Source organism: Rattus norvegicus, chromosome 1 (assembly GCF_036323735.1).
Source record: "Rattus norvegicus strain BN/NHsdMcwi chromosome 1, GRCr8, whole genome shotgun sequence".
NCBI classification, from domain to species: domain Eukaryota; kingdom Metazoa; phylum Chordata; class Mammalia; order Rodentia; family Muridae; genus Rattus; species Rattus norvegicus.
Window position 1 is genome coordinate 252792726 of NC_086019.1, and position 71156 is coordinate 252863881.

Genomic DNA, 71156 nt, shown 5'->3' on the forward strand with positions numbered 1-71156 from the left:
GAAGGACGGGCAGGGGTTGCTTTCCCTTCCTTGATGTTTTATGAGACTCACCTTTAGTCTCCCCAAACTCTGGGCTAGGCAGATAATATGTGGTTTTTGTTGTTGTCTTGTTTGGAAGACAAGGTGGGGTTTTGTTTCCTTGTTTGTGGTTTTTTGTTTTTTGTTTTTTTTTTTAAACTTACAGCCACACAGAAAATAAAGAACAGAGCTACAATTAAGACTCAGGTCTGTCAGAGTTCAAAACCCATGCCTTTCACTGTGATGCCCTCCAGCACCGGGCAGCAGCAGCCACTCAGGCTGGCCTCCTATATAGATTTCCTCTCTAAAACTCTAGGTTATAGAACCAGTCAGGAAAATGCAAGGCCAAAGTCAGAAGGTCTTCTTTCTTACTACGTCAGCCCTGCCCACCACTCCCACCCTTAATGACTTCACAACAGCCTTCTCTGTCTCACGTTGTTATAACACAGTCCCTGGAGCTGGATAACCTACAAAGCAGAGAGGTTTGACTTGGGATTCCAGTGCCTGGAGAGTCCTAACATGGCCCCTGCATCCTGGCAGAAGCCTGAGGTCTGCTTCTATTGAGGAACTGAGCCCTGAGGGTCAGTAAAGCTAGAAACCACTGGCCACTGTGGAAATGGTCCTAGGTCATTCTGGATCACCTCAGCACCGCAGCATTCTTTCTTTCTTTTTTTTTTTTAGAATTATTTATTTAGTTTCTTTTAATGTATATGAGTACACTGTAGCTGTTTTCAGATCCATCAGAAAAGGGCATAAGATCCCATTACAGATGGTTGTGAGCCACCATGTGGTTGCTGGGAATTGAACTCAGGACCTCTGGAAGAGCAGTCAGTGCCCTTAACCACTGAGTCATCTCTCCAGCCCCACTGCAGTCATTTTGACAACTTCTTGCAGCACCATGTTGTCACCAGCTTCAGGCCAGACTCTCAGACAGACAGACAACCAGCCTGAACTGTCTCAGTATGCAGTGACCCGAACCAGACTCCCAGAAAGGTCTCCAGAACCCTGTTGCAGAGCAGACATGTATATATGCACCAGTTTCTGGAAGGTTCGGACTCCTTTAATGCTGGCCCAAGGAAGGCTTGATCCTGGGACAGACAGAAACACTCAGAACTGTTCGGTACGTGCCTGCGTCTACATATGTCCCAGATAAGAAAAGAGAAGTGTGGCCATGGGGGTTTGAGAGCAGGGATAGCCTCGCTGTGTGTGGCCCTGGGTGCTGGGCTTCATGCAGGGCCCCTGTGCCGCTTTGCTGCCTGGTCTTTCTTTCTGGATGTCCGGGGCTGCTTTGCCCTGCTTCCCTGTCCTCGGCCAGGAGCTTTCTGCACAGGGTGCACCTGAGTCGTGCTTCGCTTGAGCTGGAAGTCAACCTGCAAAGGCAAGGCAGAAGCTAAGCTCCTGTTCAGACCCCCCAAACACACACACCTGCTGCCCCAGGTTTTACCACACACACACACCTGTTGCCCCAGGTTCTACCACACACACACCTGCTGCCCCAGGTTCTACCACACACACACACACACACACACACACACACACACACACACACACACACACGCCTGTTGCCCCAGGTTCTACCACACACACATGCCTGTTGCCCCAGGTTCTACCACACACACACCTGCTACCCCAGGTTCTACCACACACACACCTGCTGCCCCAGGTTCTACCACACACACACCTGCTGCCCCAGGTTCTACCACACACACACCTGCTGCCCCAGGTTCTACCACACACACACCTGCTGCCCCAGGTTCTACCACACACATACCTGCTGCCCCAGGTTCTACCACACACACCTGCTGCCCCAGGTTCTACCACACACACACACACACACACCTGCTGCCCCAGGTTCTACCACACACACACACACACACACCTGCTGCCCCAGGTTCTACCACACACACCTGTTGCCCCAGGTTCTACCACACACACATGCCTGTTGCCCTAGGTTCTATCACACACACACCTGCTGCCCCAGGTTCTACCACACACACACCTGCTGCCCCAGGTTCTACCACACACACACCTGCTGCCCCAGGTTCTAACACACACACACACACACACACACACACACACACACACACACACGCCTGTTGCCCCAGGTTCTAATGGTGCCGCAGAGTTGGCAATGGTTTCCCAAAACAGTGGCATAGAATTAATCACTGGTGACATGAAGTGTGTGGCAGCTGGATGGACTAAATGTATGGGTTTTTTTTTAACTTTTTAAAAATGTATTTATTGTATGTCTATAAGTACATGGTCTTCATGCACGCCAGGAAAGACATCAGATCACATTATAGATGGTTGTGAGACACCATGTGGTTGTTGGGAACTGAACTCATGACCTCTGGAAGAGCAGCCATTGCTCTTAACCACTGAGTCCCAAGTGTGTTTTTCTAATACGTACAAATTACATTTCCACTTATACCCCGCTTGGGGCAAGAGTGCTGATGGAAAGGTAAAGGGGACTTAGTCATTTTTTCCCCTCCTGCTGGCTGTGTGAGCCACTACATGCTAATGAGTGTTTCAACCTTCTGCCACGAATGGCCACGCATGCGGCACGGCAACAGAGATGACAGAGAATGTCTGGTTCCATTGTTTCTTTTTCTTTTTGAGACAGGGTCTCACTATGTTGTAGCCCTGCTACTTCAAAGTTGCTCTGTAGACCAGGCTGGCCTTGAACTCACAGAGATCCACTTGCCTCGGTGTCCAGAGTGCTAGGATTAAAGGTGTGTGCCACCACATCCCCCTAAATTCTTAAAGCCCAAGATTTCAGGGGCGTCTGTCCTGCAATCTTCCAAGGGCTGTCTACAACTGTCCTCTGGCCATGGGACGAAAGTGGAAAAGAATTGTGGATTGGGCGTGGGACTCTGGGTGTGGAGCCCTCATAAACAGGGAAAGAGGAGGGAATGACACCAAGTCCTAAGTACATTCCCTGGGGCTTCTCTGGCAACCCCTCCCTGTAATAGCCTGAACCACAGAAGCCTGGGGAGTTAAAAAACATACCACTTGGTTTCCTGCCTCTTCCATAAAACTCCATAGCCAGATTTTCTGCTAGTTCTATAAAAGGGAGGGGAGTCAGAGCCAACTGTAGGAGGCCGGTTCCTACTTCCCAGTTAGTAAACACCTAAGCCTAAGAAAGGAACAAAAGACAGGGGTGGGCAAGAAGAGGAGCAGAGGGCAGAGGAGAAAGAAAGGCCCCAACATCGGGAGGGAGGCGGGAACCACAGAGAAAGCCAGGCTCTGGAAGACATTTTAATCCTCTTAATTGTAACAACATCAAAAACAAGAGAAAAATCCTTTAGTAAACATCTTTTTTTTCTTCCCTCGAGCAAGTAGTTAACAGCTCTAAAATTAATACGGAAGGGAAGTGGATAAACACACTGGTAGCTCTTACTGTCTGGGACTACTGCATCCAAATGACAGATTGTGCCTCTGGGTTATACTTGACACACTGAGTGGTTATGCTAGTTTATTTAAAGGATATGTAGGGGGGTAAAATAGGCATAACTCAATATGCTGTGGAGCTGTTTACATTTGGCAGCGAACAGCCTTGCCTACAGTACACTGCGGCTGCTGCTGAGCGTTTGATTTTAGGGTGGGATAGGGAAGAAAGAGGATTGCCTGGTTGGGAAATAGGGCTCTGCACAATGGAGTGGTGTCTTCCCTCCCCACAGTCGGTCATATAAAGCACTTGTCGTACAAGTGTGAAGACCTGAGTTTGAATCCCGGAAACCCCTTGAAGCAAGGCACCATAGGGAGTTTGTATAATCCCAGTGACCCTCCGTGGAGACTGGAGGTGGAGATGGAACCTCCCTGGCAGCTCCCAGGCCAGCTGACCTAGAGCACACACAGGGTGCAGCAGCAGACAGCAAAAGGACACTGCCGAAAATAAGGTGGCAGGCCTGACATTGTCCTTTGACCTCCGCCATGGCCCCATTCACACACACACACACACACACACACACACACACACACATTCACACCTCTCTCTCTCTTTCACACACACTCACACACACACTCACACACACACTCACACACATACACACACTCATACACACTCATACACACACTCACACTCATATACACATACACACACTCACATACACACTCACACATACACACACAAACATATACACACACATACATACACACATACTCACACACATTCACACACATACACACACTCACACACACACACACTCACACACACACATACACACACACACTCTCAAACATATTCAGAGAGAGACACAGAGACAGAGACAGAGAGAGGTAGGAGTAGGGGTGGGTTCGCGGGCGACGATGATCTCTAAGTTTCCCCAAGGAATTTTTAAAAGACCCGAAGCTCTCTTTGGCTGTACAGGGTTCTGGGAACAGGCTGAGAGCATGGGGTTGAGACCCTGCCACACATCAGGTGGTGAATCCCACTCCCATCTCATTGCATGATACCTACGGGTAGTTGTTAAGATTAAAATGGATAATTCTGGAAAGCGCTCCTTCAGGACCTGATGCCCGGCACTGAGTACCGCATGTAAAAAGCTCATTGCTGGAGCTCCGGGAGGACTGACGTCCATGCCCCTTTACACTCTGAGGTTCTAACTTTCTAAAGTGAAAATTTTCCGTGATGTAAATCAACTTGTTCTTTGCTCCTCATCCTTTCTATAAAGGAGAGTTGTGGAGAGTTGAGGACTGGAGGTGGCTGGTCCTTGGTGGCAGCCATGGGAAAGTGAGCCTGAGACCACAGGGCACAGTCGGTTTGCGGAGCGCCACCTAGTGGTGGTTCTTGTTTATGGCCTTGAATAACAGCAGTGCTATCTGGGGAAATCTCCAGCGCTTACTAACCAGCCTGTATAACATCTCTACGGACCCGTGCTTCATCTTTGCGATTCCTGAGGATTAAGTGTGTGCACTGGCTGGTTTTGTGAGTCAACATGACACATGCTAGAGTCATCAGAGAGGAAGGAGCCTCAGCTGAGAAAAATGCCTCCATGAGATCCAGCTGTAAGGTATTTTCTCTATCTGCGATCAAGGGGAAGGACCCAGCCTCTGGTGGGTGGTGCCATCCGTGGGCTGACGTCCTAGATCTATAAGAAAGCAGGCTGAGACGGTCAGTAAACAGCACCCCTCCACGGCTTCTGCATCAGCTCCTGCCTCCAGGAACCTGCCCTGTTTGAGTTCCTGTCTTGACTTCTCCCCAAATTGTTTTTTTGGTCACAGCAAAAGAAACCCTGACAATGACAAAGTATTAACACCAGTTTACAGAGGAGGAAGGAAGATGAGAGAGACAGGCAGTGCCAGCGATGCACCAGGAAACGTCAAGAGGGAACAATCCAGCAATGGGACGTTGAAGATGGCATTCACAGGTCAGGTTGAGGCTTACCAGTGTTGGTCCCGCAGGCCCCACGGTCACAGTCACTGTTTTGGGCTCATACCCTGATGCCTTGGCAGTGACTGAGTAAGTACCTGGAAGCAGCAGCCGGAAATAATCCCCGTGTTCACCTAAACATCAGAAGGATGTAATTCAGTCAGCTGACTTCAAACATGCTTCAGTCAGTCCGAACCTGTCCGGGACAGTTTGAGCTGACCACAAGCCTGGTTTGTTTTGTTTTGTTTTGTTTTCCTCCTCGATGTCTGACAGCTATGAAGAATGTTCCTCAGGAGCAGTCACTCCTGGAAAGGTTTCACTGGGCTGTGCTTCACACTACGGTCTGTTCTAAATCCTGGGTCTAAAGCAGACTCGCGCCCAGTAGAAAGTCGCTAAGAAAGAGAAAAGGGGAGAGGGGGAAATGTCTGCCCGATACTTTGCCTGATAAGAAAACGCTGAGCCCTCTGGCATTCAAAAGGCCGTTTAGAAGAAAAGAACGTGGGAAGAAATAAATATGAGTGCCCTAGTCTCAAGTTGTAGGGAGGCAGATTTTGCCAGAGAGAAGCAGAAACTTCTGTGATGAACAGCTTCCAATGGAAGGAAACGAACTATTGTGTAGATGAGCGTGTACTCAGGAGCTGAGTCAAGACCCTGGAAAGGCTACATAGCCGAGCCATGCACAATCTAACCAGCAAACCCCAGCATCCGGGTTGGACACCCACCACCCAGGGACGTTAAACATGAAGAGTCAGACCAAATGACCACTAAACGGTCTGGCTTGCGAATCCCACTTTTCTCACCCCACCCCCATTTCCTCTTTGAGACGACAGGGTCTCGTGTGACCCAAGCTAGCATCAAAGTCATTATGCAGGAGGGCCCCTCGAACTCATGATCTTCCTATCTCAGCCTTCCGAGTCTTGGGATGACAGGATGTGCTACCATGCCAGCTGGAGAATATTTTTAAGACAGGGTCTTATATAGCCCCAAACTAGTTATTCTGCCTGAAGATAGCCTCAAATGTACCATCTTTCTGCCTTAACCCCACCCCCCACCTCCCACCCACAGTTCTGGGATTATACGGATTACAAGCCTAATTTCTGTGATGCTGGGACTGAGCCCAGGGCTTCCTGCACACGAGGTAACCATACTAGCAACAGTCACATTTCCAGCCCTCACTGATTATAATTTCTTCCATCACCTTCAGAAGAAAGTTAAAGAGAAAATAAAAATTAAAAAGAAGCCTATTATTTTAGGGCAGGGTTGTAGAATTTGGGCTAATGACCGTTCATCCCTTGAGAATCAATCGTGAAGGTGTCTGGAGAGATGGCTCGGGAAATTAAGAGCCCTGGCTGCTCTTGGAGAGGACCTGGATTTGGTTTCCAGCTCCCACATGGTGGCTCACAACTGTCTCTAACTCCAGTAACTCCAGTTCTTGGGGTTCAGATGCCCCCTCCTGGCCTCTGTGGGTACTGCATGTATATGGTACAATTAAAGACATGCAGGTGAGATGCCCACACAGAGACCAAAGCATACATAAAATCTTTAAAAAGAGATAAGTAAAAGCTGAGCATGTTGGACCCCTCAGGGGAATCAGGAGTTCAAGGCCAGCCTCAGTCAGACCTTGCCTCAGGAAACAAATGAACAACAACAAAAAGAGGCACTTGCCACCAAGCTGAGGGTCTGAGTGAATTCCTAGAACTCACACTCACTGTGGCACAAGTGTGTCCTTACAGATCCATGCCAAAAATAAACAAATTATTGAAAAAGTAATGAATATGAAAGATAAATAAATTCAACGAGGAGTGACACTGGCCACCAGGTGTGACGGTGTGTACCTTCACTACCAACACTTCACCTCTGAGACGAAGGCTAGGATCTCTGTGAGTTCAAGGTCAGCCTGGTCTGAATTGTGAGTTCCAGGCCAGCTGGGACTACATTGTGAGAAATAAAACAAAGAACGATACAGGCAGTAGTAAGGACATTTTTTTTCCTGATATTATTAAATGTCTGAAATGTATCTCTCTCTCTCTCTCCTTCCTTCCTTCTTATTTTTGTTTTTCTTTTTTTCCTTTCTCACTTTTTTTTCTTTTGGACAGGATCTCAGGTCTTCCAGTCCGGTCTCAGCCTCACAATGTAGCCACTTGCCAGTCTTAGGAGTTCCAAGGATGAGCTTGAGTGCCCCCGAATGCTAGGATAGGTGTGAGCCAACATGCTGAGCTGATTCTGACCCCAGAGCTTCCTCCGTGTTAGGTAAGTGCTTTACTAAGCTACACCTCAGCCCTGTAATTTACTTCCAAACACTTGAGCAATGCAGGGCGTCATTATGTGCATGTTGGACAGTTTAGGTTGTATCCAGAAACGGTTATTGTCTTAATTGGGGGCTCTTGCTCAGGGGTGATTAGCAATTGTGTTACAAAAGCTCCATTTCTAGATGTTTCTTCAAAGAGGGCTTTGGCTCTCTCCACCTATAACCAACACCAGGTGCTTCGCTAAGTAGCACAGTCAGTGTCCCTAGAGCAGTGAGTTCTAATCCTCACGACGATCCATCCCGAAAGCGGGGCCTAACTGTGGTATTCATTCTTAGTGGCTCTGACAGTTCAGAGATTTCCCCCACCCTTTTTAATGAGAAAGAACCAAGGCCAGCAGCCAGCGCTCCCAGGGATGGTGCTGAAGTTTGACCCCTCCGCGCTCCTGCGTGCAGCTGCTGGGCTGGAAGATTCCCCATCCTGCCAGACTGAGGTGACAGAATTCTTCTAGAACTCTGCCTTTTCCTTAAACAAGCCTGTCTCTGAAGAGCTCTGGGCCCACCTCTAAGGACACGAAGCAGGGAGTTCTTCCAGGCTGGACAGACGGCATGATCTGTGAGCTGCTTGCTTGGTAGCAAACGAGGTTGTTTCGGGAGGTGAGTAGCTACTGCTGTCTATGAAAACTCAACACAGAGGAACTCCTAAGACTGGCAGGAGGTCAGTTCAGCTGGGACAGTCAGCAAGGAGACAAGCCGGGCATGCCTGAGAGGCTGACTAGCCTGGCATGTCTGTGAGGTGTCCTGTGTTAGCTGAGGTGAGAGCGCCTGCCCACTGTTGGGTGACCACTCCCAGTTGGGATCCTGGTCCTTGTAAGTAGAGAAAAGGAGCTGACTCCTAGCATGCAGAAGCTCATAGCTCCATCTCCTCATGGTGATCTGAGTTCCCTAGAAGCTTCAAGTTCCTGCCACCCTGAGCCCCATCTACAATGGATTACTCTGGAGCTGTGAACCACAAGCCCTTTCTCCCCTAAGTTGCTTTTTTCAGATTACTTTATCATAGCAACAGCAGAAGAAACCCAGCCAATGCCCTTCCAGAATGTTCTAGGTGGCTCCATAATTACCCTCTACTGTTTACCTTGCCTCAGACCCAGCCTATAGGAGGAATCTGTTAGCTTTGTCTGAACGGACACATGGGAAATACCTGAGCCAGAGGGGAGAACAAACATGAGAGTGGTTGTCCTTCTTGGCCTATTGCACTCCATCTTTTTTTTCGGAGCTGGGGATCGAACCCAGGGCCTTGCGCTTGCTAGGCAAGTGCTGTACCGCTGAGCTAAATCCCCAACCCCGCACTCCATCTTTATTAATGGTGCCTAGCCCAGAAATACGCCCACGGCTGTCTCCACAGCAGTTCCTGGGCTCTGACCAGGGGCTCCATTCTCTTCAAGGGTACTCGCTCCCTGCTCTATGAACCTGCTCACTCCAGAAGTAGAAGCATTTCCTTACCCACGCCTTAGCTGCTTGACGCAGTGTTTCCTTTTCACTCCTGTACACGGTACTCACCCTCCTCTCAGTGTCCTTGATGGCTTACAAGCTGGTCTTTCCGGCTAACGAACTGGTCCCCAGTTCTACCGAAGGACACGAGGGGCAGAAACTCCCTTCCTACCTGAAGTGACATCGTGGTTGATGCCGGTGACGGAAATGACAGCCCCTGTGAGGTTGTTATAGTTCTCGTCAAGCACCATTCCCTTGATGCCCTGGTGAACCTGCAGGAGAGAGTGGCCACTGAGAGTTAGGGTCACAGCAGGGGTAGGGGGAGGAGGTTCTGGCCTTTCTCCCTTCTCATGGGTCTTCACTGTTCCTCATAACCCCTCCTCAGTAGGGGGAGTGACCCTGCTACTCTGTCACAGCTGCCTTTCTTCTCAAAGTTCCCGTGCAAGTGAGGAGGCTCCTGTGCTTGTGAGAAGGCGACAGTCACCATTAGCAGCCCAGTCTCAAATGTTTGGGTGTTTTACCTGCATGTGTGTCTTTGCAACAAGTGCCTGCCTGTCGCTGGGAGAGGCCAGCAGAGGGCCTCAGACCCCTGGGACTACTGTCACAAATGTCTGTGAGTCACCATGAAGATACTGGAAATCAAACTCGGATCTTCTGAAAGAGGACCCAGTACTCTCAACTGCCAAGCCACCTCTCCACAGTCTCCTGCTAGTCTAATCTTGAATTTTGTTTTAATTAAGAAACTTTAGGGGTTGGAGAGATGGCTCAGAGGTTAAGAGCACCGGCTGCTCTTCCAGAGGTCCTGAGTTCAATTTCCAGCAACCACATGGTGGCTCACAACCATCTGAAATGGGATCCGATGCCCTCTGATGCCCTCTTCTGGTGTGTCTGAAGACAGCCACAGTGTACTCATAAACCCGCATACATGAAATAAATAAATAAATCTTTGAAGAAGAAAGGAAGAAACTTTAGATTGTGATGTATCGAGATGGCTCAGTGGTTAAAGGCATTTGCTGCTAAGGCTGGCAATCTGAGTTTGATCTTGGGACCCAAATGGTGGAAGGAGAGAACAGGCTCCCTTCCACAACTTGCTTTCTGATTTCCACACAAACAGGTATGAATGCGGGTGCAAGCATGCATGCACGCACACATACAAACATGCAAACACACATATACAAACATGCACACACGTGTGCATACACACACACTTAAAATAAATTGTGCTAATACTAACCCTGTGAATTGTACAGCCCGGTTTATCACGCACATTTGCAGTGTGTGCCTCTCTTCTAGAACTCTCCTCATCTGATGACACTGAAACCGCTTTCCATAAATTGAAAGTCTCCATTCCTCCCATCTCTACCCCACCTCCTGCTCTTCTAGCCCCAGCCACCATTCTACGTTCTGTCTGTGCGGTTGCATGAATTCTATCTAAACAGATGGAGTCATAGCTTGTTGCACTTAGCGTAATGTCCTCAGGGTCCAGCCTTGCTAAGGTGTGTGTCAGAGCTCACTTAATTTTGAAAGCTGAATAATCTTCCTTCCTTCCTTCCTTTCTTCTCCCTCCTTCCTCCCTTCCCTTCTTTCTGTTTGTATGTTTGCCTGGCTGCCTCTCTGTCTGTCTGTCTGACTGACTTCACTTCTTTGGGATTTATCAGTGCTGAATAACAATTTTATTCTAATTGTGGTTGCTTTTGTGGGTCTGAAGACACAACTTTGGGTTTCTCACAAGCTAAGCAAGAGCTTTATCACTGAGCTAAAACTTCAGCCTGATTTTTAATTTTCTGGAAGCTTTGTCACACTGCTTAACACAGAAGCGACATCACGTTTCACTGGGAGCACCTAAGGAGTCCAGTTTCTCCACCTCCTCTGAAGCCTTGTCTTTCCTGTTTCTGACAGGAGCCTCTGCCATGCACTTGAGGCAGCAGCTCCCTGTGGCTGCTGATTCTGAGCGGGTTTTGGGTGTGGAGCTTGGCTTGTTTCCACTGGACCCATTCTAGAGGGCCCTGCTTATAGTAAAGTTTTGGACAGACACTTGTGTTCCAGGACATTGAGGGGAAAACATCCAGGAGTAGAGTGCTAGTTGAATGGAGTCAGAGCTGGGGCTGGGGCCTGAGCCTGTGGCAACCCCAGCCGCCATTGGAAGCATATTGCAACCAGGAGAGTCAAAGAGCAAGGTTTTACCTGTTCCAAGAACTGGATTAAGGCTTCCCGGTTACCCAGCCACTCCCTTTGCAGCTCTTCTTGCCGGGGAAACTTGTTGCAACTCAGCTCTAGGGTGATCTCAAAGCAGTTGGTATGGAGATAATTGAAGTCTTGCATTCCTAGGGAAAGAGACAGCAGCTGGTCTTTGTGTCCAGGCACCCACCATTGCCACAGCCCATCTTTCTCGTTAGTCACAGTTTCTCCTCTACATCTTCATCAGCTTCTCTTCAAATTCATGACATCTGTTGACTTTACTCTACACAGATGTACTGGCTGGTTGTGTGTGTCAACTTGACACAAGCTGGAGTTATCACAGAGAAAGGAGCCTCCCTTGAGGAAATGCCTCCATGAGACCCAGCTGTAAGGCATTTTCTCAACTAGTGATCAAAGGGGGAGGACCCATTGTGGGTGGTGCCATCCCTGGGCTGGTGGTCATGGGTTCTGTAAGAAAGCAAGCCAGTAAGTAACATCCCTCCATGGCCTCTGCATCAGCTCCTGCTTCCTGACCTGCTTGAGTTCCAGTCCTGACTTCCTTTGGTGATGAACAGCAAACATAGAAGTATAATCTGAATAAACCCTTTCCTCACCAACTTGCTTCTTGGTCATGGTGTTTGTGCAGGAATAGGAACCCTGATTAAGAAAACAGAGTTGTTCCTGAGCCTCAGGCTGGGTGTCTTTCTCTCCCTTTGGTTATTGCTCATCAGAATCCTTCATGTTTCTTCCGTTTCGTGATTGAATTCCCCTTCCGAGTGTGTTTGCATGTGTAGATGCTCAAGGAAGTAGGGTGTCCTGCTCTATCAGTCTTTGCCTTACTCTCTTGACAGAAGGTTTCTCACCTGAACCTGGAGCTAAGCTCATCCCTAGCAAGTACAAAAACTCTCCTGTCTTCTCTCAAGTGCCAAGGTGATGGGAACTTGACCTCAGGTCCTCACACTTGTGCACCAAGGGCTGCGACCCACTGTACACCTCTACAACCCCTGATTTCTCTTGCACCTCTCATTGCTGTCTGCCTCTTAGTTGAGTGCCCACAGGCGCTGCTTTCGGGGGAATGGCATTTCTCTTTGAGCTGCGATGTTCTGTAGACCTGAGAGATGAGTGGAGAAGGATGCTCGCTTCATGTCTCACAGCTAGGCACACAAACACCGTCTGAAAATGGCCCAGCAAACTTGACTCACAGAAAAGCGGTAGACATCTGTGTTTTAGTTTTTCTTTACCAAATACTGGCTTCTTCTGTGTGTTCATATTATTCAATTGTCTGATTGAATCAATTGTTTTGGTATATCTCTGATTATTAGAATGATGTTTATATTGTCCCTTCACGTGGATTAAAATTCATCAATTCAAGGACATCTAGTCAGGCTAAAGTGACCAACCGAGTCACTGTCATTTCTGATTATTTTTATAGCATATATATTCTCTAAAATTTACATATGCAGTAGCTAAGGTAACACCATCTTATCCAGACCTAATCTGGTCTGCTCAAATGCTTCTCAGTCCTCTACTGCAGATAACTGTTACATTATATCTGAAATAACTACTATATTGTGCCAAAAGCAAAGGTTACAAGATTACTCTGACCCTCATCTAACGCTGATGCAACTGTGTAGCCCTGGCTACCCTGGAACTCACTATGTAGACAAGGCTGGCCTTGAACTCACAGAGATCTGCCTGCCTCTGCCTGTGGTTTTGTCTTTAAAAACACTAAACCCTGAGCTCTGGCGCCAAAGCTGTGAGATGTGAGTTGGCTCATGGTTGCCAGCCCAAATTAAAGGATTTTTATTCTCTAATTGGCTTAATCAGCACAGCCGCCTGCATTTCTCTCACATGGAATTATTAGACATAGAATCTTAAAATGATATGAAATCACAAAGGCACAATAGCCCTGCGGGCTGGGGGGAGGGGAGAACAAAGCTGGAGATCTCACTTCTGATATCAAAGGTTCACTAATCAAAATAATCCAGTACTGCTGTAAGGACAGAGTTAGGTAGACAGAAGGCAGAGCCCAGGAACTCTGGTATATATGCTCAAATAATTTTTGATAAGGGTGAAAAATTTTTTAGCAAATGGTGCTAATAAAACTTGTATCCCACACACAAAGACTAAATAAAAGTAAAGTTCGTTCCATGTATAATGTCACACAAAGATGTCCACGGTGGCTCACAGCTGTGATCCCAGCCCTCAGGAGGCAGAACGAGGCAGGAGTGTTAAGTTCCAGGTTATCTGAGCTACAGAGCAAGACGCTGTATAAGAAAATCAATAAAGGTGTCTAGCACCATGGTTCAGCCCTTTAAGGGATGGCAGAGGCCATCAGGAGGATCTCTATGGGCTCAAGGTTAGCCTGGGGTACATAGCAGGTTCCAGGCCTGCCTGGGCTACATAGTGAAGCTCTGTCTCAAATACAGAGACCGGCAACCATAACTGAACAACTGGTTTCTTCCCATGCACTAATGGCTCCTATAGGGCGGGGCCATCCAGCCAAACACAGATCACTGGGCCTTACTCTGAGAGTTTGACTCAGGACACACAGGGCAAGGGCTCCACGTTGTTATGTCTGACAACTTCTCAGGATACTGTTATCAGAGACCTCACTGCTGAGACAATCACTGTGATTGACCTGACTAATCATTGTTAACCTTGGGATAGTGCAGGTTTGGCTGAGGGTGGAAATTCTTTGAAGAAGCATGGGCCAAGCTGTTGCCTGAAGCTCATGTCTGTCCTTTAGAAAACAGCATTTAGAAGACAGGTGTTTCTAACTGTTTTACTTAAAGAACCAAAACTATGAGGCGAGTGTGGTATCAGGCTTAGTTAGAGACAGGGAAATGAGAGCACAGAGAGGCCATGCAATTAGCCTAAACCACACAGCTGGCACACCAACAAGATTAATTCCAAGCCAATTTAATTTCAGAAACCTCACCCTTCCCTGGGCCTCACCCTTTTTCTCCTATGCGCCAACAGACTAGGGCATGAAACACTAGTTTTATAAAACCACATACTACCCCCTCCCTGGTCTTTCAGGGTCCTGAATAGACTATTAAAATGACAGCTTGGAAGCTCTCTATTTCTCTAATCCCCATCCCAAGTATTCCCCATTGTGTCTGTCCCTGAGAAGCCGTCTCCTCCTCAGCGGGCCATTCCCAGGACTGCTCACCCTTGCTTAGAGAATACCAGGATGCCCCATTGGTGATGCCGTCTGGAAAGTAGTCCCCACAGTTCCAACCTTGGTGCATCCATCCATGTGCGTAGGAGTAGACCTTGGCCAGCTAAAGGAAAAGCAGAAAATGCCTGAGGGCAATCTTGACCCCCCCAGCAGTGGTTCAGGTGCCCAACCAGGGGACGCCAAGAGGCCACAAGGACGCACACAGTTCATTCTATGCTTCAATGCAAGGGGGTGTCAGAGACATAGAAGGAGGTGCTAAAGTGGTGATGGTGATAATGGTGATGGTGGTGATGGTGATGGTGGTGATGGTGGTGGTAGTGATGGTGGTGATGGTGGTGATGGTGGTGGTAATGGTGGTAATGGTGGTGGTGGTGGTGGTGGTGGTAATGGTGGTGGTAGTGGTGATGATGATGGTGGTGGTGGTGGTAATGGTGGTGGTGGTGGTGGTGGTGGTGGTGGTGATGATGATGGTGGTGGTGGTGGTAATGGTGGTGGTGGTGGTGGTGGTGATGGTGGTGGTGGTGGTGGTGATGGTGGTGGTGATGATGGTGGTGGTGGTGATGGTGGTGGTGGTGGTGGTAGTGATGGTGGTGGTGGTGATGGTGGTGGTGGTGATGATGATGGTAGTGGTGGTGGTAGTAATGGTGGTGGTGATGGTAATGGTGGTGGTGGTGATGGTGATGGTGGTGATGGTGGTGGTAGTGATGGTGGTGATGGTGGTGATGGTGGTGGTAATGGTGGTGGTGGTGGTGGTGATGGTGGTGGTGATGATGGTGGTGGTGGTGGTAATTGTGGTGGTGGTGATGGTGGTAATGGTGATGGTGGTGATGGTGGTGGTGGTGGTGGTGGTGATGGTGGTGGTGGTGGTGGTGGTGGTGGTAATGGTGGTGGTGGTGGTGGTGGTGATGGTGGTGGTGGTGATGATGATGGTAGTGGTGGTGGTGGTAATAGTGGTAGTGATGGTAATGGTGGTGGTGGTGGTGGTAGTGATGGTGGTTGTGATGGTGGTGTGCGTGAGCATCCATGTAAGTGAGCATGATTCAGATTACAGGTGGAAGTTCTGGATCATTCTTGAGCTCTGCCTCCCTCCCTCTCTCTGCTGGCTATTTTGAGACAGTGTCTCACTCTGTCGTCCAGGCTGGTTTTGAACTCAATCCTCCTGCCTCAGCTTTCCAGATGCTCAAGCTGCTCCCGGAAGCCCTGTATTCTGGTGTTTCCACTTTCTCGGGATAAATCTGTCATGTTGCAAAGGGAGGGATGACAGCAGATTGTCTAAAAGGAGGTCCTTGAACCATTTTCTAGCTGAATTTAATGAAGGAAATCAAAGATTGCCTAAGGTCAAGATGTGTGTGTTCTGACGAACAAGGGATGTGTGTTGGAAAGAGAGGCATGTGATTAGGCTCTCTATAACTATAACACCTATTACTTTTTAATAATTAAAAAAATTTTTTGAGACATCTTGCCCTAGGTGTCCTGATCTCACTCCGTAGATCAGGCTGGCCTCAAACTCACAGAGAATCACCTGCCTCTGCCTCCCAAGTGCTGGGACTAAAGGTGTGCGCCACAACCGCCTGGCTCTATACTCATGTTTTAAAATAAGATTTATTTGTGTGTTTCTGTGTGTCTGTTGCATGGGTGTGTACATGTGGGTGCAGCTGTCCCTGGAGACCAGAAGTGTCGGGTCCCCTGCGGCTCTCGTTGTTGTGTTTTGAGCTGACCAACACTAATGCTGGTAACAGAACTGGGGTCCTCAGTGACAGCAGCAAGAACTCTTAGCTGCTGAGCCACCTCTCCAGCCTCTGCCCCATTGTTTTGTATTATTACTTAGATTTTAATTTGCATAGCCTGTTTCATATTAAAATAGACATATCCTCATAAACTGTAAATTAGACTCAAAATTCATATTCTACTGCATTGACTTAAGGACAGTGTGGATCGCTTTCAGGGTTATTCTCACTCATCACCAGCTTTAAAATTCTTGTCATCGTAGCAATTATAAAATAAACATTTTAATCATCCCTGGATTCTGGTTCATTCCCAGAAATAAAACGGAACTTGCTAGACGGCCCCTCCCAAGCGGACCCTGTCTTCTGTAACTGTCTGTGAACCTGTTGCTATGGGGGTCATGTCTCTGACATGAATTTCATCTCTGAGCCTCATACTACCCCTCTGGGACAAGCTGCCATTCTACCTACCGTCTGGAAGAGCTCGTCATCCGGTGTGGGGGAATTGGAGGTGCGATGGGGACTTCGGAACCTGTGTTCCAGTGACTTGTCATATGGGTAATTGGCCACCACAGCCCCGCCGTGCATATTGGCTGAGAGAACGAAGTTTAAGGATCGAATCCACTGGATCACTGCCCGGGTCTCTGGTTCCACCTGTGAAGAGACCAGAGGTTGGCCGCCAAGCTGTGGCTGAGTGGCCACATGGCCCCTTGGAGGATGCTGTCAGGAAGGGGCCTGTGGAGCCAGGATGCTGAATCCCTGATGGTTCTGTTGCTATGAAGAGTGCTTGGCACGCTGCAAGCCATTCAGCTGAGATTTACCGGCTTCTGTTACCCTTTTCATCTCCTACCTGACTTTTCCAGTTGTCAGGGAGGGGCAGGTGGTGGTTGGGGCCGCCATACTTCGAATTGTAGTAGAAATAGGTGTTGAGATCCGGGAAGTTTCGGTTCAGGTCCACCCCATTTGCATTGTTCCTACCAACCAGATACCCAGACGTGTTTGGGCCCTAGGAGGAGAAATGGAGAGAGGAAAGATGAGTGGTTAAGACAGAGCCGTAGGGGTTGGGGATTTAGCTCAGCAGTAGAGCACTTGACTAGCAAGCGCAAGGCCCTGGGTTCAGTCCCCAGCTCCGGGAAAAAAAAAAAAAAGACAGAGTCGTATACTTCAAGAGTGTGGTGTGACTTTTAAAAATACTAGTTACTATTCTAGTTCCGTGATAAAATACCATGACCAAAATCAACCTAAGGAAAAAACGGTTTACTTTAGCTTATGGTTCCAAAGTGGGAGGGAGGGATGGACAGACAGACAGATGGACATATGGAAGGAGGAGTGAGATTACGATGGTTCCGAGGGCAGGGCATTGTAACAGATATAGGAGGCTGATCACATTTAATACACACAGGAAGCAGTGGGAGAGAACGGAAAATAGAGAAGGCTCTACATTCTTGAAGCACACCCACAGCAATGGACTTCCTCCAGCAAGCACTCAAAGGTTCCATAGCTTCCCCTCCCGCCCCCCACCAAAGTACCACCAATGGGGAACCAAGTGTTCAAACACATGAGATATGAGGGATATTTCTCGTTCAATCCAACACATTGGCTTTATTTAGGAAACAGTGAGGCAGTATTATCTATCGCCTTAAGGTTTCCAGTGTCCTAGTTGGGTCGGTCAGAGTTCTAAGGGATCCCAGGAGAAGCTTTAGCAGGAGTGACTCCTAGATTTTTCAAGAGAGCTGCAAGGAACTGCTTGCTTAAAGAATACAATTCAATGAGTTTTAGTAGGCCCACAGAGCGAGACCAAAACCATTGCCCCCACGATTATTCTAAAATCATAAACTGTAATTGTAGAGCATTTCTGTCCCCCTACAAATAAAGCTCGTTCCCGTTTGCCGTAGCTTATTTTTACCCCGGTGCTGGGTGACCGTATTCTGTCTTCTCTGTACGTGTTATATGTAAGTGGGATCATATGTCATATGTTCTGCACGTGAGATTCACCCATGTAGCATGTCCCGGTACTTCCCCCTTTTCCTTCCTCCACCCTTCGGATTCTTCACGCTTCGTTTATCCATCCAGCCTCGGACAGTATATGTCAGGTTCTTAGGGCTGCTGTAACAAATTACCACAAGCCGGGAGGTTGTGTGTGTTCTCTCTTGGACTTGAAGGGCATTGCCGTCATGCTCTCTGAAGGATTTGTGCTCTTTAGTTTCTGGTAGTCCTAAGCAACCCTTGACTTTAAATTTATTTATTATTGTGGGGGGCATCCATGGCACAGAGCGCACATGGAGGTCAGAGGACAGCTTTGTGGAGTCGGTTCTTACCTCCCACCTTATGCTGACTCCAAGGACTGAACTCGGGTCCCACTCTTTCGGGGTGAGTGGCTTTACCTGCTGGACCAATTTGCTGGCCCAGTCCTTAGCTTTCAGATGCACATTGTATACCGTGAAGGTTTGCTTCCAGCTGTCTTAGGGTTTCACTGACTCATGAAGAGACATCATGACCAAGGCAACTCTTAAGAAGGCAAACATTTAATTGCCTTACAGTTTCAGAGGCTCAGTCCACTATCATCATGGTGGGAAGCATGGCAGTGTCCAGGCAGACATGGTGCTCGAGGAGCCTCGAGTTCTTCATCTTGATCCAAAGGCAGCCAGAAGGAGACTGGATGTGTTTCACACTGGGTGCAGCTTGAGCATTTAAGACCTCAAAGCCCCGCCTCCACAAGACCACACCTCCTCCAGTAAGGCCACACCTCTTAATAGTGCCATTCCCTATGGTCAAGCATTCAAACACAAGAATGTATTCAAACCACCACACCAGCTTTTCTGGCCTCCCTAATGTGCCTGTGCCTCTGTACTTTTCGCTCTTCTCTGTGGCAGTTCCCCTAAGTCTCTGGTATTTGAATACTTAGTTTCTAGTTGGTGGCTGTTTGGAGAGTTTGGGGAGGTGTGGCCTCGCTGGAGAAAGTATGTCACTGGGGGTGGGGTCTGAGGTTCCAAAAGACCCAAGCCATTCCCAGGATGCTCTCTGCCTTCTGCCTGGAGACCAAGATGTGAGCTCTCGGCTACTCCTGCTACCATGCCTTTGCTCTAGCATCGTGGACTCTAAGGCTCTGAAACTGTAGGCTCAAATGAACGTTTTCTTTTATAAGTTGCCTTGGTCTTGGTGTTTGGTCACAGTAACAGAAAAGGTTGTTACTAACCACAACTAATATATCTATCCCGAACCCTGCCCTCCCTTCCTCCCTTATGAGATAAGGTCTCATGCATTCCAGTCTGGACTTAAACTGGCTATAGAGCTAAGGATGACTATGAGCTTTTGATCCTCCTGCCTCCGTTTTCTGATTGTTGGGGTCACAGGTGTGCACTGCTATGCCTGATTTTCTTCTTATAAGGACATCAATAACACTGGTTTTTCTATTATGATTGTCTACAGATTCATGCTTTGGTCAGGGAAGTGTCTTTACAAGGGAGATAGCTCATAACTTCAAAGTGCTAAGAATAAGTGACTTTAGACTGCTTAGCCTTTAGTAGGATAACTGTGTCACTCCTGAAGCTCCAGGGACACCAAGGAAGTGATGGAATGTAGGAGCGCCATGGAATGCTATCTCCAAGACTCGACGCGGATGCTGAATTACTGAACTCACGGCAGCTGTGGTTATCTGTATAAGACCTTCTCAAGGCTGGGCTTCTCGAAATTCCCCAGACCCCGCCCCTCTTGGAGGATTTGCAGGCAGGTAATAGTTGCTAGGGAGGAGGGACTTACAAGCCTCACCTCCCTAAAGAGCTATTGGCAGTTAATGGTTACTGGTGGAGAGGACCTTCTTCAGTGCTGTAGCCACAAGTAAAACGTCCATGTTCCAATAATTGACCCTTCACCCACACTAGACACACCCACTGGGTCACATACACACAAGCAAGAGGCATGAACGTATGAAAGTTGAGGGGTGATTACATGTGGGGGGGATGGAGAACAGCAGAAGTTAGAGAGGACAATACTTTAGACACATGTACAAAACTACATCAAGAAACCCTTATGTATAATTAACATATGTTAATAAAACCTAATTACGAAACATTAGGAGCTTTATCTTCTGAGTAACTCCTGGATGCCTTGATTTCTCTGTTTATGGTCCAGGTTTTATCTCCTTTTGTTTGTGTATCCACTCACCCACTCACTCACCCATCCAGTCCAAAACCATTCATTTACGCTTCGTCTATCCAAAGCCCTCAGACAATGGGAAAAGGGCTAAGTGAGATATTCTTCTAGCCCCATAGGAATTCATAGTCACACAGGAGCTAGACACATCCATGAATAAATACAAAATGGTATAATACAGATGTGTTAAGATTCCCATTAGGGCTGGGGCTTAGCTCAGTTATTAAAAGTGCTTGCCTAGCAAGCCCTCTCTCCATTCAGTCCCCAGCACTGCAGAAAACCAGCATGCTGGCATGCGGTTCAGAAGCTCAAGGTCATGCTTTGCCACATCACAAGTTCAAGGCCAGGCTGGGCAATATGTTTCAGAGTGCAGTGTATATTGTGGGGGGAGGTCATTAAAATTACTTTCTGTCTCCCCTCCCCCACCCCAACCCGGCCGTGGTTAGTCAAGCCAGTGTCTACGCTGTGAGCAGCCTGAGGACCCATGAGTACTGGGACTGTGGAGCCCACCTCCTCAGCTGGGGTAATCAAAACTTGGTTGGGTCAAGCATTTGAGGCCATTAACATTGCTAACAATGAGAGGACGGCTGTAAAAATTCTCAAGCCAGTGAAGAAAAAGAAGATAAAATGAGAGAGAGGTTAAGATTCTGGAGAACCTTCATGGTGGAACAAATATCATTAAGCTGATCGACACTGTAAAGGACCCAGTGTCAAGGACACCAGCTTTGGTATTTGAATATATCAATAACATAGATTTTAAGCAACTCTACCTTATCCTGACTGACTCTGACATCTGGTTTTATATGTATGAACTACTTAAAGCTCTGGATTACTTCCACAGCAAGTGAACCAGGCTCAGGGATGTGAAACCTCACAATGTCAGGATAGATCACCAACGAAAAAACCTCCGACTGATTGACCGGGGTCTGGTGGAGTTCTACCATTCTGCTCAGAAGTAGTGTTCCAGTAGCCTCGAGGTACTTCATGGGACCAGAGCTCCTTGTGGACTATCAGGTGTAGGACTACAACTTGGATATGTGGAGCTTGGGCTGTATGTTAGCAAGCATGCTATTCCGAAAGGAGCCGTCCTTCCATGGGCAGGACAGTTATGACCAGCTTGGAATTGCCAAGGCTCTGGGAACAGATGAGCTGTATGGATATCTGAAGAAGTACCACATAGACCTAGGTCCACACTTCAATGATATCCTGGGACAACATTCATAGAAGCGCAGGGAAAACTTTATCCATAGTGAGAACAGTCACCTTGTCAGCCCCGAGACCCTAGATCTTCTTGACAAGCTCCAGCAGTTATGACCATCAACAAAGATTGACCGCCAGAGAGGCCATGGAGCACCCATACTTCTACCGGGCGGTGAAGGAGCAGTCCCAGCCTTGTGCTGAGAACACTGTGTTTCCAGTGGTCTTACCACAGCAGGATGAAGCCTGGAGAATTGACGCTCCCCCCCCCCCACCCCCTTGGGCTTGTGAGGAAAACCTTACCACTTCTCAGCACATCTTTGTGAGGATGCTACTTTGATGCATCACTTTAAAACAAAGACTGTTTTAGTTCACAACCATAGCTACAGCTGGAAAGTTAGTCTTTAGGCACGTCCAAGAGGGAGGAAAACGTTCCATTAGGGTTTATTCAGGAAAGCCCTCACGGGTGCAGAAAGGCACACACCATCTTCCCTCTTTTTAACCCTGTGACCAACAGGTCTGGCTGCAGTCAGGATGGTGGGCATCTGCAGTTCTGATAGGTCATACACGAATGCGATGGCAAAGAAGTCTCTTGCATGCAGGCACTGGCTTGAGCGTAAGGCGTCCCGTGACTCCTGCAGCTGACTGGAGAGCGATGGCCATGGCTGGCGGGAGGGAGTGGGGCTCCTGGAGCAAGTGTCAAAGCTTTATAGATCCCTGTGCTAACCATCATATTTGCAAAAAGCTGAACTTTGTGTTCTGTTTGTGTGTGTGCATGTGTGTGTGTGTGTGTGTGTGTGTGTGTGTGTGTGTGTGTGTGTGTGTTTAAATAGGGCTGATTTCACTTGTGGAATTGGTCACTGACATGGTTTGCCAGCTAGTCCCGTCTCCTTGGCTACAGTCACGCCTCAGTCACTGGGGACCTAACATGCTTGAGATACCCACCACATCATACCTAGGGTCTCTTCAGTGACTATTTCATAATGCCATACATTTTTATAAGGTTGGATTGTTTGAAAACATCTGCTTACATTCCAAATTCCAATAAACTTGTACTGGTGTGGGTAGCAGGTCCACTTCTAAATGCAGATTCTATTTTGCCGTTTGGTCTGTGGGAACTTAAAAAGCAAATGCAACTCTCTTTTTGATGGTATGGAGTTGACTCTATAGATTAAAATAAGATCTCAGGCCAGTGACGTGGCAGGTAAAAGCACTTGCAGCCAACACCAATGACCTGATGTGGAAGGGGAACCTACTCCCACGAGTTGTCCTCTTCCACCCCTGGGCCGTGGCATGTAAACACACTCACAATGAATAAAGTTAAAAAATTACTTTGTGTGTCACTGGAGAAGGGGGCTGGTGTCCACTACAGCCCTGTGGACTGAGTGGGTACAGCTCAAATTGTTGGCTATTCCCGGAAGGGGTGCCAATAAACCTCATTGGGAACTCAGAGATGGACTGCCATTCACATTTTCTCTAAGAATCTTTGTCATTCTCAGAGTTTCCCTTTTTACATGGCATCCCACTCATATTTTATTCTTGGATTGCACAGGGAACATGACATTTTAAAAAGTGCTCTTGGGGTTGGGGATTTAGCTCAGTGGTAGAGCGCTTGCCTAGGAAGCGCAAGGCCCTGGGTTCGGTCCCCAGCTCCGGAAAAAAAAAAAAAAAAGAACCAAAAAAAAAAAAAAGTGCTCTTAAGGTACCTACATAATTTCTGCTCCAGTGCAAACGTTTAGCCGACTTTTGAGTTTGGTGTGCTCCTCAAGGGCAGGGGCTTTCTCACGGCTTCTTGTTCTTAGCAGTGTAGCTCTTAACTGTCAATTTAATGGCAACAGGCTTTACCCTTTGATTTTGTACACGGCTGGCCATTAGTCAGGCCGGTAAGGAAGGGTTCTCTGGGATGGGGGCTGCGGCTTGGTGTCAGAAGGCTTGCTTAGAATGTGTGAGGTTTCTGGATTTCATCTCTAGCAGAGCCAAAAGAGAGGAAGGGGAAGAAAAAGAAGGCAGAGTGGGGAGAGAACAGGAGGAGTGAGAAGAGGAGAAAGAGAGGAAGAGGAGGAAGAGGAGGGGAGGAGGGAAGGAAGGAGGGAGGGGAGGAGGAACAATAGCATCACCTAAAGGAAGGTTCCCAGGTTCCCACAAACAGAGCAAATGGTGTAACAGATCCGGACTGCTGCTGCAACAAATTACCACAAACGTGTCCATTTAAAACAATGGCAACTTTTTATCTGGAGTTCTGAGGACCGAAATGGGGGTCAGAGTGATGCACCAGCAAGATTTGAGGGAATCTTTCCCTGACCTCCATGACTTCTAGAAACCATCCCAACTCCTAGGTGTATGATTCTTTCTCCACAGAAACTGATGCTAGGCATAGCGGCACCGCTAAAACCAGTCACCTGGAACCCTGAGTCAGGAGGGTCCTAGGCCCGAGACCTGCTTCGTGCGTTCTAGCCTAGGCAAATTTTCAAGCTCCTGTCTCAGAATTTAAAAAAATATGAAAAGAAGGCTGGGGAATGTAGTTCGGTGGAGGAGCACTGACTAGCACGTTTAAAGTCTCAATAGGCCAAAAAAAAAAAAATCATCTAGAATTGAATTAGTCCCCCCCCCCCCCAAGATCTGGGGAAAGTTTGTGCTCTTCGGTTACAAGTACAGGAAGGTGGGTATATTTTCCCATTTACAAGGCGTTGCAGAGGAATTTCCACATCTGTTCCCATAACAAGATCTTGAGGTTAGCTGGGCTGGTGTTGGGATCAGGGGTTCAAACAGCGCCTGTCTATTTACTGCCTGAGCGCTTAAACCGCCTGCAGGGCTAGAGCACTAAAGGGTTCTCCAGTCTTAAGCCTTTGCCCCTTCCTGCACCCCAGCAGTTATACCTTTTCTTCTTCAACTGATATTTACAACAGAACATACGACGCACTGCCTACTGGCACTCGTTTCATAAGATGTCGTTAGTTTTTTCACAGATCTCCCTCGGATCGCGTACCTGGGCAGCAGCCACCTCGTAGCCGTCAGGGTTCATGGATGGAAGGATGTGAATGCGGGTGTCCTGGATGAGGCGCAGGATGCGCTGGTTCCGGTTCCGGAACTCCTCGCAGAGGAATTCCGACAGCTGCAGCAGCAGTTCGCGGCCCAGCACCTCGTTCCCGTGCATGTTCCCCACGTACTTGACTTCCGGTTCCACTGGCACAGAAACAAAACCCAGCTCTTGAAGGGGCAGGCAGGAGGACCATGGATTCAAGGTCAGCTTTGTCTACACAGTGAGTTCAACACTAACTTGGGACTCAAAAGATCCAGTCTAACCCCACTCCACCCCCGCATCCCGTCCCCCAACTCACCCCACCCCCAATCCCTAACCCAAAATGGAAAGGCAATCTCAGGCTTTGATTAGGTATTTCCTACCGATCCCCTTCCTAATAAATTGTAATTGGAAATTTTATAGAAATCCATGACCAGGATAATAATGGCCATCATTTATTGAACCCCAAGTATACTAGCCGTTGAGGTTCGGTATTGCTAATCTTTTTTTTTTTTTAAGATTTATTCATTTATTATACATAAGTACACTGTAGCTGTCTTCAGATACACCAGAAGAGGGCATCGGATCTCTTTACAGATGGTTGCGAGTCACCATGTGGTTGCTGGGAATTGAACTCAGGACCTCTGGAAGAGCAGTCAGGGCTCTTAACCGCTGAGCCGTCTCTCCAGCCCCGGTATTGCTAATCCTAACAGAAAACTTGTGGAGTAGGTCCCATAGCCTCAGAGTGAAGAGGTGAGGGCTGGATGCTAAGTAACTTGTCTGAGGCTGCCTGGCAAAGTAGACATCAATGCGCAGAGAGCACTCAGTCCCACCCAGAAGAGTGCATGTGCAAAGACACACCCATCACCCCAATCTTCCTGAACAATGGCTTTTCCCCCAAAACTGCTCTTGGTCCTGGTAAAATCTTTCCAGTTGAAGATGTAAGTTGTTTGGCATTTGGGGCTCTGATAGTCGGAAAGGCATGTCTTGAGGCATGAGAGAGAAAGGAATCTACTTCTGCCTGGGCTTTACTCTCCCTTTGGCCACACTAACTGTCAACAGATGTCAGATGGGGGGCTCTGTAAAAGCCTCTAGCTCAATGGTTCTCAGCTTCCTAATGCCTTGACCCTTTAATACATTTCCTCATGACCCACAGCCATAAACTTATTTTATCTTTCCTTTACATCTTACTACTGTTATGAACCATAATGCAAATATGGGATGTCCTATAGGCGATCCCAAAGGGGTTTTGGCCCACGTGTTAAGAACTGCTGTTCTAGGGTCACTAAATGTGAGAAGCTGTGCTCCCCTTTCAACAAAAGCTCTTCCGGCGCTGCCCTCTTTTCTACACAGCATATGTCTGCTTCTCTGGTTGTTGATTCTCTTCCTCTTCGTCTCCCTATTTCCTTGCTGTCCTTGCTGGTCCAGTTCAAACTAAGTCTGAGCTCTTCTGGTTAGGAGGGAGTCTCTGTGGCTTTCCTTTCATGGTACTTACTGTTCTGGACTCTACCTATGTATGCTCATGGCTTATTTCCTCAACGGGACCCAGCATTAGCTGAGTAGATGACCTTAGCATATCTTTAGAAAGGAAAAAAAAAGGGGGGGTTGGGGATTTAGCTCAGTGGTAGAGCGCTTGCCTAGGAAGCACAAGGCCCTGGATTCGGTCCCCAGCTCCGAAAAAAGAAAAGAAAGAAAGAAAGAAAGAAAGTAAGAAGGAAAGAAATAAAGAAAACCTCATCATTATTTATCTTCAGAGTAACTCATCACAAGAAGCCTCTCTAATGAATGCTTTCCCACAAGGATCATGCTTTAGGAAATACCATGCAGGTATATAAAAGGGTCTCTCTCAGCAGCCCCAGACTGTTCTGGAACTTGTTGTCTAGACCAGTGTGGTCTCACAGAATTCCTTCTGCTTGCTGAGGGCTGAGAATAAAGGCATGCAGCACACTTCCAGTCCATTCCTCAGCTTTCTTTTTAAGGAAATGTTGGTGCTAGTAATTAGGTTATCTAGGTGTTTGTCTTTGGTAAAATAAAATTTGGGAAATCTCTTTAGTTCCCTCTATTCTCGAGGCTGTCCAATGCAAGGTCCAATGCACCTGTGAGACTCAGGTGCAGGAGTCGCTGGCCTATTTCCCCCAGCGTTGGGCTGTGTTCAGTGAGTGTTCACTAGCGAACCCTCTGCTTTTAAACAATAGAGACAGGAGACGGCTGTCTTGTAATAAGCATTGCCAGCGGTTCTTTTGGCTGGAGCTCCCGCACCCTCAAACCTACGTCGTTATAAAACGTCTCCCATGCAGTCTCCCTGCATCTGAGTGGATCATTAACATCAGTGGGGAGTGGATAAAAACTTTTCTGTAAAGGGCGTGGAAGGGCCCCCGACATGGAATCTTTGGGCTTTGTGGACAGCGTTTATCTTTGTCCCAGCTCTTCAGCTCTTTCGGTAGAAGTCAGCACAGATCAGTCACGGAGTGTGATAGCGGTTCCTTAAAACTCCATTCACCTGCTAAAAGCAGCCGGGTGGAGCCCCTTTGTTGGCCTCCATCCCGAGCATCTTTAAAACTCTTCAGTCGGAGTCTCTCTTAGCTCAAAGTAAAGACCGAGGTGGCTCCACCTGATTCTCACTCCCAAGTGAGCTCAATGCTCTCAACCATTTGGCTCGGATCTCAGTGCCTCTGCTGGAACTACATATGCTAATCGCCCTCTGCCTCCTGGGGAACTGCATTCTCTTTTTCCTTAGCCTGTCAGATCTCAGAGACCCTTCAGATCTCTGCTCAACACCACTTGAGGCAGAGGAACCTTTGGGAGAGAGTGGCCTCTTCTGCTAACCTGTGGATTGTAGCACAGGACGCCCATCTCTCCTTCCAGTTTAAGCTCTTCCTATAGCACTCACTCCATCTGACATACCTACTGCCCCATTCATTGCTGGTCTGCAAAATATATATATATATATTCATTCTGCTATAATTCAGCCTTATTAGGGCAAAGTCTGAATTACTCTTTGTTGTCCTCCCAAAGCCTATTGAAGTGTCAGCACGCCTGCCTGAAAGGTCTGTCTGTCTGTCTGTCTTTCTTTCTTTCTTCCTTCCTTCTTTTCTTTCTTTAAGATTAATTTATTTATTTCATGTATGTGGGTACACTATTGCTGTCTTCAGACACACCAGAAGAGGGCATCAGATCTCATTACAGATGGTTGTGAGCCACCATGTAACCACATGGGAATTGAACTCAGGACCTCTGGAAGTCAGTGCTCTTAACCACTGTGCCATCTCTCCAGTCCCCAAGTTCTTTCTTTATAAGGATCTTTTTTTCTCTCTCTCTCCCCTTGTGGTTTACCATATAATTCTATGTACATGTGTCTGCATGGTCCGTAGAGCCCTTCAGAGGGTACCAGACCCACTTGAGCTGGAGTTTCAGGTGTTTGTGAGCTGCTGGGTGCTTGGAGCCCAACTTGGGGCCTCTGTAAGAACAGCAAATGCTCTCCTAACTGCTGAGCCATCTCTCCAGCCCCATCAAAAGTTCTAGTAGGCGATGGGTAAATATTTGTAGAATGAAGGAATGTAAGGAGCAAATGGAAGAAGTGCTAACTCAGGGGAAAAGCCCGCCCTGTCTGCCATAGCCTCAAGGAAGACCCTGAGTGCTGGAAGGCTGGAAGCACGGTGGGGGGGGGGGCACCAAGAAGGGGCGTGGACTAGAACCTCACAAAGTTCATCAACAGCCTTAAGCGGAAGGCAGGTACTGTTATGCAAGGCTCTAACCCCAGGGGAATCACGTGGCTCTTCTTGAGCAAGCTCTATAAAATTTAGAAGCTCTCGTGGTCAATACCACATTGAACCTTTAAAGCAAGAGAGCAAGAAGACTATTAGTATTGAGAGAAATGATTCTGGCCTCTTTTGGGCAAGTTGGTGGGTTTAGCTAGGAGACCATTGGGAGCTTTGTGCAATGATTCAAGGCAGAGTATAATGAAGGACGGAGTGCAGTTGGGATACCGGAGGGAAAGAGCTTTGCCGTTGACCCTCTGAGGGAGGGTCTGAAATAAGACGTGTCACTTAACTATGTCACCACTGCTACAAACAAAGCAACAAGAGCGTCGGCGTTCATCAATATTTGAGCAGCTGACGAGACAAGGTAACTGCTCGTTACGCAACCAAGAAAGATGCCAGAGAGCTGTGTTGACTACACAGACGAAGAACTAAGAAAAAGTGACAGCGGGATTCCCTTTTACATTTGAGATGTAGGATGGATAATGTGACCGAAGGGACAGACATCGACCGATGTAAATGCTAGGTCTCTGTGAGTGCTTCTGTCAGCTGATTGGTTGTTTTGAGATTTTTTTTTTTTTTTTTTTTTGGAGCCGGGGACCGAACCCAGGGCCTTGCGCTTGCTAGGCAAGCGCTCTACCACTGAGCTAAATCCTCAACCCCGAGATTTTTTTTTTTTTTTAATATTTCCAGGCTGGTCATGAACTAATTTTTGAAGTGAACACAGATTGCTTTGGTAACAGAAGCAAACTAACAAGAAAGCAAGCCAATATCCCAATTCCCCAAACTCTCTCTAGGACACCACGTTGTTTCTGGAAGGGATCTATCTGGTCCCTCAGGAGAACTAGGACATTCTGCTATGTTCCCAAGTCGTTGGATTTTGATAGCGGGAGTGAGAGAAAAAGACCCAGGGTGTGAGGGAAAAGAGGGGAGGGTGGAGGGAACAGGAAGAAGACACCCTTTACCCATGGAGTTTTGAGCAAACAGAACTAGAAAAGAGGAATATGCTGGAGTGGCAGCTCCCCAGGGGCTAGGGAAGCTTGAGAACCAAGTGGTGCCAGCTGCCTTCTCGGCGGAGGAAGAGGTAATGTATTTGTATATAGAGAACTCCACTGTTGCTGCGACCTCGATCTCTGGGTTTGTAGAGGAAAGGAGTTCTTGGCCCAACACCCCCCAGAACAACTCGAGACTTACAGGGTTCATGGGTCCCAGGATAGTCGCTAAACTCCAGCACGTAGAGGTACCTCCCCTTCACGCTGCGCCCGATGTTGTAGAGCCGCGTGATGTCCGGGCATTGGTTGTGCACCTTGTACAGCGTCCGCACGAGGTCGTCGTAGCGGTGGTGACGAAAGGTCACCGGGGTAACAAACTTGGAGAGGAGGAGGAGGGGCAGGAAGGCTGAGGGCAGGTCTGGCATCTCGAGGAGCTTCTAAGCGGCTCTAAAATGTGCCTTCCCGCTCTCTCCAAGCAATCCTTTGCCTGTTGGGATCCAGAGTAGCCGCCTCGCACCCGCCGCACCTGCAGGAGGCTGGGGACCCGCCTCTGCTACACTGGGAATTATTTCTGTGGCCCCGGGATAGCCACGTTGCCCTCCGGACTCATTTCCCTTCCCCTCCTAAACCTGGAAAACCTTTTGGAAGGGTTCTGCGCATCTCCACTTTGGGAAGCTCTCTGATTCTGGCTTACTGATTAACTGGACTGTAAACAGGCTTCAAGAAACAGCTGCTTCTAACCCTTTGATTCCCAGGGGTTTTAAAGAGACTTGGCATGTGCTTGTTACAACTTACAAAAGGATCTGTCCGCCCCCTTCAATCCCTGTCCCCGGCCCCGTTCTGAAGCACCACTCTGTCTTCCCCGCTCAAAGATCTTAAAGATAAACAAGACCAATTGAGAAAAAGAGGCGTCTGCTTGGAGCCAACAATTAGAAATCACACATTTGATAATGTGTCCGTCAGTAATAAATAATTTGTAGCAAATGATAGGAAGTTCGGCGCCGGCATAAGAAAATGGCTTTCGGAGTAGCACTCTGATAGCTCAGGAAATTAGAATGAGACTTGGCAGTTGTGATTCCAGAAACTAAAACGTTTCTGCACAGCAGCGTATAGCCTACTGAACAGGAGGAAACGTCTGCCTGATATTCATCCAATAGAGGATTAATATCCAGAATTTAAAGAAGCTGGAATGCACTGGCACTCACTTATAATTCTAGCACGAAGAGGCTGGAGGATTGCTGTAAGTGTGAAGTCAGCCTGGTCTTCCAGGCCGGCCAGGGCTATCCCATTAGACCTTGTCTCAAAAAAAAAAAAAAAAAAAGCCTAAAGAGGAGCGAGGGGGGGTTAGCAGTGGAGCAAAGCTGCTCTCCAGAGGACCCAGGCTTCGGTTCTACACTCACACGGCAGCTCACAACTGCCTGTGACTCCAGTTCTGGGGAACCTGACAGCCTCCTCTGGCCTCCACAAATACCAGTTACAGACATGGGCACAAAACACCCGTACACATGGGATTCAAACATCAGCAACAGCAAAACTAAGCACAAGAACAGACGGCCCAACCAACGAGTGAAGGAGTCGAGCTGCCTTTCAAATCCAGATGGACAACATCTCTAATCATGAGGAAAATACAGATGAAAACAAGGTTGAAAGCCGGTCTCACACCAGCCAGAATGACCAACATCAGGAGAGCAGCAAATGCTGGTGATGACCCAGAGAAATGTCAGTTAATGCCCGGCCTTTATGGAAGCGAGTATGGGTTGTTGGTGGTGTTGTTTTAAATTAAATTAATTTAATTAAATTTAAATTTAAATTAAAAATAGGACTGCCGCATGACTTAGCCCTCACACTCTTGGATGTATGCACAAAGGGTTTTGTAAGTTGTAAGGGTTTCAGCACAGCTCAGTGAAACCTTTACACCTGTGTCTACGGCTCTGTTCGCAATAGTCATGTTCTGGAGCTAGCTGAGGTGCTCAGCAATGGATGGATGGATAAAAATGTGGCCTGCATCCACACAGTGGAATATTATTCAGCCATAAAGAATGAAATGTTATGGCTTTCGAGAAAGGAATGGAACGATGTTTAAGCGAGAAAGTCAGTTATATGGTTTTTCTTTTAAGTCATGTAGGGAATCTTTTAAAAAGATGTTAAATAGAAGGAGGTTATTAGAGAACAGGAAGGGAACTAGCTGGAGGTAGATGAGTGTGGGCAGTTAAATACAATTAAAATACTGTATGTATGAAATTTTCATACTCTCCTCCCAGCCCCCATTGTTTCATACACTAAGTACACACTAGTAAAAAATAGTCAAGAGATCAGACATTTTACCAAGGTACAAATGGTCAGCTTTTCAAAAAGTTCAGTATTCGTTATGAAAATCCAAGTTAAGACCAAGTGAGATATCACTTCATTTCCCCTAAAAGAACCATAATATAGAGGGATGCTCAGGGAAACCGGTGTGACAGCAGGGCCCTCGCACAGTGCTCATGGGAAAAATCAGGTAGTGCGGCCATTGTAGAAAACAGTTCAGGCTGGAGAGATGGCTCGGTGGTTAAGAGCACTGACTGGGGGTTGGGGATTTAGCTCAGTGGTAGAGCGCTTGCCTAGGAAGCGCAAGGCCCTGGGTTCGGTCCCCAGCTCCGAAAAAAAGAACCAAAAAAAAAAAAAAAAACAAAAAAAAAAAAACAAAAAACCACTGACTGATCTTCCAGAGGTCCTGAGTTCAATTCCCAGCAGCCATATGGTGGCTCACAACCATCTGTCATGGGATCCGATGCCCTCTTCCAGTGTGTCTGAAGACAGCTACAGTGTGCTCATACACATGAAATAAAAAAAAAAAAAAAGATATGACTTCCATGTGAGCTCATATCCACACAGTTAAAAAAAAGAAAAGAAAACAGTTCAAACGTCTCTCGAAGGCTAAACATGCACTTTCTGTCGAGCCCAACAGTTCTACTCCTAGTTATTTACCCACGAGAAAGGAGACCTGCGTGAAAGCGAACAGTTGCCCTGCTCAGTGGAAACAGTTCAACGCGTCACACTATTGGATGTTGTTAGACAGTAGAAAGGAACAAAGTTCTGGCACCTTGTGTGCTGTGGATGTGCGTTAAGTGCTGTACCTCAGAGAGAGGCTGGATGAGAAAGGCTCCATCTTGTTTGAGTTCTTTCACATGAGCTGTTTCCAAAAGGCCAACATCAGTGTAGGGAAATGGGTGGTTGATTAGAGATTACCCATGGCTAGGCACGGGAGTGAGCAGTGACTGTAACCAGACACAAGATTTCCTTTTAGGGTCGTGAGAAGTTCTAAGACCAGGTATAGCAATGGTGGTGGTTGTACAACCAGAAATGTTCTAATACATATCCTTTAGAATTTAGATGCTTGCATGTCACATGAGGTCACAGGACAGCTTGTAGGAGTTGGTTCTCTCCCTGCACTGGATGTATTTTGGCATCAAAAGCAAATCATTAGTCTTGGCAGTAAGCATCTTCACCCACTGGGCCATCTCACTGACCTCGAACCCCATCCCACACACACATGCACCAAGGCACTCACACACATACACACATGCACACACGCACAAGCACACACAGAGGCACACTCGTACACACACACACACACACACACACACACACACACACACACACACACACACACACATGACAGGGCTTCACTGTGTAGTCCTGGCTCCCCTCAGGTGCACAGAGATTCACCTGCCTCTCTCCCTCCATCACAAAACCTTTTCCTTCCAAGCAGCCATCATTGCCTGAACGCTGCTTCCCCGCGGAGTACAACCCTTGCTCCAGATCCTGCTGCGTCAGCCTCCTATCCGTAGTGCGCATGCCTTAACCTCGTGTCCTCACTATGGAGCTGGAAGGTGATAGGACGGAGCACAGGTTTGACTGGCCCACTGTTTCTGCCAGTGGCACTGCCCCCAGCTCCCCCCAGGAACCCCGTTGTGTGTGCCGTTTGTTGAGTGGATGCACAAACAGGTTCGCTCCCTGACTTCCCCTGTATCCTGATGCTCTGCCCTTAGCTAATACTGTGCTCTACAACCCACCCATACAGGTAACACTTCCCTCTTGGATCTGTTGTGTGAACAGCATACAACCTGACCAGTGTAGCTCAGAGATGACCCCCAGGGCGGGCCCAAGGTGTACCCCTGAATGTTACCGTCTACCTGCTGATAAAATGTCACAATTTTCTGGTGTGGTCTTGTCATCCTACACGGTAAAGGCAAGGATCCAGAGCTAACCACTATCATACACTTGCACTTGGGCTATGACAGTATCTACTGTCACCAGTGGGGGTGTGGCCTAGTGGCGCCCAGATAACCCAAATTCTTCCTCTAGGAAGACTCTCACCTGTCTGGGAAACATGTTGGTAGCTTTTCACTCATGTTAAGTAGATGGCCCCTGTTCTGTGGGAGAGGGAACCCCCGACTTTCTGTAGGAAATATTCCTCGTTATCGGATTATTAGGGTTGAAGTTGGGACAGTTTCCACTGAATCCCACAGTATGAGAGTGTGTGCTTTGAAGCTCCTGGTCCCACAATGTACCTCAAATCCCCTAGAAGAGAAACATGAACATCAAGGGTCAAAGGTTGGATTTGAAATCTAACTTCACTTCCTCTCTTGGGTCGTTTGACCTTGGGGAAAACTACTTCTCTAGACTTCAGTTTCCTTCTGCATAGCATGGGAAAATACAGCCCCTCCCTCCTGGGTTGTCCTGTCAATCACAAGACGATGGGTGTAAGGCCCTTTGTGGAGCCTGGCATGTACCAGGTGCCCAGTAAATGGCAGACAGAGAAATGGCTACAGCAGCAACATCGTGAAGCGTCTGGTCTAGTCTGCGTCTCATACTCGGTGATGGAGTAGTCCACCATGCATTCCACAACTGTGGACACTGCACTGCGAGCCAAAGGCACGTGGTGCCATTTTCCACCGAGAACAGACCAACGGAGAGCCCTGCATGTGTGGTATTTATAAGCCATAGATACAGCCACAGTCAACTGTGGAAAAAGCAGTCTCTAGTCTCCCAATGAATGAATGGGTTCACATCATTTAGGGTTTTTTGCGGGGGGCGGGGTTGGGAGTGATGGTTCAGGAAGGGTTGTTGAAGGGTGTTCAGGGGTTATTTTTTTTTAGAGTTCTGTCCCTTTTTGTAGCAGGCACAGGGCATAATAAAGTTGTCTATGACCTAATTCCTGACCTGTAAGGATGTTCAATGTGCTCAGTGTGTGACATCCTGGTTTTTTGTTTTATTTTATTTTGTTTTGTTTTTCACCCAGCTTGGACTCCAAGCTTGGGTTTTCAAGGCTCTCTCTAAACAGCTTTCTCTTCCCCAGATAGCAGTCCCCAGCACTCCGCCCCCACACCGCCTGTGTCAGTCTACCTCTGTTTCCACAGTGGTTTTGTATAAACTGTGGAGTGCTGTGTGTGTGAACTCTGCAGCTTACTGTGTGGGCGAGATGTTTTCTCTTTTGCTTGTTCTTCCGGGACGTCAGTGGCGATCTGTTGAAATTTGAAGGTGCCACCTTTCCCTCTACAGCTGATCCTCTGGGAAAAGGGCACCCCCGGTTGCCAGTCAAAAACACTGACACCATTCCAGCCCCTAAACCCTCTGTGTAGTCTGCCTGGAGGTATTCACTGGTGTCCCTTACCCTCCCCATCAAGACTATTTACTTTGTTCTGATTCAGCCTTACCTGGATCATGGCAACCGCCTGCCACCTATCTTGTGTCCAGGGCTCCACTTCCACCTACTCGACCATGCTCCCTGAATATCTTTCCACTGTGCGAACGCTTAACTCTTCACTCTCCCAAGTCCAGAATCCTTTACCTAGCAGGGACCTTCCAGGACCCAGACTGTGCTGCCTTTCCACCATCAAACTTGACTCCCTTGCAATAGCCTACGTCTTGCAAGCCTTTAAAATCCTGTGTGAGTTTGTATTGCTTGTCTCTCTCTACTTGGAAGTTGGCAGACACCAACTTATTCATTTATTATATATAAGTACACTGTAGCTGTCTCCAGACACACCAGAAGAGGGCATCGGATCCCATTACAGATGGTTGTGAGCCATCATGTGGTTGCTGGGATTTGAACTCAGGACCTCTGGAAGAGCAGTCGGTGCTCTTAACCGCTGAGCCATCTCTCCAGCCCCAGACACCAACTTATATGTGTAAAACATAAACTCAAGTAGTGTTTTCTGAAAGCTTGCCCTGTCATTTTCCTGGTCACTGTCCTTGCCTGTTGCGTCCACGGCACTCTGGGCATACTTCAATGTCCTTTACTCATCTTCTGCCACTGAGGTTCTCTCTTCTATCTCTTGTATTCTGTTGGTGATGCTTGCATCTGTGACTCCTCTTCTCTCTCCAGGGCTGTCTCCCTTAGAGTTTTCTTTAATGATTCTATTTATATTTTTAAATCCTAGACGGTCTTGTTAAATTCCTTCACCTGTTTGATGGTGTTCACCTCTATTTCTTTAAGGGATTTATGTGTTTCCTCTTTAAGGGGGTTCTACTTGTTTACTTGTGCTCTTCTGTATTTCTTTAAGGGAGTTATCTGTGTCCTTCTTATATTTTTGGTTGTGAGCCTAGCCTTTAACGGCTGAGCCATCTCTCCAGCCCATCTGTGTCCTTCTTAAAGTCCTTTATCATCTTCATAAAATGAGAGTTTAGATCAGAATCTTGCTTCATAGGTGTGTTGTGGTATCCAGGACTTGCTGTGGTGGGAGAACTGGGTTCTGATGTTGCCAAGTCAAATTGGTATCTGTTGCTTATGCTCTTGTGCTTGCCTCTGGCCATCTGGTTATCTCTGGTGTTTTGTGGCCTCCCTGCTTCTGACTGGAGCCTGTCTTTCCTGTAAGCCTGTGATTCTGTGATCCTCTGATCCTGGGGAGTCGAGCTACAACTGGGGTGTCAGCTGTGTAGGATTAGGTCCAGTGTTGAGGCACTAAGTGACCCCAAAACTTCTAACAGAGAGCTCCTACAGCTGATAAACAACTTTAGCAAAGTGGCTGGATATAAAATGAACTCAAACAATTCAGTAGCCTTCCTTTACTCAAAGGATAAAAGGGCTGAGAAAGAAATTAGGGAAACAACACTTTTCACAATAGTCACAAGTAATATAAAATATCTTGGTGTGACTCTAACCAAGCAAGTGAAAGATCTGTATGACAAGAACTTCAAATCCCTGAAGAAAGAAATTGAAGCAGACCTCAGAAGATGGAAAGATCTCCAATGCTCATGGATTGCAGGATTAATATAGTAAAAATGGCCATCTTACCAAAAGCAATCTACAGATTCAATGTAGTCCCCATCCGAATTCCAACTCAATTCTTCATAGAGTTAGGAAAAAAAACCAATTCTCAAATTCATTTAGAATAACAAAAAATCTAGGATAGTGAAAACTATTTTCAACAATAAAAGAACTAGAACTTCTGGGGGAATCACCATCCCTGACCTCAAGCTATACTACAGAGCAATAGTGATAAAAAACAAAAACAAAAGCAAACAAAAAACAAACAACAAAAACCCGACAGGGTATTGGTACAGAGACAGGCAGATACATCAATGGAATAAAATTAATACACCAGAAATGAATCCACATAACTATGGTCACTTGATCTTTGACAAAGAAGCTAAAACCATCCAATGGAAAAAAGACAGAATTTTCAACAAATGGTGCTGGTTCAACTGGTCGTCTGCATATAGAAAAATGCAAATTGATCCATTCTTATCTCCTTGTACAAAGCTCAAGTCCAACTGGATCAAGGACCTCCACCTAAAACTAGATATTCTGGATCTAATAAAAGAGAAAGTAGGGAAGAGCCTCAAATACTTGGGTACAGGAGAAAACTTCCTGAACAGAACACCAATGGCTTACGCTTTAAGATCAACAGTCAGCAAATGGGACCTCATAAAATTGAAAAGCTTCTCTAAGGCAAAGAATACTGTCATTAGGACAAAATGGCAACCAACAGATTGGGAAAAGATCTTTACCAACCCTACATCCTATAGAGGGCTAATATCAAAAATATACAAAGAACTCAAGAGTAGACTCCAGAGAACCAAACAACCCATTTAAAAAGTGGAGTACAGAGCTAAAAAGAAATTTCTCAACCAAGGAATCTCGAATGGCTGAGAAGCACCTAGAGAAATGTTCAGCATCCTTAGTCATCAGGGAAATGCAAATCAAAACAACCCTGAGATTCTACCTCACACTAATCCGAATGGCTAAGATCAAAAACACAAGTGTCAGCAGATGTTGGAGAGGATGTGGAGAAAGAGGAACAATCCTTCATTACTGGTGGGACTGCAAGCTGATAAAACTACTTTGGAAATCAGTCTGGTGGTTCCTGAAAAAATTGGAAATAGTTCTTCCTGAGGACCCAGATACACCTCTCCTGGGCATATACCCAAAAGATGCTCCAACATATAACAGGGACATATGCTCCACTATGTTCATAGCAACCTTATTTATAAGAGACATAGCTGGAAAAAAAACCAGGATATCCTCAACAGAAGAATGGATATAGAAAACATGATACATATACACAATGGAGGACTATGTAGTGATTAAAAACAATGACTGTGAAATTCACAGGCAAATGGATGGAACTAGAAAATATCATCCTAAGTGAGGTAACCCAGACACAAAAGAACCCACATGGTGTGCACTCACTAGTAAGTGGGTATTAGCCCAAAGGCCGACAATGCCCATAATACAACCCACAGACCATATGGAGCATAGACGGAAGGAAGACCAGGGTGTGGATGCTTCAGTCCTGCATTGAGGGGGAACAGGAGGATTGTGGGAGGTGGAGGGAAAGGGGAATGAGGGAGGGAAAAAGGAGGGGGAGGAAATGAAGATCCAGTATCAGGATCTGGAGATGTGAGGGAGGCACAGAGGGTCAGGAAATCAAAAATAGGTAGCAAGGGGGATGAGGAACTGGGGATAGCCACCAGAGGGTCCCAGACACCAAGGAAACGTGAGGCTCCCAGGACCCAATGGGGATGACTTTTGCCAAAGTGAGCAGAGAAGGGGGAGATAGGCACAGCCCCTGGTTGAAGGATGGGGACACCCACCCATCTCAAAGTTTTTAACCCAGAAATGTTCCTGTCCAAAGGAAGAACAGGGACAAAAAATGGAACAGAGACTGAAGGAAGGACCTACCAGGAACTGCCCCACCTGGGGATCCATCATGTCTGCAGAATCAAGCCAACACGGTTGCCGTGGTCAAGAGGTGCTTGCTGACAGGAACCTAGTGTGGCAGTTCCTGAGGAAGTCTGGCCAGCAACTGACCAATGCTGATGTGGATGCTTGGAGCCAACCATCAGATGGAGCTCAGGAAACCTGATGGGGCAGCTGGTAGACGGATTGCAGGAGCAGAGGGAGATTGCAACCCTATTGGAAGAACAACATAGGCTGGCCTGACTACCCAGTTCTCCCTCGGCCTAGACCACCAATCAAGGAGTGTACCTGGAGGGATCTATGGCTCCAGATACTTATGTAACAGAGGATGGCCTTGCCTGACAGCAACGGGAGGGGAGGCCCTTGGTCCTGGGGAGGCTTGGTGCCCCAGTGTAGGGGGATACTGGAGCAATGCGGCAGGAGAGTGTGGGTGGGGGAGCACTCTCATACGGGAAAAGAGGAGGGGGAAGGGAGAGGGGGATGTGCTATGAGGGCTGGTAAAGTGGGATATCATTTGATATGTGAATGAATGGAATGATTAATTTTAAAAAAGCATTAAAAAGCAAGGAGTTTCTCCTTGCTTTACATGGGTCGAGTTGGCCTCAGAGCAGAATGAAAAATAACCATGTAGAAGTTTAGAATTGGAGGTTTTCCCACATGGCTCCTCTAACCCACCTCCCAAGATTGTGGCCATTGGTCCGGTGGCCTCAGACTGCTCTCTGGCCAATAGAAAGCTTGCATGATGTGGACTCTGAATCTGTCTACCAGGCTTGCCTAACTTGTAAATAGTCTGTACTGCAGGGATCTTCTCCGCCAGGAGTGAAGTGCTTCTTTCTGACTTTGGGGCAGCGAGTGTGATGTGTGTTTGCTGATGTGACTCAGCGAGGCTCTCGGGGCATCAGGCAGAAGGTTTACTGGAAACCAGGACCATGGCTCTAATGATCTGGCCACCTGAGCGGTAGGGGCCATTGCATGCCAGACTCTATTAACCGAATCGGGTAGATGGATCTTGTTGGTTCTAAGAGGCTGTTTGTTTGGCATTTTAATAACCAAATAGTTTTGCCTCCCTCTGCTCAGAGAAATGCAGTTTTCTAACAAGAAAGTATAAAACAGAGATCAAAATTGTTCAGAAGCCTCTGTGGTTAAGGAATGGATTAAAGGACCACGTGGGTCATTAATGTGACCATAGCAATGTCCTAAAGAGTCCTGGCCTCTAAGGAAGGTGCTCCCTACAAACCATACTGGATTTGGTTTATATGCCTAGATTGAGAGCATTTGGATTCTAAGGAAACTAAGGGTTCAGGAGCAACAAGCGGCAGTGCCAAAGGAGAGTTGGCGGGGACACGTCCCTTCCCTCTGACTGAACACAGCAGAGCCTGGTTCAGGCCTCCTGCTGATATCCAGTCCTTTACAATTAGAGAACTAAGGCCAGATGAATGGGGTGGCATGCATCTTTAATCCCAACACCCAGAAGGCTGAGGCAGGAGAATCAAATATTCGGGACAAGCCTGGACTTTATGTTAACACACACACACACACACACACACACACACACACACACACACACACACACACAGGTAGGCACAGAGAGACCCAAGTGACACTGTGTGACTTTGCCCCAAGTTATTTTTGATTGGTTAATAAAGATGCCGATGTCAGACAAGACATAGATTGGGGTCTAGGGTTTCTGGGCTTAGGAGTTGGAGGAGAACCATGGGGTAGGAAGAAGAAGGTAAAGGAGGAAGGAGAAGCTGCCATGGGGTAGGCGAGTCATAAAAATGTGGCCCTGAGGGCTGGCCAATTGGAGTCAAGAGCAGCCCAGATGAACCATAGTAAATAACAATTTGGGGTTATCGATAGGAAAGTAGACTCTAAACATGGAGGTGGGTATCTGCCCCACTGTAGTGCTGATTAAAGCTTCTTGTAAATATAAAGAACAGAATGATCAAGGTGGGGTAGAAACCCCAGATTGGGATTAAAATTTTCTACAACAGAGAAGACCAGTGTCTCCTGACTTGATCGAGATCTGTGGAATGGATCTCTGGAAGTTCATTCAGTGGATTAGGACCACAGTCCTCTTGGCTATATGATGAAGTGGTTTCCTCTCTAGTGGGCTGGAGGGCAGGGTGGGAAGCCCACAGCCTTTCTTGTCAGAGGCTGGGTTTAAGCCTGAGATCTGGGTAAGCGGGATCAATTCTTTATCCTCTGAGCATCAGGGTTTTCACCTGATGTATCTCACAGCACTGGAGGAAAGCAGGAAGGACAATGCCTTGCTTAACGAGTGTTAGATGCTGTTTGTGACAGACCCACACCTCCCCGTGGGAGAATGCTTTCAGAATCTCTTCAAGATGTCATGATGTGTCACAGGATGTTCTTTGGAGCTAAGAGATGCTGTAAATTTATATAATAAAAGTAACTATATATAGCCTCATCGTTATCCCTGACTCACAGACAGAGCCCGCGGTTTGAACTGCCTTGCCATTTCTTCTTTGCTCTGCTCTGATGCTTTCTCATGAGCAGTTAGGGCAGACAGAAACGAAGAAACCAAGGAGAAGAAAGAGAGGGGAAGGGACAGCAGAAGAGTCAGCTTGGTACAGGGGAGTGCTCGGGGAGGGGATTCAAGTCAGAGAAAGAAGAGAGGTCGAGGCAGGAGGGAGGTGACATTCTGGGCCATGAGAGATGTCCACAGGGACTTTTACAGTTTAGTTTTGCAATATGCATGGTTGTTCTTCCCTTCTCTCTGCTCAAGGAATCTTCAGTGAAAGTCTCTACTGCACACGCGCGCGCACGCACGCACACCTACACCCCGCAGGCTTACAATGGGAAGCTATAGGTCTTCTTTAGGTATATTTCTTGGGTGGCTATTCAACCTGTTTGTTGAGATAAGGTCTCCCATGGCCTAAAACTCACAAATTTAGGTTAGACTGGGTGGCCAGCAAATTTGAGGAATCTGCCTGAGTCTGCCTCTCCAGAATTGCTGTTACAATCCTATCAGTACACCTCGATTCTTCTTTTTTAAAACAATGCAACCTGACCGCAGTTTCTCCTCCTTCAACTTATCCAGTCTCCCTACTTCCCCCCACCCCTGCACACATGTCCCCTCTTCCAAATCCACTCCTCCTCCATTTCCCTTCAGAAAAGAGCAGGCCTCCCAGGGATATCAAGGGAACACAGCGTAACAAACTACAGTAAGACTTGTCGCCAACGCTCACATCAAGGCTGGGTGAAGCAACCCAGGGGGAAGAGAAGGGTCCCAGGAGCAGACGAAAGAGTCAGAGACATCCCATCCCCACTCTCTGGAGTTCTACAAAAGCACCAGGCTAAGGACCATAAGGTATTTGCAGAGGGTCCAGCACAGAGCCATGCAGGTTCACGATTGTCCCTTCTGTGAGCCCCTGTGAGTCTTACTTAGTTGATTCTGTGTGCCATGTTCTCCTAGTGTCTTCAAACCCCCTGGCTCCTACAATTCTTTCTCTCCCCTTTCAGGGGTTCTCTGAGGGCCAAGAGGAGGGTCCCTATGGGCTGGCTGGTGCCCTCTCCCTCTCCCTCTCCCTCTCCCTCCCCTCCCCCTCCCCTCCCCCTTCCCCTCTCCCCTCTCTCCCTAATACATCTGGCTTCTTAATATGGGCTTTTGAGTTCAAACTCAGGTCCCCATGATTGCATTGCCAGCATTTTACCAATTGGTCTATTTACACCTTGAAGCAAATTTTGTGCTTTAAGAAAAAAAAGTATCAAAAATCATGTATATACCACAAAATAAATGTAATTAAAAAAACCCTTCTGTCTTAAAGATTGACTAGCAAAAAAGAGAAAGGCTTTGTGCTTGCTCATTTCTTTTGTTTTGAGATAGGGTCTCTCTATAAAGCCCTGGCTGTCCGAGAACTCACCCTGTAGACCAGACTGGCCTGAAACTCAGAGATCCACCTGCCTCTGCCTCCTGAGTGCTGGGATTAAAGATGTGAGCCAGCCAGAGAGATGGCTCAGTGGTTAAGAGCACTGACAGCTATTCTAGATGTCCTGAGTTCAACTCCCAGCAACCACATGGTGGCTCACAACCATCTGTAATGGGATCTGATGCCCTCTTCTGGTGTGTCTGAAGACAGTGACAGTGTACTTACATATAATACATAAATAAATGTTTTAAAAAGATTTAAATATGTGCGCCACCATATCTGGTGAAAAAGTATTTTGTTTGCATATCAATGGTGAGGTCTAGTTAAAGCAAATGAAGGACTTGATCTCAGGAAACTCAGCAGGCTGATTCCAAATGTCCAAGTGCCTGGGAAGAGAAGAATCTTCCTGAAAAGAGGCAAAATTCCCAGGAGTTGCAAAAAATGGAGTAGGGTAGGAGGAAGGTGAGGGGTGCTTAATGTCCATCACAATAATGGTCTGGTATGGTGCTTTTGGGGTAATCCCAAATCCCAGCATTCAGAGAGGAGTGGGGTAGGGAGGGTGGGGACAGGAGGATCGGAGTTCAAGGTCATTGTTTACCACATCATTCACCAGTTTGAAGCCTAACTGAGCTTCCTGAGGACCTATCACAACAAACAAAAAGAATACCCACAAAGCCACATCAGCTCCAGAGGGAGCGGTTCTGAAATCCTCACCTCTAAAGCTAAAATACCTCAGGTGCACACTTTCCACACACGGCAGCATTTACCGGCTTCACCACTGAGAAGCACCATTTCCGGGACGTTTGTGGACATTTGCATTATGGTGCAACCTTCACTAATCACACCCAGCTAGAACACTTTCTCTTCCTCAGTGAAATCTGATACCGTTCCATTGTCCCTTCCCACCAGGTAACCCCTTAGCCTAGTCTGTCTACTGCCTTAAGTACTTCAAGTAAGTGAAATCAGATTTGTGCTTTTGCCACGGTCTTGTTCTTTAATGCCCTGGAGGTTCTTCTGTGTAGTATGTATCAGAATCTATTCCCCTTTAAAGACAGAAAGCAGTCGATTGCATGCATGTGATACATTGTATCTATCTGTGTTTCTGCTGATGAACATTTCTGCTGCTTCCACCTTTTGCTGTTGGGAATAAAGCTGCTGTGAGCATGGGCGTGTGTTAGTATCTCTCCACACCCTCAGGTTTAACACCTTTGGTTATATGCCTAGAAACTCCACTCTACTTTTAAAAATAAGATACAAGATAGAGCCTAATAATGGTTTTCTTTTTAAACCGTTGGTTCCTTTTTTAGATTTTATGTGTACCTGTGAGTGCCTACATGCATGTCTGTGTACCATGTACACACCTACTGCCCCAAGAAGCCATCACATTCCCTGGAATGTGGGTTCCAGGCAGCTGTGAGTTTCCATGAGGGAGCTGGGAACTGGGCGTGGGTTCTCTGAAGAGTGGCATGTGTTCTTAACCACTGAGCCATCTCATCAGCTCCAGATTTCATTTTCCACAGAGGGCTCTTAGGTTCACAGCAAACTTGAGCAGAAGACAGTTTTCTGTATACTATACACTCCTATGCTCTATTTCTGCTGTCCTAGCTCTCTGCTCCGATGCACCAATAGTCTCTCACCCCGACCCCACCAACATTACTCACCAGAGCAACACATCTGATGCTCCTTCATTGACATGGTATCATTACCCACACCCAGTAGCTTGGGTGTGGCACATTCCGTGGTTCTGGGTAGTGTGGGTACCACATAGAACACTCTCACTATCCTAAAAGTCCCCTGTGTTCCCTCTACCCAGCGCCCCTGACCTTTTCTCTGTCTCCAAGGCACTGTTACTGCGCTCCTTGTCAGTACCAAATTGTATCCTGTTGTTGGGATGTCCACTCATACGCTCGAGAACAGCTTGGTTGAGCTTACATTTTCACAATTATAAACTAGAGTTGCTATAAGCTCACATGTCGGTATTTATTTATTTATTTATTTATTTATTTACTTATTTACTTATTTATAACTACGTTGTTCGTCAATTGGGGTGGGGGTATGTCCCTGTAAGTGCAGGTATGCCCATGGAGGCCAGAGGAGGCATCAGATTCCCTGCAGCTGGAGTTACAGCTATTGGGTGCTGACGCTCTCTGGAAGAGCTACATGCGCTCTTCACCACCGAGCCATCCTCTGGCCCCGAATGTGTGGTTTCAGTCTAGCTATAGCTTCAGTTCTGTGGTGTAGAGGCAAGGGCAGCAATGCTGAGTTGTACGATGGAGATAGGCTTAGCTTTGTAAGAAAGCTGTCTCCCAGGGTGGCTGTAGGATTCTGTATGCCAACTGGCAGGGTCTTGTTGCTCCAGCTTGTGTGTGCTCCAGTTTTCCTCCTTTCTAACCTCTGTGAGCCGGCACTCACCTCACCCTAGTTCATGTTTCTTTGGTGAGGTATGATGTAGAACATCTTCTCGGGAATGGTTTGCCCGCTGTGCGTCTTTGGGGGTGAAACATCTGTTTAGCTCTTAAACCCCATATTTAACATCTGTTTCAATTTCTTTCCTTTTATTTTTCCTTTTTTGTTTTTGAGACAGGGTTTCTCTGTGTAGCCCTTGCTGTCCTAGAACTCACTCTGAAGACCAGGCTGGCCTCAAACTCAGAGGCTAACCCTAAGGGCTGGGATTAAAGGCGTGAGCCACCACTGCCAGCTCTGCTTCAACTTCAAATAGAGTTTCAAGAGTTGAATGTTTGAGGTGATCATCCTTTATGAGATGCATCCTCTGAGAACATTTTCTCCAGTCTGTGGCTTGCCTTTTCGTTCGTTCCCTTGCCTCAGCTCTGTCTTTCCAGTGCTCTCATTTCCAGTGACTGCTCATTGCCAGACCTGACTGTTGGTTTATGACCCAGTCAGTGGTAGCCGCTGCTCTCTGGACTCACCTCAGCCATTTCTAGGGCAGCCATCCTTTCTGTTCTCCTGTGTAAGCCACTGTTCTCTTGGCAAGGCGTAGGCTTTTTGTCTTGCGCCCTCTTGCTCTTTGCCGCTGGTCCCACTCCTGTGTCTGTCAAGAGGGCCCGGTCATGAACGTCTGCACCTTAGTTTAACATGTAGTTTAACTTCGTAAGAATGCTCTTTGGGCCACATGTAAACCAATGGCTGCCAATGGATGTGGAGCAGGGAGAGCTCTGGGACAGGGGATTGATTACCACTGGGTTTTACTCTTTATCTTCTTGTAGATTACAGGCCAAGGAAAGGATTTTTTTTTTTTTTGAGACTTAAGATAAAGTCAAACATACAAAGAAACTATTGTCAGGGTGAGAATTTATTTTGTGAATGTGGCACAAATCATGTAAATGTTTTTAAGTGTGAACAGGAAAATGAACGTAGGCCATTACATTAATTTCTCTATTGAAACAATGACAGAAAACAATTCTATTTCCAAAGCTACAGAAGAGCACACAGTGCTACTTGTAGGTGGCGTCTGATGAGGGTCTTGCATATCTGGTGTCAGTTGTGCTTGGGGCCTGGTTTCTAGAGCAGTTGAGGGACACAGACACACTGCCTGTGTCCTGGAAGCTTTTAAGACCTAGATTTTTAAATCGAAATAAATGTCCATGTGGTTTTCATGCATGATGTTTCTGGCCTAGGCAGTGCTTAGCATAAAAAGAATATTTATAGAAAAAGGAAACAATTACTTTGATTTGAATGATTAGAAGGATAAACCCTTATCTAGGAACAAGGCACAGCTTGTAAGGTGGCGGCAAATTGATAATCCCGGTAGTAATAGGCTTGATGTCAAGGTCCTTGGGCTCCACCAGAGTCTTCAGGGAAAACTTTTGCAGAAGGGTGGTGAAGAACAGGAAGAGCTCCATCCGGGCCAAACTCTCACCAACACAGGCCCGCTTTCCTGGGAGGAGAAAACACCACATTAGCTCTCTTCAGGTTCAATTGAGACCTGAAAGCCACTGAAAATGCCCATCAGAACCTTGGGGAGGACAGTAAACTAGCACTTATCAAAACACCCTAGGGGCCTGGGATGGCCCAGGGGTTATGATCACTGGCTGCTCTTGTAGAGGACCCAGGTTTCCCGGTACCCGCATAGTGGCTCACAGCTCTAGCTGCAGTTGAAGGGGATCTGATGCTGTCTTCTGGCCCCTGCATGCACATGTATACCCATGTACATAAAATGAAAACAATTAAACCCGTTTAAAAACGCTCAAGAAATAATCATCTTTACTGCACTTCCAAGGGGTGGGTCATCTGAAGGAGTTAGCAAGGCTGTGAGGCCAGCACTTATATCATCTTTTTATGATATTGTGGGACTGAACGACACCTAGACCTGGCTCCATAAAGGACTGGTTAAGCAAAGCCTTAGGACTCTATTATACAATGCAATTGGAAGATTTTCGTAGAAGATAATTTAGTATCTTTTATCACAGTACACTATGTAAAAGTAGACTATTACAGACTACACAGAATAAGCCAAGTTTAATAAAAAACAAAAACACAAACAAAATAACCAACCTACACATTACATATACCAAGGCACTGTTTGAAGTATCTGTGATAAGACCATAAGTGATTATCTCTGTAATGGGAAATTGCTGGTAGTTTTATTTCCCTCTCTTCTTCCAGTTTACGACATTTTTATTTTGGTTGTTTATTATCATTGTAGTTAGACACGATGCATATTAAACTTACTGATTCTTTATTTATTGATTTATTCTCGAAGGTCTCCAGATCAAACCTGGGGCCTTACATACTAGAGGCAACTGGTTTATTACTACCATCTCAAGCTCCTTAAGCTGCTTATTTAAAAAAAAAAATGCTCATCAAACAAACACACGGACCAGCAGTGAGAAGGAATGCAGGCTGATAACGCCAAGTGCATTCTATGGCCTTCCAGTAAATATAACTGGAGGCCAAGTTCAGAGAAGAATGCTGACGAAGATTCTTCGATGGACTCTGGCTCAGAGAATCAGAAAATTAATATTATTAATCACAATCAACACCAGTTAAATGAAGACATTTGTATGTTGGACTGTTTTGGAAAAGTTGCCATTACCAAAGAAAATCAGCAGACAAAATTTGCAACCGTGAGTTTCTTCATTACCAGGCAATAGGTGACATCTGAATTTGATCGATGTTTGTTTTCTTTAAAAACTTGCATCCCGGGGGTTAGGGATTTAGCTCAGTGGTAGAGCGCTTGCCTAGCAAGCGCAAGGCCCTGGGTTCGGTCCTCAGCTCCGAAAAAAAACAAAAAAAAAAAAAAAAAAAACCAAACAAACAAAAAAAAAAAAACAAAAAAACAAAAAAAAAAAAAAAAACTTGCATCCCCTGCCACAAAATAGTTCCTGGATGACTTAGCTGATGTGACTGTGTATAGCCTTAAATGTCTCTAGCTAGCCTCGGGAAGTTAGGACGGTTTGATCGACTGACTTTGCATCAGTGGGTCACTTAAGAAATAACTCAGCGAAGCTAAAAATTGCCTAATTGCCTGAAACGTGTACATTTACCAAGGGAGAAGGGAACAAAGTAGTCTGTCTTCTTGAAGCAGCCATTTTTATCCAGAAAGTGTCCTGGATCAAACTTCTCTGGGTTGGCAAACTCCTTTTGATCCAGCATGACGGAAGACAGCATCGGGAGTACAGTAGTACCCTGGAGCCAAGAGATGGAGAACACAGGAGGTGCTTTACCACCTAGCTGTTAGCTTGCAAGCCAGTCAGACACTCCGAGAACGGAGGACTAAACAGGAAGTACTCACGTGCTACCGCGATGATCATCTTGGGTTATAGCTGTTACACACTTACCTATCGCCATGACAGTTCTTTTTGGTAAGAGTGGCAGTCAAGAATTAGCTGCTGAAAATTTGAGGCAGCTCACAGTGACCACACAGGCACTTTTTTTTAGCAGCTTCAGCCTCAAGCTGAAAGACTTACTTTGTTATGTTTATTTTCCTTCCTTCCTTCCTTCCTTCCTTCCTTCCTTCCTTCCTTCCTTCCTTCCTCTCTTTTCTTTCCCTCTTTCTGGATTCAGATGCCCGTGGAGGGAAATGAGACCCTGAGCCTCAGGTCTATACAACGGAACCCCATTTCCCTCACTTGTAAAATGAGTGTTTTAGTTAGGGCTTTACTGCACACCATGCACTCTTATAAGGACAACATTCACATGGGGCTGGCTTACAGGTTCAGAGGTTCAGTCCGTTATCATCAAGGCGGGAGCATGGCAGCATCCAGGCAGGCATGGTGCAGGAGGAGCTGAGAGTTCTACATCTTCATCTGAAGGCTGCTAGTGGAAGACTGACTTCCAGGCAGCTAAGATGAGGGTCTTAAAGTGACACACCCACTCCAACAAGGCCACACCCACTCCAACAAGGCCACACCCACTCCAACAAGGCCACACCCACTCCAACAAGGCCACACCCACTCCAACAAGGCCACACCCACTCCAACAAGGCCACACCCACTCCAACAAGGCCACACCCACTCCAACAAGGCCACACCCACTCCAACAAGGCCACACCCACTCCAACAAGGCCACACCTCCTAATAGCGCCACTCCCTGGGCCCAGCATATACAAACCATCACAATGCGGTAATTAAAACAGGCCTTATAGGATTCTTGTGATGCTTAGATTCCAGCTTCTTAAACTGTGGGTTTCAGTTCCACCGAGAGCCATGAGTGTGAGTGTCCTGGTTAGTTTTGTTTGTCAGTTTGTCACCTGAGTAGAAAGAACTTCAACTGAGAAAATACTCTAGTCAGACTGGCCTGGAGACAAGCCTCTGGGCCATTTTCTTGATTAATGACTGATGTGGAAGCACCCTTGGGCAGGTGGTCCTGGGGTGTGTAAGAAAATAAACTGGACAAGTCAGGAGGAGCAGGCCAGGAGGCAGTGTCCCTTCATAGCTTCAGTTTCGGCCTTGAGTCCCTCAGTGAACTGTGACCTGGGATGTGGAAGCTAACTGTAAAGAAACTCTTTCCTCCCCAGATTGCTCTTGGTCACAGTGTTATTACAGCCATCTAAAGCCAGCTATCAGAGTGGGAACTGTACACGGGCTAGCAACAGTAACAAGTTTCTGAATACACAAGGACCAAAAATGTAATCAAAATCCAACATGTAAAGAATCCCGGGCATTTCCGGCAGTCCTTACATGGGTGGCATGGCGTCCTGTGGCTCACTGCAGTCTTTAAAAAAAAAAGATTTATTTTTGTTTTTATGAGTACACTGCAGCTGTCTTCAGACACACCAGAAGAGGGCATCAGATCTCTGGTTGTGAGCCACCATGTGGTTGCTGGGAATTGAACTCAGGACCTCTAGAAGAGCGGTGCTTTTAAGCACTGAGCCATCTCTCCAGCCCTTCACTGCAGTCTAGTTCTGAACACAGTGTGTGGGTTGCCCCGCACTGAGCATGCTGTCACACCCCATGACTCGAGAGAGCGAGGCCTGAGACACCTTAGCTGACATGCAAGACTACTGCATGCTAGGGACTGCAGTCTCCCTCCGGTACACACGGGTTTTCCGAGCTCAGAGAAACAATGATTTAACAAAGGCTCTTCAGGTTTTTGCCCTCTGTCTTCCTTCAGTCTGCCAGTCTAAAACCAATGTACCTTTAAATTGTGTTAGAAAGGATAAGTTGGTTTTAAAAATTGCTGTCTGAGTCACCGACTTGGATGCCATTAAGAAATTGTTAAAGCAGTTTTGGTTTCAAATTAGGGTAGGATTCTTAATAACTTCTGAAATAACAGTAAACATTCCTGCTGCTCTTTTGTGCCGAATGTTTATGTGAAGTGGTACTCACAGCATTGACGATTATAAAAAATATCAAAATATCAGTTAACTCCGGAAATCACCAGAGATACACTCCTACCTACAGGACCAAATATCCAACTGGCTTTTCATTCTTCACGTAAAACTAAAAATACATCGTGCTCATTAGTATGCAAACTTGGCTGTCTTCACTACCTCGTAAAATCATACGTAGAGCAAAAATGGTTTTAATTATACTTAAAGATTTATCACCAGAAAATGTTTAATGCGTAGCCTATCTTGTAGGCCTATATGCAAAGTCAAAGGTTCCCTTGGTAGAGAAGGGGTGTGAGTGGGGGATGTTCAAGAAGCTCCAGCCTAAATGACAAAATGCTAACGGTGGCCACTGTTTATACTGGGAGCCTCGCGTCCGCCCGACACTGAACTGAGCTGTTTATAAACACCATTTAACTCTCATGCCAACGGAGCACGGAGGATGTTTTCTTTGGCTCACGTCATATAAACAGGCAAGCCGAGGATCAGAAAGGAGAAAGGCTCACTTGGGGCAAGCAGCACAGCTAGACGAGCCTGGATCCAGCTCTGTCTGGCCATGGAGCACCCAGCTTAGCCAGAAGCTAACTTTCTACTTTCGCCTCGTGTTTCTGTAAGCGTTTGCGCAAGAATTGGAAATGACACTGCTGTACAAAACGCACAGAAGACTGTAAAGCCAGACTGTTTCTCTCCTGCTCCGTTAAATTATTTTTGACACTTACTGTAAAAGTAACTTTTATTCGCCTGATGTAATTGTCATCTCGGAGGCTTACTGCTGAATAAGCTCACCCTTTCTAGTCTTTCTGAACTCTGGCTGGCTGGTTCAACTCAGCTGTTCTGGATCAAACTCCACTCCAAACTGGCTGATTCAGTTTGGCTTCTCTCAGCTTCTCACTGAATTGCTCTGCGTGGCCTCGAACTACCTCTGGCAATCTGTTCGCATCTTCTGTCTCCTTCTTATTCTCTGGCTTCCGCTGCCTCTGCTGGCCTGCACTCAAGTACACGAAATCACACACCAACTCAACAAACACCATTGCACTCATTCCACTGACTCCCACCTGACCCAACTCCCACTCGCTGACGTACCGACTGACCTCCCTTCGTTCTCCTAGGGCTGCTCTTAGTATTTCTCCTGAGAGCTGGGCGTATCCTATCTCTGACTCATCTTTCTCTGACTGTCACTCTGTCTGCCCCTTAATTAGACTCATATTCTGGGGCTGAAGGTATGCACTAAGGGCCTGTCTGCATTCCAGCCAGATCACTGACCTACAAGGTCTGTGGATGTGATCAGAGCAGCCATGTTGCTGGTTTCAAATTCCTCTACAGTTTAGCTGTTTACATTCTCATGCCATGGTGTGCATGTGGAGGTCAGAGGGCAGCTCTCTCCTTCCACCATGTGGGTTCCAGGATTGAACTAAGGCCATCACTTGGCAGCAAGCACCTTTACCTGCTGAGCCAGCCCACCGGCCCCTCCCACCGGCCCCTCCCACCAGCCCCTCCCTCCTTTCCTGTACGGACTCTTCCCTGGCTTCTAACTTGATATAATCACTGTTTCCAGACTATACTCGCCCTCTGGAAGATACCTTATGAAGTGAAAATGGACACACACAGCTTGGCCCACCGTTTCCACACAGAACCTGTGGTATTCTGTAGTTTGCACAATATTCTCCTTTATAGAAATAGAATTTTAAATGTCCATGATTAGTGAGCATCTTTTTAAATAGAATTTTTCTAACTCTCAAATATAAAATACATTCTTTTAGTTTGTGCTTTGAGCCAGAGTCTCAAATTAATTATGCAACTGAGGTTGGCCTCAAACTCCTGATCCTCCTGTCTCCGTGTGCCAAATACTGGGGTTATAAGTGTGTGCCTCAACATCTTGCTTTTAAATACAAATATTTATATTGATCTATTATATATAAAATAATTATTAATAGCTAATTCCATATCAAAATCGGAATCTGATAGTTGGTTCCAGACAATATTGCCATTTTTATATATTAATATAAATTCATTTTATATATTAATATAAACAAGCCATTTTATTTGTAGGATACACTTTCCCAGCCTAATACAGAATAAGTCTTATGATTTATTAAAATTTATATAGGAAATTCTTATTTTCTGGAAAATCCACACAAAATAAAAGTTCTTAGCAGTGGGGATGCTTTTCTGGAGCTGTGGTCATACTGCCTTCTGCAAGGTCACCTTTGGTAAAGCTACCAGGAAGAATGCCTGCCATCCCTGGGGCAGGACTCTGCCAGTTCCTCCACAGTCTGGACTACACAGTGAGTTCGAGGCCAGCCAAGGTTGCATGGTGAAGCCCTGTCTCAAAGAAAAATTTTCTTTTCTTTTTTTTCCCCAGAGCTGAGGACCGAACCCAGGGCCTTGTGCTTGCTAGCACTCTACCACTGTGCTAGATCCCCACTCCCAAGAAAAATTTTCTTAGCTATCCCATCGATATGGTTAATAAGTTAAAACATGAATCCTTATAATTTTTATTTTCAGTCTATTCCATTCTGTGGATATATTTTATATGTTCATTAACCATTCATAATGACCATACATAAAAATAAATAAAATGTGTAATAATTTTTTTAAAACTGCAGATTTGTGTTTTATTTACTTATTACTTATTTATTGCTCTAACAGGGTTTTCTCTGTGTAGCCCTGGCTATCCTGGAACTCACTGTGTAGACCAGGCTGGGCTCTCAAAGATCCACCTGTCTTTGCCTCCCAAGTGGGACTAAAGGCGTGTACCACTACTGCCCGGTTCCTATAATTTACTTTAAATATTTTTAAAATTCCATATCAAAATTGGAATCTATTATTTTGGTTTCAGAAAATATGGTTATTAATACTCATATTAATATTATATATTATTAATATTAACATAACAGTATTATACATTACTATAAATACATCTTATACATGTAATATAAACATGTAATTTTATTTGTAGATAACTTATTTTCCTAGGCTAATACAGAAATAAGTCTTTCGAGCAAAAATTGTATAATTTGGCATTCTAAACTTGAAAATATCTTTAAGTCTTTAAAATCTTGCATTCTTCCTGCTTACCTCCGAGTATTTTACCTTGTAATTTTTTTATTAATGAAAGTTTTCTTAGCTGCACTGGTGGTGAATGCCTAACCTTAGCACACCAGGGATTAAGGTTGAAGGATTGAAGGATGGCGTCAGTTTAGGCAGTGTAGTGAGGACTTGTTCTACTAAAATGGAAGGAAAAGCCCAGTGACCCTCTTGTCTTTGCTCACCACGGTGCAGGGTTACATATGCATGTCATGCCTGGCTTTATACGTGGGTGCCGGGATTTGAACTCAGGTCCTTGCGCTTACACACCAAGTGCCCCTCCCTTACCCACTGAGATCCTTGGTTTTTCTTATGATGTATATCCTGGTTTTAGACTACTGAAGTGTTCCTGCTCAAGGTCCAGTCCCATGTCAGTTGTGTAGACTCAAACTTTAGCAGACTGGACAGGTTTGAGTTGGGCAGTGTCTTTTTTGTTGTTGTTGTTTTGTTTTTGTTTGTTTTGTTTTGTTTTCTGTCACATTTGGTATCTTTTCTACATCTATGAGCTATGGAGCCCTGTAAATGTAAGTGCAGAAGACTTATTGCACCCCTGGTGTGCACAGATTGACCGTGAGGGCAGCAATCGCTTAACTGAAAACTGGGATTAAAGGCAATCAATGATTTGGCTCGACATGAGAACCGTTGCCTCTTCACAGTGAGGCCCTTTTTAAAACCCACCATGAAAAATCCGGTGAGCTTCTTCTGCATCAGAGACTGCTCATTTAATGTGTGACATGACAGTAGGAGGGACCTGGGAAGCTTCAGGTCAGCGTCCCACATTCTACAAAGTCAATGACAAGGCCCAGAGGCGACAGTGTCTGTGGCTCTGTGTGTTCTTTTGGTGACTCTAACCTGTTGGTTTCTCTTCCAGCCCCAGAACTAAGAGAGTTTCTCAGCACCAGCAGGTACCATGGTACCCCTTCCTTCCCAGTCATCCCATTGCAAACATGTCTAACCTTGGGGATGACATAGTCTCTGAATTTTGTGTCCTGGACCACAGCATGGGGCAGACTGGAAGGAAGGAGAGTGATGTATCTTTGAATCTCATGCAATACAGCATCGGTATAAGGCAGCTTCATCTTGTCCTTCATGCTGGGGGGTTGGTGGCGTCCAATCACACGGTCAAGTTCCTCATGAACTTTGGCTGCAGAAACACAGAGTGGGCAGCTCAGGCCGATATTCTCAGGAGACCTAGAAATACTTGCAAGGAGTGATAGAAAGTGGCCTGGAGAAGGCGTTGGTGAGCGGGATTATGGCGGCTAGTAAAGGGGTGCTGCTAGACAACACTGTTTTGCTGCAAACCCCTAAAATGTGGCTGTTGGAAACAAAGGTTGGGTCAGGAATGTGCACAACCGCCATTGTGGTTGGGAAAAGACCCAGGGAGTCCCAACTGATCACGTGACTCCCAGCAAATCACGTGACTCCCAGCAAATCAGCCATAGAGGGAAGATGTTTGACCCTGATTCTGCTGGGCTCATCTTTCTCAGCTTCTCCCACTTTCCCACAGCTCCTGCGGGAGCTGCAACTGTTTGCTGAGCAGTAAACACGGACTTCCTACAGCCTGCGCTCTGAGAAATGCCTTGAGATTATCCTTTGGGTTTCACTTTAAATGCATGATTAAGACCCAACTGAGGATCCAAAAGTAGTTCGTGGTTGCTGTAGGAGGGAGAATTTCCTTCAGTAGTGTAGCTGCGGTAGGCCACCCATTCTCCTGTCAGGAACCCCTCACCTGTTCCGGGATCAACAGGAGTTGGGAAGTGGGAGAAGTGAATCAGATCTGTGTACATTGTATACAGGCAAGTAAAACCAATAGGACCCATATACATTGTATACATGCATGTAAAATGAATGGGATCTATATACATTGTATACATGATAGATGCATGTGAAATGAATAGGATCTATATACATTGTATACATGCATGTAAAGGCATAATGGAATCCATCATTCTATGTAATTAGTATATGCTAAAAAAAAAAGAAAAAGAAAAATTCAGAGCTAAGAATCCCCCTTAAGGGGTTTGGCGCATTTTCAAGGTGGAAGCCCACAAGATGAAAGAACTCAGACACAGCCCTGTGTTGGCAGGTCCGGAAGTGGTTTCAGCATGGAACACATTACATCTTTTGCTCAGTTACAGCTCCATTTTTGTCTTTTTTTTTTTTTTCTAACATAGGAGGTTTGAGATCCGTCAGTTCTATTTTGGAATTTAAATGAAAGTCTTTTAGTTCCTAAGAGCCTCTCTTCCCTAGCAGCACCAGGGGATGTAATTCTGCTCCTCAAAGGCAAGGTTCTTCTCCCGAGGCGGCAGCCCCCACCCCCCCCCCTCACCCATCGTACCTTGCACCTCTGGATACTTCATAAGGAGCAGGAGCCCGAATCTCAGGGTGGTGCTGGTTGTCTCGGTGCCTGCCGTAAACAAGTTAGACCCACAGACAGCCAAGTTCTCCAGATGGAACTCAGACTTCAGGTTGTCCTTCTCCTACAGGTGGGCAGAGTTACGGGCTCTGTGAGCTAAAGAGGAGGCAACAGTTTCCTCAAATCCCACCACACAAGAGACCACTCCTTACAAGATCCCTTTCATATCCTGTACTATTGCAATCGAGCAGTCAATCATGAAGCTGAATTCTCTGGGCTCGAATCTCAGGTTAGCCAAGGCACAGATGTGTATCCCTGACACGTTACTTGGTCTCTCCCCTTAGTCTCGTAACATTCCAGCAGAGATTGGAGAATTAATGGGCAGGAAGTTCTCAGAATGACGCCCCATGTACACACTTGGTGAACGATAAACTCTTGAGCAGTATTTAATGAAGGAGACTAGTTTGATAAGCTCTGTTTGAGCCTAGTGTAGGAAGGTCACTGGCTCAGGACTAGCAAGCTTCCCTTTTTCTACCCAGCTCTGTGGCTCTTCTGTAACACCCACCATTGTTAGTAGCTCTTGTTTACTCTGTAGACCAGGCTGGCCTCAAACTCAGAGATTTACCCACTTTGGTAGTTTTCTTTTTCCCAGAGATAATGGGTCCCCTAACATTCGTCAGAATGACTAGGCCCTGCAGTGGACCTCCTTGGTAACTAAGTAAGCATAAATGCATAGATTAATGCAGTGGAATGAACATACAACACTCTTCTCAGACATCTTTTCTAGGGACCCTGGCTATCTATGTCATCCCTCCCTGGAGGTGAAGTTTATACTGTGGAAATATGTGCCCCCTAGATAGAGTTGACTGGTGTTTTCCTCTCATCTATAGAGTTGGCTGAGGGAATCTTTTTGTTTTTGTTTTTTGGAGACCGGGTTTCTCTGTATAACCTTGGCTGCCCTGGAAGTCACTTTGTAGAGCAGGATTGGCCTCTAACTCAGAGATCCACCTGCTTCTGCTTCCTGACTGCTGGGCCTAAAGGTGTGCACGCCAACTGTTCGGTGTAGCTGAGGGACTCTTAACATGCACAGTGCTAAGTTTCAGAGCTCTGAAACTGGTTTTCAGATCTGGAACTGTAGCTGTGACTATGGAACCATACTGTTTTCTCTTGTCACACTGTTTCCTGTTCAATAGTGTTCCAAGTACCAACGGCTGCTATGGGGTCTCCCTGTATCACTTACAGTTTGTTTACAGTGTGTCTGTTTCAAATCCTTTATCCAGAAAGCCATATAGTACCAGAATTACAGCTACCTTCATGTGTGATCATTTTCCTGCACCTTCAGGAGGGCTAAAATACAGAAAGAAAAGAGGTCCCCTGTGTCCTGTACCTCCTCAATCTTGCTGAGAAAACAGTCAATGTAGTCCCGAGGGTTGGCAGGATCCAGGGACTTCTGGTGTTCCTTCACTTTTTCAAGAATGAAGTTTTTAACATCATCAATTCTTTTTGCAAATTCTATATGCTTTCCAGGGAGATACTTTATGATCGTTGGCCAAAGGTTGTACATCTACAAATGAAATCGAGCAAACACAAAAACTGTCGGTAATTCCTCTGTGAGGGGTGGTGTGGCTAGCAAACGGAAGGGGAGAGGGTAAGCACCATGCAAGGGGGAGTGTCTTTCCCGTCTATGGCTTGTCCCACCTCTGCTCAAGCCCAGAATCAGGGAGTGGAAATGTGCCGTCATGGAAGTGACTGGGAAAGCCCCTCTGGGATCCCTTCCTCCTTTCTGTCTTTAGTTTGCAATGCAGGGCATCGCTCACAAACATTAGGCAAGACTCTAGACTGAGCCGCATTTCCAACAGACCAGTTGGAACAAGCAGAGAGGGCAAACTTCCCCAGTCGCTGCGTTAGATGCTACTCATTTACTCCGCACACCGAGGGAAGGACGCCATGCTCATAGGTCAAGGGAACCCAGAGCCTTTTACTGTGCAGTAGGCTTCCAGTAGAGCAGTGAGGACCGTGACAAACACAGGTAGAACCCAGGTCTTACCTGGCACCACACGGAGTTCACTTGTTGAAAATTTTTATTTAAAAGATCCATAAGGTTGAGGAACGTCTTGTTGTTGTACTGGAATCGATCGTTGAAAAGAATGGAGCAGATCACGTTGCAGGGAGCACAGGCCAGGATGAAGGTGGGGTCAAAGGGCTGAGCTGCGGGAAGGGGGCAGAATTTCAACGCTGAGACTTGTTGACTGCAAGGACTAAGGAACGAACTCAGGGCCCTGCCCATGCCAGGCAAGTCTCTCCCACTGAGCTATAGTTCCAGTGCCTAACGATGAGCATTCTTGTCATCCTGAACTAGGGTTTCAAGAACTGGCCTCCTTTCAAATATACACATATGGCTCATTCCTCGAAACTTGCTTTATTAGGATGTAAGCATCTTCTAGTCACCTTAACTAACACACATATATTAGCATATACAGTGCATATGCTGTTAGCATAGTCCATTGATCTTGTAGTAGCATGAGTACTATACGCTCTATGTAGTATTACACTATAATTATAACACATTTGATATTAGATGTATATTATAATAATGACAATAAGCAATTTTACAGAGCATTTATAATACATTGGATACTATGCAAACGTTTTCCCTGTGTCATTAAAATCTTTCTATCGGGTTTGATTCGCAGCCTGATTTTTTTTTTCAAGTAGTGAAAACGAATCTCAGAAAAATGTAGTAATTTGTCCAAACATACATCTAGTATAGCGCTATGGTTAGAACATGAATCCACTTGAGGCACTGCAGAGCCCTAACTAACAGCTTTCGGGATAATGTTCCTGTCCTGGCTGATGTCTTCATAGCCTGGGTAGACCTTGGACCAAGGGACCCCTCGAGGAAGAACAAGGATTAGGGACAGGCTGTGTGTGGGTTTCACCTTTTGTTTTTTGTAATTCCTCCACAAGGCACCGGGCTTCCTCCTGCACCCTCTCCTCTAGGCTTCTCTTCCCCATTCCGAAGTTCCTCAGAGTCATGAGGGAGAAGCGTCGCATGACTTTCCACCTCTCTCCATTACTGAAAATGAGTCCTAGGCAACAGAGACAGAACAGCAACAGTGGGGTCTTGTATCACAGAGGCCAACTTCTCTATGGCTCCTTGCCTGGCCTGATCATGTCTGTGCTCCTTACCGGGACAGAGAGCTGGCAGGTCAAAAGCTCATGGAGTGCAGTTCAATTGGAACGTCTGCCACAGAAAACGAAATCTAAGCTACAGTCAGAAGGAGGCAGAAATGAACACGGAGGGTTGTTGGTGGGGGAAGAAGAGTCCCAGCTGTGGAAGGGACTCTTATCTGGCTGTTAAAAACCATCAACACTGCCATGAGAACTCATGTTTTGATACTGGTCTTAGTTACGGGCTTCTATTGCTGCCACAAAACACTCTGACTGAAGAGCAGGTTGGCTGGAAAGGACTTATTTGACTTACACTGCCAGACCATCTAAGGAAGTCAGGACAGGAGCTCAAGCAGGGCTGGAACCTGGAGGCAGGCCCTGAGGCAGGTCATGGAGGGGGCCTGCTGACTGGCTTGCTCTTCATGATTTGTTCAGTCTGATTTCTTACAGAACCCAGAACCATCAGCCCAGGGATGGCACCATCCAGAATGGGCTGGGTCCTCCCTCATTGATCACTAATTGAGAAAATGCCTCACAGCTGGATCTCATGGAGGCATTTCAGCAACTCCGGCTCCTTCCTCTCTGATGACTCTAGCTTGTGTCAAGTTGACACAGGAAACCAGCCAGTACAACCGACCCCCTGTCAACTTGACCCACAGATGAAACACTACTAGGCCGCAACTCTTCCTTTCTTAGTCACCTCCAAGATCTCCATTAAAAACATAAAGAACTTTAAAGGTCCCACAGTCTTTACAAATTCAAACATTAAGATTTCAGTCTCTTTAAAATAGCCTTGTCTTCTATGCTCTGTCTGGTTCACTCCACTGCTGCTGCTGTTCTTGGGGGTCATCCCACAGTACCCACATCTCCAAAACTGCAGGGGTCCCTGCTGCAACTGGGCTGCACTTTCACCAGTAGCCTCTCATAGGCTCTCCTCATGGCGCCAAGCCTTAACTTCTCTGCATGACCCCTTCAGTCCTGAGCCTTCAACCGCAACGGAGGCTGCTCTTTGACCACTAACCTCTCCTAGCCTCTCACAGTGCCAGGCATCGGCTGCTCTCCATGACCCCTGCATGCCTTCAAAACCAGTACCACCTGGGTGACTCTTAAACATTACCAAGTCCAGCTCCCAACAGGAGGTACAACCATGGCTGCCTCTGGAACATAGCTTCTCTGTGCTCTTAGGAAAAACACTTCCTAGAAAATTTCACCTCAGTGATGCTGGTCTCCTCCCCTCCTCTTCTTTTCTTCATCACTTTTTAAATTATTATTTTATTTATTTACATTCCAGCCATTGCCCCCCTTCCCAGTTTCCCTCCCACAGTTTCTTATCTCATTCATCCTTCCCCCTGCTTCCAAGAGGGTGCCCCCCACCCCACCCCAGCCCCAGGCCTCTTCCTTCCCTGGGGCCTCTGAGGCCAGACTAAACAGTCCTCTGCGTATATATGTGCCGGGGGCCTCAGACCAGTCTCTCAATCACTGCTAGCTTCTTAGCTCCAGTCAACTGGCATCAATTGTCCCAGTAACACAAAGGTTTCACTTTAGAAGCTCTGGTATCTTGTTATTCACAGCTGATTCCTCAGCCAACTACTGGCAACTAATTCTGGTGCTCAAATGAATAAAGGAAAGATTTGAATGGTTGCCACTAGCAATGATATAAATGTTTAAAGATCAAAGAGGTAAGGAAAATATCGAGTTGATAATTACCAGGAAGTGTTTCAACAATTTGATTAGTTATACATACATCGTAGCAATCTGCAGCAGTGTTATAGTTGTTCAAAGGCAACAGAAGCCAGTTAGAATTTTAGCAGATATTCCATTGAGCAAAATATTATTCACTGAATTGCTCCCCTCCCCCAACATACTTTGGTAAGCTAACCCCAGTATCAGTGAATGTGACATGACTTGGACAGGATCTTTATAGAGATTATCAAGTAGAAATGAGGTCATTGGATAGTCCCTAACCCAATGTGACTAAACTTATAAAATGGAGATACCTGCACACACACACACACACACACACACACACACACACTCACATACACATACACACACACTCACATACACTCACACACACACACTCACACACACATCACAACATGTACACACATGCACACACACCACACACATGCACACACATATCACATACTCACAAACATACATCACACACATGCACACACACACATCACACATATTACATATCACACACACCACACATACCACCCACATATATACACATGCACACAGGTGTACACACATCACACACACATACACACACAGACAAATACATACACACACACACACACACATGAATGTAACAACAGTTAATGAGAAAAAGGTCCATGAATTTGAAAGAGAGCAAGTAGAAGTATATGGGAGGCTTTGGAGGGAGGAAGGGAGGGAGAAATGATGTAATTATATTATAGTCTCAAAGAAAAGGACAAATATTAACAGAGAAGGACACAAACATCCAATGCAATCAACTTGTTTTGTCCAAAGGGAGACTTGGCTGCTGCTTTGTTTGGATGAATGCACTTTGATCTTGAGAGAGGATGGCCCAAAGTTCAGTCCCCTTGTACAACCAGCATCCTGCATTATTACATGTAGTTAGGGATCCATAATACACTCTGAAAAGAATTATTGCTCTTTATCTGGGATTCGAAGTTTATAATTTTAAATGACTTAAGGGAGAGACTCTTGGCTTTCCTTTTATAACATTTGACACCTATAAAGCATGGTGTAGCATATGCATGCCTAAGTCCTGAAATACAATGACATGACTTCCCTGTGAATCTATATTCAACTGAGAATGGGATGTGACTGGGATGGTCATGGCTACACACAGGCTGCTCCCCTCATCCTCCTTCTCCTTCGCTGCTCAGGGTGTTGCTTAGCTCACAGCACCCGCCCATCCTAGGCCTTGTTAGCTGCTGCTGCCACTCTCCCCCGTACCCCCATTGTGGGAGGCTACACTCCAAGTACTGCTCCTCTCCAGTCCCAGTCCTCTGAGGAACAGCTCCTGTTATCAAAGCCTTTCATATTGGTTTTAGCTCAGTCATGTTCACAGAATCGATTTATAGGTAACTTAACCTGATTTGATGTTCATCTCGAAGATATTGTACAATCTGTTGTATGATGAAATTATATTCTGGTCATCATGTTTTTTTTCTCTTTGGAGTTTCTGAATCCATGGGTTTTCTGGGTATAAGAAGACTTTCTTTTATCCACTGTAGATATTCTAGATTATGCCCAAGTATATACTAATGAACTGATTCATAGTGAGCCCTGAATAATTCCAAGATGAGGGTTCGCCCTGCCGGAAGACCAGCCAAGTAAGTTGAAAAGGCTGAGTCACTTGATGTTGACCTCTAAGGGATTTGGAGGCTCTGGGGATGGAGTTAAGACCAAAGATTCATGAGCTGGAGTTGGTGACCTGCTTTCCCCACAAGCGTGAGAATTGAGACCCTGAGCTTAGATCCCCAGTACATAAAAAGAGGGGTGCAACAATGCACACCTACAGCTCCAGCACAGGAGTGGGAGGGAGCAGAGACGGGGGATTCCTGACGCTTTCAGACTGGCCTAGCCTAGCCAATCGGCAAACTCCAGGTTCAGCGAAAGGTGTCATCTCAAAATATAAAGTAAAAAGCAAGGATGACAGAGGACTGCTATGCACACGCACACGTACACACACACACACACAAGCACAGACTCATGCACATGTGTGCACACACATGCTTACACACACATACAAACACACACAAACATATGCAAGCACACACAAACACACACATGTACGCACATATGTGCTTACACACACACATACAAATGCACACACATGCACACACCCAAACATGCACACATGTGCTTACACACACATGCACATGCACACACACACACGGCTCCATCAAGCATGCTCATGTAATGAGATCTCAGTCTACACTCCGCACACCAAGGCTAACTTGAGCTTCCTGGGTGCGCTTCATTCTTTTTTTTTTTTTTTTTTTTAAGATTTATTTATTTATTATATGAGTACACTGAGCTGTCTTCAGACACACCAGAAGAGGGCATCGGATCTCATTACAGATGGTTGTGAGCCACCATGTGGTTGCTGGGATTTGAACTCAGGACCTCTGGAAGAGCAGTCAGTGCTCTTAACCACCAAGCCATCTCTCCAGCCCGCGCTTCATTCTTTAAACCCTCTGCATTCGGAATCCTCTAAGACCCTTTCGGCATATCTTCTCAGTATGTAGTGAAACCGTGCCTAGCCCCTTCCTAAGTTCTATGAATTATTGTACAGATAATTGAACCTGAAGCTGTCGTGGGAACCCCCTAAGTTTTAGCCAGTTGATAAGAAGTGCTAGTGACCGGGCACCTCTAAGAGTCTGTCTGGCATGTGTAGTGAGTGAGGCCAGTCTTGTTGGGCACTATGCCTGTCACCTATGGTACCTGCAATGCCTCTGGGCCACTTGCACTGTAATCCCATCCCAGCATTGCAAACACGTGGTTGGTGGCTGTGTGCAAACCAGACACGGGATCGGATGTCTTTCCCCTAAGTCCCCGGGGGTCGAGGGAAGTTAGCCTGCATTTTGGTTTGGAACATACCATATCCCTTATGGGTATCTTCGATGATGGGCAGAGGTCCTCTCCCGAGGAACTCATCCCCTTGCTGGAGAAGCGCCTCCTTCACCACATCATAGCCATGTAGGACCACAGTAGGAGAGGTTCCAAAGTACAGCGTGTAAACAGGCCCGTACTCTTTGGCCAGCTGGAAGGAGACAGAAGCACTTGCGTAAATGGTGTTGTGAAACCTCTTCATTGGAAGCTTCTGAGTGAGTTTTGCACAGGGATTGGCCTCTGCTCCACGAGTCTCGACTTAGGAATTTAACCCTAAGTGTGCAGTCTACTTCATTCCTTCATTTGCACGTGCAGCCTTAGTCACTGGGCATCTGGACTGCTGCAGCCGCCATGCACCCTAGGAGCCACTGTCGAGTGTAAAACCCATTGGAAGTACGAGGAAAGAAACAGTCACATTTGGGGTAGAATATCTCCAACGCACATTCTCTCCACGAATGCCAGTGTCCTTATGTGGCACAGTACATATAGACACGGTGAACGTACTGGTGATACATGGTGAACAATTAAAAAAAAAAAACACAGAAACAACCAAATAAATGACATTTACCTTCAAATGATGATGGTTCTATGGCATTGATTGATAAAGAACGAAGTATTGGACGCCAAAGAAGAGCTTAATAAAACAACACAGGGAGAGATCTAAAAGACACTTATATTAAGTGGCACTTATATTATACACAGGGAACGGATTTTTTTCCCCCATCATAAAGAGGAATGGAACTATGTCGCTGTAGGGAAACTGATGCAACGGAACTAATCATGGTAGGTTAACTGAGTCAGAAGAGGTTGGGAAACACGTCTGCAGCTCTGACCTACATTTCTATACCCACCCCCCAAAAATTTATAGAAAACTTGTGTGCACACATATTTATTATACACGATATTGCATATACTATTATATATGTGTGATGTGTGTGCAAATATGTAGGGGACTGCATATTCCGTAGCATATGTGTGGAGGTCAGAGGAGGTCTTGGGTATGAGTCTTCTGCCTAGTATCTTGTTTGAGGCAGTCTCTTTGTTGTTGGCTAAAGTACTGTATCTGCCAGGCTATCTAAACCACAAACTTCTGGGGGAGTCTCCTGTCTCTGCCGTCCATCTCACTGGAGGGACATGGTGGTTCCAGACGCACACCACCGTGCTCAGCTTGCACCACTGTGCTCAGCCTAAGTGGTTCTAAGGATCTGAACTCTGGTCCTCACGTTTGCTTGGCAAAGAGCTTTACCACTAAAGCATTCCCTCAGCCCCAACATGTTGTGGTAAATATTAAAAATACAAAATGCACCGACCCACGCTGTTGCTGGCTCTGGAGGGCCACGTGTCGCCTGCGGGGTACCTTCATCTTAATCAGCAAAGCGTCTCAACCCGACTCACTAAGTTTCCAATTTCCATCCTTGCTGTCACCGGCTACTCTTGGGCCCTGCAGCGATCTCGCCACCTCGGCTAGCCCCACATTGCTGCTGGCTACTCTCTGGCCCCAGCAGCAACCACCCTCTGGCAACTCTCTGCTGGGAACTCTGTTCACAGTCCCAGCATCTGCCCTCTGTGGGTAAAGTCAGAATACCCAGTATCCCAGTAAAATCAAAACTCTAGAAGCTTGTAATTTATCAACTGGATTTATATCAGTAAATTCTCTCCCCGCAAAACGTCCACACAAAACACTCAGAGCCAACTGATATTGTTATAAACTGCCCATCTAGATAAGACAAATTGTCCTGTAATAATCCATCCCTTATAAGATAATCATAACTACCTGTGGCCATTTGAAGCCACATCGGTCTGGGTCGTCTTCTCCTCCTCCTCCATCTCGGCTCTTCTTCACCTTTCTCCTCTCTCCAAAACTCTGTGCCCGCCCTACTTTCTCACTGCCCAATCACAGGCCTTGCCTTATCTTGTGCCTGCCTTCACCTGCATACAGACAACAATCTATACCAACAAGCAGATATTTATATGCAAGTTTGTGTTCAATAATTCGGTTACAACTTGAGCACGTTTTCTTTTCTTTTTTTTTTTTTTCTTTTTTTTTTTTTTTTGGAGCTGAGGATCGAATCCAGGGCTTTGCGCTTGCTAGGCTAGCGCTCTACCACTGAGCTAAATCCCTAACCCCTTTGAGCACGTTTTCTTTCACTGATGGGTTCCATATTTTATACAGACACATAGAATCATATGTGTACAGATGACTCTAAAGAAGTGAGACTGCCAGGGAGATAAGGGGATTAGTGGGCATGGGGAGGAGAAAGAGGATGACGAGGTATGGGAGGAGTGAGTACTGTATACTTGCACTAAAATGGCCTTCTATGACCCAGTATAATAAAACATTTTTGTTTGTTTGATTGTTTGGTTTTGTTTTTGTGGTGGTTTGAATGCTTGGCCCATCGGAAGTGGCACTGTCAGGAGGTGTGCCCTTATTGGAGGAAGTGTGTCACTGTGAGGCAGGCTTTGAAGTCTCCTACGCTCAGGCTCCGCCCAATGCGGAAGCGCGCCCCCTGCTGGCTGCCTGTGAAAGACAGTCTCCTTCTGGATGCCTTTGGGTCAAGATAGAACTCTTGGCTCCCTCAGTACCACGACAGCCTACGGGCTGCCATGCTGCCTGCTATGATGATAATGGACTGATGAAAGCCAGCCCTCAGTTAAATGCCTTTCTTTTCTTTTTTTTTTTTTTTTTGGTTCTTTTTTTTTTTCGGAGCTGGGGACCGAACCCAGGGCCTTGCGCTTCCTAGGCAAGTGCTCTACCACTGAGCTAAATCCCCAACCGTTAAATGCCTTTCTAAGAGTTGCCTTGGTCATGGTATCTCTTTGCATCAATAAAATCCTATTAAGATAGTTTCGTTGGTGTTGTGTTGTTCGTGATTCTTGTTTCTACTAGGCTCAAAGGAGTTACAATTCCTTCATTGTTTTCCTCTCCCTCCCTGGGGTTTCTCTTTTGTTCTTTTTCTTTCTGTTCTTCTTTATTCCCCACTCACCTCTTAGCTTCCTCTCTATTGGTGGACAGTTCTAACGTCTTATACCATTCCTTTGCATTCCCAAAGCTGAAGTTTCACCTGCCATTAAGAGTCCTGCTGTACTTTGGGACCGCCCTGCCTGGCCTTCCTCTTCCAACCCCTCTCTGAGGTGATGACTCTTCTCTGTAGCTTCCAGGGATAATGCAAGGGACAGAAAGTTTCCATCTGCAGTGTCCACCGCAGCAGCTCTCACTCTCCTGAACCTGTGCCCACGGGCATAGTTTTCTGTTACTGTAGATGACTCTTCATGATGGGGACGGGCAATTTCTCAAGATGTGCACTGGGTTCTAATTCCTTCGAGCTATAGTGCAAAGCACAGTCCCTCTCAGCAAAGCTATGACAAGTTGTCAAATCTGCTGTCTTTACTTTCTGTCCCCTATCCTTTCTTGTAACCTCAACACAATCCCTTAACACTGCTGTACTGAAAGCGTCTTTCCTGAAGCTCCCTTGAAAGCTCTACCTCACTGTCTCATCCCACTGGGCCAGTCACTGGGCCAGCCACTGGGCCAGCCACTGGTGTTGACGTGGTTAAAACAGTTCGTTTAATGTATCCTTCCCTTGGGTTCCAGGACACCCCACTCTTTGGTGGCTATTTTCACCTCAGTGGCTCCTCCTGTTTAGTTCTCCTTGAGACGTCTATCTGGCTGACCCCTTTATTAGGGTGACCTTGAGATTGTGCCTCAGTCTACCCATTCCCATATGATCCTATCCAATTTCTTGGCTATAAGTACATTCTGTCTCCTGAATCTTCAAACTGTAAATGTGGGCTCAGCCCCCATTTGTTGAACTATGTTGAACTGCCTGCTCGTACATTCATCCAATCAGTAGTAGGTCTCTGAGACAGCATCTCTAAGGCTGAGCTTTGCGTATTCCCTACCTCACTAATATCAAATAAACCAAAAGCCCGATCCCATAGTCTCCCATCTTATTCTGTAGCAACCCGCTCAGCTGAGAGGTAGCAACTATTCCTAATTCCTTATCATGCACCTCTCAACAAGCCAGCGAACGGACCTTGTTGCTGTCTCTCTCCCAGATGCAGTTAGATCTAGCCACCCCTCCTAACCTCCTCTGTTCTTACACTAGCCCCAGACACCGCCATCTCCCCTAGATCATTGCTGCACAGGTAGCCTGCCTCTGTTTGAGTATATTTACAAGTCCACAGAGCCCTGTGGTTAAAACATAGGATGCATTATGTCACTCCACCTAAAACCTCTGATGTCCTGCCTTTTGGAATAGGAGCTAACATCCTTCCAGCAGCCCTCAAACGATCTCGAGACCCACTCTTCTGAGCTCAGCACTGCGGCTGGCTCCTGCTCATTTTCTTATTTTATCTGCACTCGCCCCCTCCATATGCCTCGACTCTGCTAAGCACCCTGTGCTACAGAGTACTGGGCTTCATCGTTTGTTTCATGCAGAAAGCACTTTTCTCGGGTTAAACTCGATGGCTCTAACTGTCATCTTATTTGGCCGTTTCTCACAAAACTAAGCATATGCTCCAGCAACTGTGTGTCCTTGGTAGCTCCAAAGAGCTGATAACTTAGGACTACACAAAAACCCTCACAGGGATGTTTACAGCCATTTTACGTGTAGTTGCCAAAGGTGAATGACCACACAGGTTGCGATTAGTCAGACGGAAATGACAGCTGAGCCAGGATAGACCAGGAGGAATTCTTAGATGCTTATTATTAAGCAGAAGGAAACAACTGGAAAAGGTTTCATGGTGTGTGAGTCATCCATATGACATTTTAGGAAAACGCGCAGCTATGGAGACAGTCGAAGAGCTGTGGTTGCCAAGGCAACTCAGGAGTTCTAGGGCACTGAAACTGTTCTGACATTTTTAAGGGCAGATACGTACCATTATACACGGGTCCAAGTCCAGAGACTGCAACGGGCAGCACTCAAATGTGAACTTTGAACTCTGGATGATAAAGTGAACTTTGAACTCCGGATGATAATGATTGATGCAGTTCCTCAATTACAAAAAAAAAACAAACCAAAAAATGCCCCACTGGTGTGGGATGCAAATGGGTAGTTCTGTGCATGGGGAGGAACAGGGGATCAATTACACCATAGAACTCACTGTTGGTGTAGGACTAGTGCATCTTCTATTGAGACAAGACAAGGCAGCCCAGTTAAGGCAAAGCAACCCAAAGGCAGGCAACAGAGTCAGAGACAGCTCTTGCTCCTGCTGTTAGGGGCCCCACATGAAGACCCAGCTATATGTCTGTGATATATGTGCAGGGAACACTCTGGTTGGCCGTTCAGTCTCAGCGAGCCCCTAGGGGCCCAGGTTAATTGATTCTGTAAGGCTTTGGTTTTGTTTGATTTGGTTTTGTTTTTGTGGTGTTCTTGACCTCTCTCTGGCTCCTTCAATCCTTCCTCCCCCTCTTCCACAAGCTTCTCCAAGCTCCACCTAATGTTTAGCTGTGGGTCTCTGCATCTGTCTCCGTCATCAGGGGCTGGGTGAAGAAGCCCCTCAAGGTGACAGTTACCTTAGGCTTTCGTCTGCAAATAGTGTCAGGGATTGGTTCTCTCACAGGGCACGGGCCTCACCTAGTTCTACTATAACTTGATATGCCAAGGTAGGTTGATATCCGTGGGTGGCCTCCCCTTCTCTGAGGAGAAAGGAAGGGGAGGGGAGAGGGAGGGGCTGGGAGGAGAGGAGGGAGGAGAATTTGCCATTAGAATGTGAAGTAAATTAATTAATGAATGAAAAAAATCACCTACTAATCTCTGGGGTAAAAAAAGTAAAGTTGGGCCAATTCGATGACTCAGCAGGTAAAGGTACCTGCCTCCAAGTTTGGTTTCCTGTGTTAGACTTTTGGTGGAAAGAGAGAATCCAGGCCTTCAAGGTGTTTGCTGGCTTCCACGTGTGCCCACGGCATGTGCTGTCCAGCACAGAAACACAGACATACGCTCACAGACTAAATAAACATAATAAAGTATAGTTTTAAAAGTGAGTTACACTAAAGGCTTACTCCTTTCCATCTCTGTGTTGTTTCTTGCTATAGCGAAGGTACAAAGACCCGTTTTCACTCTGTCTGAGTCATCCTATTAAAATATGCTTGCCCAAGTAGGGCATTTTTCTACTGTTAGGTGTTAACATTCCCAGGATCAGAAAGACATCTTGTCATAAAATATGGACTAATCTGTTCATCTAATCGCTTATTTAGCTCAAAGATGTATAATCAGAGAAATTTTCATACAGTTTCTCCATCTTGAAGAATGTATTTTCCCACAGTGAACTTACGGAGACATCACTCTCACTGCAGCCGGGGCAGCCACGTTGTGCCATTACAGGAGAGTGTTAGGGAGGGGAGAGGTCCTCATTAGAAGGAGAGTCACAAGGTTTCCCACAGATAATTTAGTATAAAATACTAATCTACGTGTTTATGTTGGCTGAGCTTGTCTTTTGGTGTTATGTACTAATGGGGCCAGCTGGTCACATAAACTATGTTCTAATCCAGAATCTTATTTGGAAGCTAACAAATTATCTCCAGGTAGGTTGGGGCCTCTCACTACGACCAACCAACCAAACAAACAAACAAAACACCCTCCACCCCCAAAGAGCCTATGTGGTAAGCAGATCTAAGCAGGCAGTGGGATAGCCTGCGCTCCTGAGGTCTGAGCAGAACCGAGAGGTGAGTGCTTAACCTGGAGGCAAACATCCTAGAAGGAAAGCACCTTACCTTGGAAAGCGATGCAGGGATGTCCTTGAGGTTCAGTTGCAGTAGATTCCCAATAATGGGAAGGGGGGTGGGGCCCGGGGGCAGCCTCCCCCTAGTGCGCAGTTTTGTCCACACTGAAAGGAGGCTGAGGCAAGTCACCGAAACCACGAGAGCAAGCGTAGTGAATCCCAGCAGCTCCATTTTAGCCCTGGGATGTTCATGGAGGTTGCCTGTTTTAAGTGAAGCTTAAAGGAAGGGGTGGGGTAGGGGGGATGGTAGGTGGGCGTTCCCTACTGGGCAAAGGCTACTCAGAGGTTTGGACTTAGGAAAAAAAAAAAAAAACAGAATGGGGTTGGCTTTGTTTACTGGAGCCTGAAATCAAGAAGGGCTGCTGCTTTTCCCTTCGCTTAGAAAATCCGTAACTTTCCTCTTTGTGTGTGTGTATGCGCATGCACACATTTGTGTGTGTGTGTGTGTGTGTGTGTGTCAGCCAGAGGACAACCTTGGACGTTGGTTTTCGCTCCCCACTTTGAGACACATTCCTTATTGTTTACCTTTGCGTATGCTAAGCTATCTGGCAGTGGTGGCTTTTCTGCCCTCCACCTCCCATCTCGGCACCCTAACAGCAGGATCACAGATGCACAGTCCCACACCTAGCTTTACGTAGATGTGGGGATTCGAACTCAGGACATGCCTGTGCAGGGAATGCTTCCCCTTGAGCCATCTCCCTAGCTCTTGCATTTTCTAAGACTCTCTAGTGCATGTCCTTCTTCTCAGCACGGAGAGCTCATTACACACAAAGCTGAACTTTTATGTTACATAGGTTTCTAAGACCATGACGTAATTACATCCACAAACTAGAAATAAGAAGCTAGGCTTGTGAGCTCTGAGATGGTTTGGAAGAGTTTTCCTCAGAGAACAGGTCTCTCATCAGCTAAGTCTTTTGAGCCCATCAACAAGAAATTGAACAAAACATGGTATATACCATCCGTCCTTAGGGAGGGATGAAATTCTGACATGTGCTACCAGGTAGGGAGAG

At 46.5% G+C, this 71156-nt stretch overlaps 2 protein-coding genes and 1 pseudogene across 3 annotated transcripts; 1 reads left to right on the top strand and 2 right to left on the bottom strand.

Annotated features, from left to right (window-relative positions):
- Positions 1-1060: 1060 nt before the first annotated feature.
- Positions 1061-29950, bottom strand: Cpn1 (carboxypeptidase N subunit 1). Its single transcript, NM_053526.2, has 9 exons — positions 29532-29950; positions 24547-24743; positions 17062-17217; positions 16683-16865; positions 14479-14590; positions 11310-11449; positions 9298-9397; positions 5405-5523; positions 1061-1388 (listed from the first exon to the last, which is right to left on the bottom strand). The coding sequence occupies exons 1-9, from the start codon at positions 29752-29754 to the stop codon at positions 1245-1247; spliced, it is 1374 nt and encodes a 457-aa protein (NP_445978.1). The 5' UTR covers positions 29755-29950; the 3' UTR covers positions 1061-1244.
- Positions 18216-21900, top strand: Csnk2a1-ps2 (casein kinase 2 alpha 1, pseudogene 2; annotated as a pseudogene).
- A 15751-nt stretch (positions 29951-45701) lies between the features above and the next one.
- On the bottom strand, positions 45702-70356 carry Cyp2c23 (cytochrome P450, family 2, subfamily c, polypeptide 23). Of its 2 annotated transcripts, NM_031839.3 has the most exons (9): positions 70139-70342; positions 63415-63577; positions 58581-58730; positions 57689-57849; positions 57029-57205; positions 55624-55765; positions 54242-54429; positions 47914-48055; positions 45702-46304 (listed from the first exon to the last, which is right to left on the bottom strand). In NM_031839.3, the coding sequence occupies exons 1-9, from the start codon at positions 70316-70318 to the stop codon at positions 46123-46125; spliced, it is 1485 nt and encodes a 494-aa protein (NP_114027.2). In that variant the 5' UTR covers positions 70319-70342; the 3' UTR covers positions 45702-46122. The 2 variants fall into 2 exon arrangements, with proteins under 2 accessions (NP_114027.2, XP_017445274.1); XM_017589785.3 differs by lacking the exons at positions 45702-46304; positions 47914-48055 and adding an exon at positions 48607-49118 and having other exon boundaries at positions 70139-70356.
- Between the last annotated feature and the right edge of the window lie 800 nt (positions 70357-71156).

Bases quoted from the DNA above. Each gene is read 5' to 3' on its own strand.
- Cpn1 (NM_053526.2), bottom strand. From the start codon at position 29,754: ATGCCAGACCTGCCCTCAGCCTTCCTGCCCCTCCTCCTCCTCTCCAAG. The intron at 16,866-17,061 runs GTAGGAGATGAA...GTCTCTTCACAG, and splicing joins CTGACAACTGGAAAAGTCAG to GTGGAACCAGAGACCCGGGC. The intron at 11,450-14,478 runs GTGAGCAGTCCT...CTCTTTCCCTAG, and splicing joins CTGGTATTCTCTAAGCAAGG to GAATGCAAGACTTCAATTAT.
- Cyp2c23 (NM_031839.3), bottom strand. From the start codon at position 70,318: ATGGAGCTGCTGGGATTCACTACGCTTGCTCTCGTGGTTTCGGTGACT. The intron at 55,766-57,028 runs GTACAGGACACA...GCCCACCTGTAG, and splicing joins TTCTCAGCAAGATTGAGGAG to GAGAAGGACAACCTGAAGTC. The intron at 48,056-54,241 runs GTTAGACATGTT...TCTTGGCTCCAG, and splicing joins GAGACTATGTCATCCCCAAG to GGTACTACTGTACTCCCGAT.